Source organism: Papio anubis, chromosome 7 (assembly GCF_008728515.1).
Source record: "Papio anubis isolate 15944 chromosome 7, Panubis1.0, whole genome shotgun sequence".
Taxonomy (NCBI): domain Eukaryota; kingdom Metazoa; phylum Chordata; class Mammalia; order Primates; family Cercopithecidae; genus Papio; species Papio anubis.
Window position 1 is genome coordinate 114,930,915 of NC_044982.1, and position 69,502 is coordinate 115,000,416.

General features: G+C 50.4%; 4 protein-coding genes across 12 annotated transcripts; 2 read left to right on the forward strand and 2 right to left on the reverse strand.

Moving 5' to 3' along the window:
* Positions 1–742: 742 nt before the first annotated feature.
* On the reverse strand, positions 743–30,568 carry SNUPN (snurportin 1). 9 transcript variants are annotated; one of them, XM_031668487.1, is made up of 10 exons: positions 30,073–30,331; positions 29,787–29,865; positions 25,555–25,717; positions 21,497–21,641; positions 12,843–12,947; positions 12,510–12,603; positions 10,402–10,577; positions 8,052–8,129; positions 4,392–4,472; positions 743–1,342 (listed from the first exon to the last, which is right to left on the reverse strand). In XM_031668487.1, the coding sequence occupies exons 3-10, from the start codon at positions 25,710–25,712 to the stop codon at positions 1,019–1,021; spliced, it is 1,161 nt and encodes a 386-aa protein (XP_031524347.1). In that variant the 5' UTR covers positions 25,713–25,717; positions 29,787–29,865; positions 30,073–30,331; the 3' UTR covers positions 743–1,018. The 9 variants fall into 9 exon arrangements, with proteins under 9 accessions (XP_031524347.1, XP_031524349.1, XP_031524346.1 ...); XM_031668489.1 differs by having other exon boundaries at positions 30,286–30,303; XM_031668486.1 differs by lacking the exons at positions 29,787–29,865; positions 30,073–30,331 and adding an exon at positions 30,551–30,568 and having other exon boundaries at positions 10,480–10,577.
* Positions 30,569–41,610: 11,042 nt separating this feature from the next.
* Positions 41,611–42,849, reverse strand: IMP3 (IMP U3 small nucleolar ribonucleoprotein 3). The gene has a single exon (XM_003901227.5). The coding sequence runs from the start codon at positions 42,694–42,696 to the stop codon at positions 42,142–42,144; it is 555 nt and encodes a 184-aa protein (XP_003901276.1). The 5' UTR covers positions 42,697–42,849; the 3' UTR covers positions 41,611–42,141.
* A 4,162-nt stretch (positions 42,850–47,011) lies between these two features.
* LOC116275793 lies at positions 47,012–49,312 on the forward strand. Its single transcript, XM_031668495.1, has one exon. The coding sequence runs from the start codon at positions 48,471–48,473 to the stop codon at positions 49,278–49,280; it is 810 nt and encodes a 269-aa protein (XP_031524355.1). The 5' UTR covers positions 47,012–48,470; the 3' UTR covers positions 49,281–49,312.
* SNX33 (sorting nexin 33) lies at positions 49,084–63,808 on the forward strand. The gene is made up of 2 exons (XM_003901229.5): positions 49,084–51,752; positions 58,538–63,808. Exons 1-2 carry the CDS (start codon positions 50,282–50,284, stop codon positions 58,789–58,791), a joined length of 1,725 nt encoding a protein of 574 aa, XP_003901278.1. The 5' UTR covers positions 49,084–50,281; the 3' UTR covers positions 58,792–63,808.
* Positions 63,809–69,502: the final 5,694 nt, after the last annotated feature.

Consider the following 69,502-nt stretch of genomic DNA (forward strand, 5'->3'; position numbering starts at 1 on the left):
TGGACCCCTGTGAAAATTTGTCCACAGGACACTAGTGCTGCTGGAGGGAATGGTGAAGTACTTGCATCCACGACAGAGTCCTAGAAAGATAGGAAGCAATGTGGGAGCCGACTGAAGACACAGGAAGTGGGATCCATTTCCTGAACACAAGGCAGAAACTAATTAGTTAGTTTCCAACACAATCTTCCATTCTCACAGCTGCCAAAGAGCTCTAGTTTACAAATCTCAAGGGACCTTGCCTACTCAAAGTTTTTTCTTAGCTCCCTTCATCCATGACACAAAATCTAAAGCCCCCTATATCTCTCCAGCATCTTCTCCCAAACTGTCCTGGTAGGCTTCTTTTCTCACGGGAGTGTGAGCTCCTCAAGGGCAGGGACTAAGTCCTGTCCACCTCCATAACCCCTCCACTCGGCAGGGGCCTAGGACAAGGCTTATCTCCTGGTAGGCACAAATGTTTGCAGAAGGAGTGAATGAACTCCATTTTCATTTTATCTCTGGCAATGTCTAAACCAAAGAAAATCACACTTGTCTTCTCAGAAGAGGGAACATATTCAAATACCCAGAATTGCAGTTCCTGGTAAAACCTTTCAGCAGCAGCAACTGGAAACTCAGCAGAATCTTTGAGTCTAAAAAGAGTGAAATGGGCCAAGACTTGAACGGCCATGGTTGAAGTACCCCAGAGGACTGGGGTGGGAAGGGAAGATTCATGGCTATCTAAAGCTTAAGAACCACAAACCAGTTCTTTCTTACAAATCACATATATATATTTACATTGTGGATCTGGGATACACTTATCACAGTAGGAGCTGCTCAAATCAATCTGAATGCTACCCAATCTGGGAACCTCCCCATAACTGTTTGAGCCAGCATTTCAGATTATAGATAAGCTGTTTCCAGCCAGACTGGCTTTGGAAAGTTCACTCTAAAGAATGAAGTCACCTGTTGTCACTGTCCTCCTGCCCAGGATTCCTTTTCGGGCCGGGTACCATCCTGTGGCTCGTTAAGGAGGCTTCCCTCTTTAATTCTCCATGAGGCTTCCAGGGTGGTCTGGGCTATGGGGAGAACTCTTCAACTTGGGAGTAGACAGGTGCTCCAACTCATAGTGCCCATTTTCAGAGGCCGTGTGTGTGAGTTTCTCCTTCATGCCTGCCTTCTGGCTCTTTTTGTGCTCCATAATCTGCTGGAGCTGGTGCCCAGCATAGTCTGGCTTGGTGGTCAGCGGCCCAGCTGGCACAGCTACACCAAGGACATCTGATACCATGTAGGGACGCAGCCAGCCCACCAAGGGAGTGCTTCCGGGGCTGTAGTGGGTCTGCTTGTGGTAGAAGAGAAGTCCATCTACCTATAAGATGGGGGGAAATTCAGGATCAAAATGACTTCTGGGGCCACATGTTTCCAGGAGAGCCTATACACACAAGGGCAGCTCTTGTGGTCCAACTCCTTTTTCTGGGTCACTGAAAGAGGAAAGAGTCCCAGCTTCTCACATATGCAGTTTCTCTAAATAAAGAAATGGCCTAGAAAACTAAATTTGAGAAAATAAAAACATTGGCTGGGCGTGGTGGCTCATGCTTGTAATCCCAGCACTCTGGAGGCTGAGGCAGGCAGATTGCTTGAGCTCAGGAGTTTGAGACCAGCCTAGGCAACATGGTAAGACCTCATTTCTACTAAAAATACAAAAAAATAGCCAGGCATGGTGGCACATGCCTGTAATCCCAGCTACTCAGGTGGCTGAGGCACCTGAACCCAGTAGGCAAAGAATGCAGTGAGCTGAGACCGCACCACTGCACTCCAGCCTGGTGACAGAGTGAGATGCTGTCTCAAAAAAAGAAAAAGAAAAGTAAAGAAAAACATAAATAGCACTTTTCTGTTTACAGAGTGCTTTCCTGCCCACTATTTCCCTATCTTACCCATGACAGTGTCTGAGAGAAGGGGCTGCTCATACTCAGGGAGTTCTGAGGACCTCCTTAAAACACACAGTGAGTAGGAAGCAGGAATTCAACTTGAACTCTGGTTTTCTGTCCCTAGATTCCACGGACTTTCCACCACTTAGGGGTCTGTGTTACGGTGGATGAGCTCTGTGCATGGAATGAAAAGCAGAGGAACTGGACAGGCCCCTCTGAGGCAGCAGACTGCTGTGTACAGGGGAAACAGGCTGTCCAGATGCCCTGCTTCCCTGGCTACCACTGGCTGCCTAAACCTCCCCCTAAATTGTTTGTGAGCCATATTCTGGGAAACAGTTTTTCTCAACGGGAAGACCTCCTCCACATTTTATTTTCTATGATTTAGTGACTCATCTCTAAAAAGCATTTATTGTCACTGGGGCATAAGGGTTATAAATAAAGATGGTATTCTTACCACCTTCTTAATTGACTGAAAGAAATGCTGGCAACTCAGCCTTTGCCATTTCCTCATTCGGGAAGCTGTGATCCTTACACAAAATTAAATCCAGTTCAAGCAAATGCTTGCAGTGACTAGGCAGTTTTTTTTTTGTTTTTTTTTTTTTAATCTTTTTTGAGACGGAGTTTCACTCTTGTTGCCCAGGCTGGAGTGGAGTGCAGTGGTGCAATCTCAGCTCAGTACAACCTCCACCTCCCAGGTTCACGAGATTCTCCTCCCTCAAACTCCCAAGTAGCTGGGACTACAGGCATGTGCCACCACGCCTGGGTAATTTTTGTATTGTTAGTAGAGATGGGGTTTCACCATGTTGGCTAGGCTGGTCTTGAACTCCTGACCTCAGGTGATCCACCTGCTTCAGCCTCCCAAAGTGCTGGGATTACAGGTGTGAGCCACTGTGCCTGGCTAAGGCAGAATTTTTTTTTTTTTTTTTGAGACAGAGAGTCTCGCTGTGTCTCCCAGACTGGAGAGTGCAGTGGGGCTGATCCGCTCACTGCAAGCCCGGCCCCGGGTTCATGCCATTCTGCCTCAGCCTCCCGAAAAGCTGGGACTACAGACGCCACCACGCCTCTCAAGCTAATTTTTTGTGTTTTTAGTAGACGGGTTTTGTTAGCCAGGATGGCCCTCGATCTCCTGACCTTGATCCTCGCCCGCCTCCCAAAGTGCTGGGATTACAGGCTGCAAGTGAGCCACCACGTCCGGCCCTAAGGCAGAATTTTTTTTTTTTTTTTTTTTTTTTTTTTTTTTTTGAGACGAGTTCTCTGTCGCCATGCTACGGGAGTGCAGTGGCCAGATCTCAGCTCACTGCAAGCTCCACCTCCTGGGCTTCATTTGCATTCTCCTGCCTCAGGCTCTCTGAAAGTAGCTGGGACTACAGGCCTCGCCACCCCCAGCTAAGTTTTTGTATTTTTTAGTAGAGACGGGGTTTCACCGTGTCAGCCAGGATGGTCTCGATCTCCTGACCTCGTGATCCGCCCATCTCGGCCTCCCAAAGTGCTGGGATTACAGGCTTGAGCCACCGCGCCCGGCCCTAAGGCAGAATTTTTAAGGGAATGATGGGCAAAGGAAAATGTGCTTGTTGAGCCTAGAGAAGGTAACTGCAGGTTCTGAGGCTGACAAGACTGTCGAGGACTTGGGAGCCTCTGGGGCTGTGAGACTTTTTATTTTTGAGACAGAGTCTTGCGCTGTTGCCCAGGCTGGAGTGCAGTGGCTCAATCTTGGCTCACTGCAACCTCTGCCTTCCAGGTTCAAGCGATTCTCCTGCCTCAGCCTCCCGAGTAGCTGGGACTACAGGCATGTGCCAATATGCCCAGTTAATTTTTGTATTTTTAGCAGAAATGGGGTTTTGCCATGTTGGCCAGGCTGGTCTTGAACTCCTGACCTCAAGTGATCCACCAGCCTCGGCCTTCCCAAGTGCTGGGATTATAGGCGTGAGCCACCGTGCCCAGCTGCTGTGAGACTTTCAGTGCTAAAACAGGGCGAGTCGTCAGCAAACTGGAATGAGGTAGTCACCTGACTCATGCGCCTGCTCAGCAAGTGCTCCTGTCCCCAGGGGCCATCTTCTTTGGTGATGAAAGGATTAGGGGGTTTGGACATTTGTTGGGGTCATTCAGTCACAGAAGCCCTTTCACTTTATAAGTAGCCACGACAGTCAAACCAGGGACCTGGGTCTCAGCTTGCAGTAGGAAGAGGCACACAAGAGGGATCTAGGCATGGGAGTCTTGCTCCTATCTGGGCCTCAGTGTCTCCATCTGTAAGATGAGGGAGTTGGATGAGCTGTCCACTGGCCCTTCCAGTGCCAGCATTCTGACTTATCCAGCAGGGGTGGAGCTCAGGCTCTGAAGGGCAGCAAGTACATCCTCTCTCCAGAATCAGCTTTCAGTCCCTTTCTGATGCTTTGACACAGCACAATCAAGGAATATTTTAAGACTTTGTGTAACCAAGTCTCTCTGCAGCCTATTATCATGTCAAGGCAATAAAGACAATGGTTTCGTTACCTCAAAAGGGAAATCCATAGACAGCACATCACACAGGCTTTCGGGAGTGCAAGGGAAATTCTTTAGCCCCACAAATTTAAACTGAAATAGAAATTAGAACAAGGAATTAGTACATGTTATAAATGATATTGGCCCAAGCAACTGAAAATCTCTGTCAGGCCGGGCATAGTGGCTCACACCTATAATCCCAGCACTTTGGGAGGCAGACGCAGGCGGATCACCTGAGGTCAAGAGCTCAAGACCAGCCTGGCCAACATGGTGAAACCCCATCTCTACTAAAAATACAAAAATTAGCCAGGCATAGTGGCATGTGCCTGTAGTCCCAGCTACTTGGGAGGCTGAGGCAGGAAAATAGCTTGAACCCGGGAGGGGGAGGTTGTGGTGAGCTGTGATCATGCCACTGCACTCCGGACTGGGCGACAGAGCAAGACTCCATCTCAAAAAAAGCAAAAAGAAAAGAAAATCTCTGTCAAAGAAGAAAAATCTGTAATCCCAGCTACTTGGGAGGCTGCTGAGGTAAGAGGATCGCTTGAGCCTGAGGTCAAGGCTGCAGTAAGCTGAGATCGCGCCACTGCACTCCAGCCTGAGTGACAGAGCCAGACCCTGTCTCAAAAACCAAACAAAACCAAATTAAACCAAGCCAAAACAAAAAAACAAAGAAGAAGAGTTTTCAGTCTCATCCTTCTCTACCAATTCCCCTGTACTTACTCTCTTAACTACTAGGTCGTGGTTCCCAATCTTCCCCTTTTGTTTTAGAGATGAGATCTCCCAAGGAATCTGACTTTAGAGTTTGTCGTTCTAATCACTTTGTTATGCTGCTTCAGTCTAAAAACCCTTGCAGGTGTGAAAAGGATTTCACTAGCCCTTTATTAGTGGTAGCTGTCATGGGGCCAAGAGAATAACACACAACCTCTCAACCTAGTATAATACAGTGGTTCTCAGTCCTGACTGTATGTTAAAATCAACTGGAGAGCTTTTTTTTTTTTTTTTTTTTTTTTTGAGACGGAGTCTCGCGCCGTTGCCCAGGCTGGAGCGCAGTGGCGCCATCTCAGCTCACTGCAAGCTCTGCCTCCCGGATTCACACCATTCTCCTGCCTCAGCCTCCTGAGTAACTGGGACTACAGGCACCCGCCAACACGCCCAGCTAATTGTTTGTATTTTCAGTAGGGACGGGGTTTCACTGTGTTAGCCAGGATGGTCTCATTCTGACCTCGTGATCCGCCGCCCTCGGCCTCCCAAAGTGCTGGGATTATAGGTGTGATCCACCACGCCTGGCCCACTGGAGAGCTTTTAAAAAAATACCTGGGCCAGGCACAGTGGCTCACATCTGTAATTCCAGCACTTTGGGTGGCCAAGGCAGGTGGAGTGCCTGAGCTCGGTAGTTCTAGACCAGCCTGGGCAACATGGTAAAACCCCATCTCTACAAAAGAAATACACACAAAAAAAATTAGCCAGGCATGGTGACATGTGCCTATAATCCCAGCACTTTGGGAGGCTGAGGTAGGTGGATTGCTTGAGCCCAGGAGTTTGAAACCAGCCTGGGCAACACAGCAGAACCCCATCTCTACAAAAAAATACAAAAACAGATTAGGCATGGTGGCATGCACCTATAGAGTCCCAGCTATTTGAGAGGTTGAGGTGGGAGGATCACTTGAGCCCAAGAGGTTGAAGCTGTAGTGAGCTGTGATTGTGCCACTGCACTCCAGCCTGGGTAAAAGAGTGCAACCCTGTCTCAAAAAAACCAAAAAGGCCGGGCGCGGTGGCTCAAGCCTGTAATCCCAGCACTTTGGGAGGCCGAGACGGGCGGATCACGAGGTCAGGAGATCGAGACCATCCTGGTTAATACGGTGAAACCCCGTCTCTACTAAAAAGTACAAAAAACTAGCCGGGCGAGGTGGCGGGCGCCTGTAGTCTCAGCTACTCGGGAGGCTGAGGCAGGAGAATGGCGTGAACCCGGGAGGCGGAGCTTGCAGTGAGCTGGGATCTGGCCACTGCACTCCAGCCTGGGGAATCAAGAGACGCCCCCAGATCGGGCATCTCTTGAAAAAAAAAAAAAAAACACCAAAAAAACAAAAACCTGGATCCCACCCCAGACCAGTTCAGTCAGAATCGCAGGGTAGGGCCTGGGCATCAGTAATTGTTTTTTTTTTTTTGAGACAGAGTCTTGCTCTGTTGCTCAGGTTGGAGTGCAGTGGTGCAGTCTCAGCTCACTGCAACCTCCACCTCCCAGGTTCAAGTGATTCTTCTGCCTCAGCCTCCCAAGTAGCTGGGACTACTTATATGCACCACCATGCCTGGCTAATTTTTATATTTTTGGTAGAGATGGGGGTTTCACCATATTGGTCAGGCTGGTCTCGAACTCCTGACCTCGTGGTCTGCCCTCCTTGGCTTCCCAAAGTGCTGGGATTAGAGGTGTGAGCCACCACACCTGGCCAGCATCAGTAATTTTTTTTTTTTTTTTTTTTTTTTTAAGACACGGAGTCTCTGTCGCTCAGGTTGGAGTACAGTGGCGCCATCTCGGCTCACTGCAAGCTCCGCCTCCCAGGTTCACGTCATTTTCCTGCCTCAGCCTCCCGAGTATCAGTAATTTTTAAAAACTCCCCAGATGATTCTTGTGGATTAAAGAAGGTTGGGGCTGGGTACAGTGGCTCATGCCTATAATCGCAACATACTGGGAAACTGAGGTGGGAGAATCCTTGAGCCCAGGAATTTGAGGATGCGGTGAGCTGTGATTGTGCCAATGCTGGCCTATTTTTATTTTTTTTTTGAGACGGAGTCTTGACCGCCCAGGTTGGAGTGCAGTGACGCGATCTCAACTCACTGCAACTTCTACCTCCCAGGTTCACGTGATTCTCCTGCCTCAGCCTCCCGAGTAACTGGTATAACAGGCATGCGCCACCATGCCTGGCTAATTTTTTATATTTTTAGTAGCGATGGGGTTTCACCATGTTGGCCAGGCTGGTCTCAAACTCCTCACCTCAAGTGATCCACCTACCTTGGCCTCCTCATCCACCTGCCTCAGCCTCCCAAAGTGCTAGGATTACAGGCATAAGCCACTGCACCCAGCCATCAATCATTATTTATTGAGTGCCTACCATGAGTATTATGTTAGGAGGACTTGTATATAATAATTCGGTTCTTGTAACAACCCTGTAAATCAGATGTTATTATCCTATTTTACAGATGGAAAATCTAAGGGTAAGTGAGATTATTAACTTAACCTAGTAATAATTATTTTTAGTCTTTTTTTAGTTATTATTACTTCAATAGGTTTTTGGGGAAGAGGTAGTGTTTGGTTACATGAATAAGCTCTTTAGTGGTGATTTCTGATATTTGGTGCACCCACCACCCAAGCAGTATACACTGTGCCCAATTATCTCTCACCTCCCTTCCCCTTCCCCAGAGTTCCCAAAGTTGATTGTATCATTCTTAAGGCTTTACATCCTCATAGCTTAGATCCCAATTAAGAGTGAGAACATAGGATGTTAAATTAGTAATAAAAGCCAAAAATGGAATTCAGATCTACATGATTGATACTCTTCCCTTTATACCATGCTGCCTCAAAAAAGATCATTTTATACATAATGATTGTATTTAGATAACAGACCAATCCACACTACTCCCCATAAGGAACTCTGTGATCCTAACACCAGGTCTTACAGGATTGAGCTTGGTTTTCTCTCCCAGTCCTTCTTCTTCTGGTAACTTTGAATGCATCCAGTAGAATCGGAAATCAGTCTGCCACAGAGAAGGGAAACAGAAAGATTAAATACTTTCCGTTTCAAACTCTAATATAAACAAAAACACCCTATTCTATTTTTTTTTTTTTTGAGATGGAGTCTTGCTCTGTAGCCCAGGCTGGAGTACAATGGCACGGCCTCGGCTCACTGCAACCTCCGCCTCCTGAGTTCAAGCGATTCTCCTGCCTCCCGAGTAGCTGGGACTACAGGCGCCCAACACCACACCAGGCTAATTTTTGTATTTTTGGTAGAGACGGGGTTTCACCATGTTGGCCAGGATGGTCTCGATTTCCTGACCTTGTGATCTCCCCACCTCGAGCCTCCCAAAGTGCTGGGATTACAGGCGTGAGCCACTGTACCTGCCGGGCCTCTTCATTCTTTTAAATTATTTTGCTTTTGGAAATTTAAAAAGGCACATATAGTCCTTTGTTTAAATTATAAAAATATATTTGGTTTTAGTTACCAAATTTGTAGGTTGTGAATACATGTAATAAAATATCATTCAGCAGAATTAAAGCAAAATATGTTCTAGATTGAATTTATGTTCTGAGTTGTACGCTAGGTTCTGCATTTGGGCAAGATACTTAAGACCCGTGCTTCTTAACATCTCAGCTTCCGTATCTATATGTCAAGGACAGGCCAGGTGCAGTGGTTCATGCCCAGCACTTCGGTAGGCCAAGGCGGGTGGATCACTTGAGGTCAGGAGTTCAAGACAGCCTGGCCAACATGGTGAAACGCTGTCTCTACTAAAAATAGAAAAATTAGCTGGGTGTGGTGGCAAGCGCCTGCAATCCCAGCTATTCAGGAGGCTGAGGCAGGAGAATTGCTTGAACCCAGGAAGCAGAAGTTGCAGTAAGCCAGATCGCACCACTGCACTCCAACCTGGGTGACAGAGTGAGACTCCGCCTCAAAGAAAAAAAAAGGATAATAATAGTACTTACCTTACAATAAGGAGGTGTTGTAAGGGATTTAATGAGCTAATGCACAAAGCGCTTAGCAATGCACATCTTGATTGTTATTGTTTGAATGAGATGCACTTTAGAATTCTGACTACCAACACCTAGCGTGTTTCGGAAACCTAGTGTGCAGGAATGGCTTAGAAAGAAGCAGACTATGGCGACAGGCTGCATGAAGATCACTGGAGGCCTGTTCACACATCAGCCTCGGGCCCATGGCTTCTGGTTCAGCAGGTCTGAGAATGTGCATTTCTACAACGTTCTGATATGCCTGGTCTGGAGACTACACATTGAGAACCACTATAATAAACTAATTGACAGGGAGCAAAAGGAAGTACAAAAACCCCCAAACCCACTATTATACAACTGGGACAATGATGGGGAGAGTGTTATTAACAGGGATGGAGGGCCGGGCGCGGTGGCTCAAGCCTGTAATCCCAGCACTTTGGGAGGCCGAGGCGGGTGGATCACAAGGTCAGGAGATCGAGACTATCCTGGCTAACATGGTGAAACCCCGTCTCTACTAAAAATACAAAAAACTAGCCGGGCGCGGTAGCGGGCGCCTGTAGTCCCAGCTACTTGGGAGGCTGAGGCGGGAGAATGGCGTGAACCCGGGGGGCGGAGCTTGCAGTGAGCCGAGATCGCGCCACTGCACTTCAGCCTGGGAGACACAGTGAGACTCCGTCTCAAAAAAAAAAAACAAAAAAACAACAACAACAAAAAAAAAAACAGGGATGGAGGCCTGTGGGGTTCACTCAGCCTCACCTGATGACTGCTGCTGTTACCTATTAAGAATCAGCAATAGTAAAATGTTGGGGGTATGGTGAAACTAAAGGGGAGAATATTGGGGCCTCTCCTCACTTGAAAAGTCTCCTCTTAGAGCTAACCTTTGAGATTTGAGGTTCTGGGTCATACCAAGGAGGCCCTGCCATTTTCAGGGTCAGGATGTGGTTGGTGAAGGAGTGGAGGTTGCAGGAGTCTAGTAGATGGTGACTTACATTCAATTCCACCTTCTCTTCCTGGGGCTGCCTGCACAAAGTGGCACCCCCACCCCCTTGCCCCACAATCTTCACTGCCAGAAATCCTCCCATACTCTGGAGAGAGATAAGGGGGTGGGTGCAGCTGCTACCAAGTCCCAGCCTACACCCCTGCCGTTTCTCTCTTTCCTCCTCTCAAGAACTGCATGTTTCTCTTAGTTCCTCCTATTTCTCTTTTAAAACTAAGCTAATTTAAACACACTCAAAGATGCAGGGAGCATTAGATAATGTTCTTGATATACCACATCCTGTACACACCAAGAAATTGGTCACGTACCAAACCCACATGCTGAGCTGTTTTCCCGGGAGGAGAGGTGAAGACAGGAAGAGCCATGAGGGGAGGATCCATCCCTACCTGGCAATCATAAAAAGGGTGTCCCCGCCAGCACATCACATCCAGAACGTAGTAGGTCTGGTTTACCTCACTGTAAATGCAATCTAGAATGGTGTAGTCTGGGGACACAAAGCAGAAAGTCAGCACAGAGTTCTTCTTCCAACCAGGTTCCTTCCACCACAACCTAGGGAGCCCTATCCTAGAGGCTCCAGTCCAACAATCCTCAGTGCTTGCAGCAGTCACTGGCACTAAGGACTAAGGATTCACTGGGGAGAGAACCCTGCCTGGCTACCAGCTACAGCCTCATGGTGACTTGGGGTAAGACAGCACAAGACGGATCAAGGCAAACCTTAAGCAAAGTGAGAATTCTGAAGTTTTAGATAAACTGGCACATTTATTCACCTCAGAGAGGTTTAAAAGCAAGTCATCTTCCATTTTAGTTTACAACTGCTTTTTGAGTTTCTATCATAGGTACTGTGTTATGTGGGGAATATTAACTATAAATATTCCCTGCCTTTAAGGAAATTACCATTTGGTTAAGGGGATAAGATGATCACGGAAGAAAGAACTAAGAGTTAAATTACAGAGCTCATACTAACAGCAACAGGAGTTCCAGAAAGAGAAGTCTGGAGCAGCAGGAAATGCTTCAAGGGAGAGACGCAATACAAATAAGAGTCTTCTGGGACCAGGAGGGTTTAAACAACAGGGCAGAGAGGTGAAGAGAGGGCATTTCAGACCCATGTACTGATGTGGCATGAGCAAAGGCCCAGAGGCAGAATGAACTGGGCACATGAGGGGAGGCAAGTCAGCTGAACAGAAGATGGGTATAACGAGTAGGGAAGACATGGGATGGGGGGACAAAGCCTGCATGTGAAAGGCACTAAACGCCAGTAAAGAAGTCAGATCTAGGCCGGGTGCAGTGGCTCACACCTGTAGTCCCAGCACTTTGGGAGGCGGAGGCAGGCAGATGGCTCTGAGCCCAGGAGTTCCAGACCAGCCTGCGCAACATGGCAAAACCCCATCTCTACCAAAAGTACAAAAAATTAGCTGGGCGTGGTGGCGCACTCCTGTACTCCCAGTTACTCAGGAAGTTGAGGTGGGAGGATCACTTGAGCCTGAGAGGTAACGGCTGCAGTGAGCTGTGATCATGCCCCTGAACCCGAGCCTGGGCCACAGAGTGAGACCATGTAAAAAAATAAAAAAGAGAAGTCTGGGCTCAGTACAGAGGACATGAGGAACTTCCAAAGGAGCCTGAGCAGGTAGAGAAGCAAGCAAGCCTAGATCTGTCAATTCCTGCCTGAATAACCATGGGTAAGTTATTTCTCCTCCATGACCTTAGTCCACTTAGCTAGGCCCAGTGGGAAGGAAGAAGCTAAGGTTACAACAATGAGAAAGGAGAAAAGGGAGTTTGGCAGGGAAGCGCCAGCATCAGTTGACTGTACCATTATAAAGCTTGGTATTCTCCAAGGGACATTTCCCCCTAAATCTGCATCTGTTGTCTCGTAATAGAAGTCCAAAGACATGCTGACCTTAATTCAGGAATTTATGGACCATCAGGCCTCATGGGACTGCATTTATTCTGTACCTGAGGAGGCTTGACCTTGAAGGGGAGGTGCTTGGTCCAGGGACCAGGATGGTGTCTACATGCAGTTTCAAAGATAAGCTTTCAGGCCAGGTGCAGTGGCTCACGCCTGTAATCCCAGGAATTTGGGAGGCCAAGGTGGGCAGATCACTTTGAGGCCAGGAGTTCAAGACCAGCCTGGCCAAAATGGTGAAACCCAGTCTCTACTAAAAGTACAAAAATTAGCCGGGTGCAGTGGCGAACGCCTATAATCCCAGCTACTCAGGAGGCTGAGGCAGGAGAATCACTTGAACCTGGGAGGCAGAAGTTACAGTGAGCCAACATTGTGCCACTGCACTCCAGCTTGGGCAACAAAGTGAGACTCTGTCTCAAAAAACAAAAAAAAACAAAGATAAATTATCAAAGTGGGTCTTTAAAGCACATTACACTGTCTTTTACTGATTAATAAGTAGACACTCTATGTAGGTACCTTTTGCTGTTGAGTTTCGCCTATTGCCTCCTGGCAGAAGGGAAGAAAACCTGTTGACACAGTAGCCACTCTTGGTGTAGGCACTGGTAGAACCCTGCGGGGAGAGAAAGTTACCATTCTCATTAGACCTCAAGGTCTCCTCGCCCTCTTGCTTCCTCATTCTGCAGGAATGTTACTGGACCAAAGATGACTCTTAACAAATCCTTCCTGCAGGACAGTGTTTCAAGCTCCACTCCAGGCACAGCTGTTGTGGCGGATGAGGAAAATGGAGCAACAAACAATCCCTCCCACTACAGACTAGGCCTACTGGCATGGGGGCAGACAGTTACTCACCCTGGAGGCCACGATAAGAGCTCTTTTTCCAACAGGGCACACGACCACAATCCATTCCCGCCCCAAATCTGAAGGAACGTCAATTAACCACTCAGAAAGCATCAACTGGAAATGCAAAAAATAGTGTTAAAGATCAGCAAGGGTGTGCTACTTGAATGTCTACAATGTCAAGGCATTCATATCCTGTGTGTATATTAAAAACCCGAGTGAAAGAATGAGGGCAGAGAGTTGGACATGGTGGCTCATGCCTGTAATCCCAACACTTTGGGAGGCTGCAGCAGGTGGATCACCTGAGGTCAGGAGTTCGAGATCAGCTTGGCCAACATAGTGAAATCCCGTCTCTACTAAAAAATACAAAAAATTAGCTGGGTGTGGTGGCAGGCACCTGTAATCCCAGCTACTAGGAAGGCTGAGGCAGGAGAATTGCTTGAACCCAGGAGGCAGAGGTTGCAGTGAGCAAAAATGGCACCATTGCACTCCAGCCAGGGCAACAAGAGCGAAACTCCGTCTCAAAAAAAAAAAAAAAATGAGGGCAGAAAAGGCTGACAGTGGCACCTCCATCCCATGTGCTCTAGGGAGTTGGTTGTGTCTCCTGCACAGCTGACAGGATGATGGGGGCCACTGACTGTGAATTTCGGCTTCTCTCCTCCATCTCCACCTGCACCCACACCATGCTTACTGCCTCACCTCCTGGGTCAGGGTGATGAACGCTCTTCCTTTCCTTACTTTGTCCATCTCCTCCTATCATCATTACTATTATGTTCCATGGTCACATCTCAGAGATGAATAAGATCCCTGACCTTGAGATGCTCTTCGACTAGACCAGCATTTCCCAAACTGATGCTCCACATACGGTACTAAAGGATGTTAGGGGCCGGGCGCAGTGGCTCAAGCCTGTAATCCCAGCACTTTGGGAGGCCGAGACGGGTGGATCACGAGGTCAGGAGATCGAGACCATCCTGGCTAACACGGTGAAACCCCGTCTCTACTAAGAAATACAAAAAAGTAGCCGGGCGAGGTGGCGGGCGCCTGTAGTCCCAGCTACTCGGGAGGCTGAGGCAGGAGAATGGCGTGAACCCAGGAGGCGGAGCTTGCAGTGAGCTGAGATCCGGCCACTGCACTCTAGCCTGGGCGACAGAGCGAGACTCCGTCTCAAAAAAAAAAAAAAAAAAAAAGGATGTTAGGAAACCTGCCTTAAAAAACAAAACAACACCAAACCAAACCAACAAAAACAGTGATGTGGTGAAATTAATTTGGGAAGACAAACTCTTCCACTCAGTCTCTTCCATCTGTAAAGACTTTGTCCCATGGGCCGGGCGCGGTGGCTCACACCTGTAGTCCCAGCACTTTGGGAGGCCAAGGTGGGCGAATCATGAGGTCAAGAGATCGAGACCATTCTGGCCAACATGGTGAAACCCCGTCTCTACCAAAAATACAAAAATTAGCTGGGCGTGTTGGCGGGCACCTGTAATCCTAGCTACTCAGGTAGCTGAGGCAGGAGAATAGTTTGAACCCAGGAGGCGGAGGTTGCAGTGAGCCAAGTTCATGCCACTGCACTCCAGCCTGGCAACAGCGTGAGACTTCATCCCAAAAAGAAAAAAAAAAAGACTTTGTCCCATCAATTAATCCCTCCCATTGAATCTTTCATTTCTCCTTCCCTTTAGAGACTCACTCCCAGTCTTAAAAAAAAAAAACTTTTTGTGGCCGGGCGCAGTGGCTCACGCCTATAATCCCAGAACTTTGAGAGGCCAAGGAGGGCAGATCATGAGGCCAAGAGATCAAGACCATCCTGGCCAACAGGGTGAAATCCCGTCTCTACTGAAAATACAAAAATTAGCTGGGCGTGGTGACGTGCACCTGTAGTCCCAGCTACTCAGGAGGTTGAGGCAAGAGAATCACTTGAAGCTGGGAGATGGAGGTTGCAGTGAGCCGAGACCGCACCACTGCACTACAGCCTGGCAACAGAGCGAGACTCTGTCTCAAAAAAAAACTTTTTGTCACTCAGCATTTCTGCTGAGCTACTCCACTTTCTCCTAGTTTAAAACTACTTAATACTTCTTGATGCTGCCTTCCTGCTCACTCTGACAGTCACAGTCCAGATTTGCTACCCACAGTCCTACTGAAGGCCCTCAGTGACCTCTTCCCATACCTCTTCCTTTTGTTTTTTTTTTTTTTTTTTTTGAATTGGCGTCTCACTCTGTCGCCCTAAGCTGGAGTGCTGTGGCACAATCTCACTTCACTGCAACCTCCACCTCCCGGGTTCAAGCGATCCTCCCATCTCAGCCTCCCTAGTAGCCGGGACTACAGGCACACGCTGTAGACTCCGTCTCAAAAAAAAATGAGCCCAGCTCATTTTTGTATTTTTAGTAGAGACAGGGTTTTACCATTTTGGCCAGGCTGGTCTCGAACTCCTGACCTCAGGTGATCCACCCACCTCGGCCTCCCAAAGTGCTGGGATTACAGGTATGAGCCACCAAGCCTGGCCTCCCATACTTCTTCCTTATCCTTCCCACTCTACTTCTTGCCCTATATAATGCTACCAGCCACATCTTTCTTCTTGACACACGTTCTCTTGGCCCCATGACATAGCACTACTCTGTTTTTCCCTCTAAACATTCCTCCACACACTCCCCCAAAATATGTAATCTTCAGGGGGCTGTTTTAGGTCCCCCTTTTCTCTTAGATGCTGTCCCCATTAGGGGTGGATCTCATCTATTTCTATAGCTTCACTTGTTACTTCTAAGAGGATGCCTCCTAATGCTCCTTCATCTCCAGACTTCTTTCCTCCACACCCACCTATATTGCCAGATGTCTGTTTGGTATCTCTTTCTCTGTTTGTCTCCTCTGCACCTAAAACTCAGTATATCCAAAATGGAATTAACTACCTTCTGTTGCCTAAGTACTTCCACCCCTGAAACACCTACCCTTCCCTTCTGTATCTCATAACCTTGTTAATGGCATCACCACTCTGTTACTGAATCTTAGATTTTAAGCATAATCTAGACAAATTAGACTACATCAAAATTTAAAAATTCTGTGCTGCCAACAATATCACCAAGAAGACAAAAAGACAACCCACAGAATGAAAGAAAATATGTGCAAATCATGTATCTGATAAGGAACTTGTATCTAGAATATATTAAAAACTCTTGGCCGGGCGCGGTGGCTCAAGCCTGTAATCCCAGCACTTTGGGAGGCCGAGACGGGCGGATCATGAGGTCAGGAGATCGAGACCATCCTGGTTAACACGGTGAAACCCCGTCTCTACTAAAAAATACAAAAAAAACCTAGCCGGGCGAGGTGGCAGGCGCCTGTAGTCCCAGCTACTCGGGAGGCTGAGGCAGGAGAATGGCGTAAACCCGGCAGGCGGAGCTTGCAGTGAGCTGAGATCCGGCCATTGCACTCCAGCCTGGGTGACAGAGCGAGTCCCCCCCAAAAAAAAAAAAAAAAAAAAAAAACTCTTATAGTTCAATAATAAAAAGATAAATACTCAATTAAAAAATGAGGCAGGCAGATCACGAGGTCAGGAGATCAAGACCATCCTGGCTAACACAGCGAAACCCCATCTCTACTGAAAATACAAAAAAAAATTAGCCAGGCGTGGTGGCGGGTGCCTGTAGTCCCAGCTGCTTGGGAGGCTGAGGCAGGAGAATGGCGTGAACCCAGGAGGCGGAGCTTGCAGTGAGCCGAGATCGCACCACTGCATCCAGCCTGGGCGACACAGCAAGACTCCGTCTAAAAAGAAGAAGAAGAAAAAAAAAAGGGCAAAGGGCAAAGGATTTGAATAGACATTTCTCCAAAGAAGATATACAAATAACCAACACGCACAAGAAAACATGTTTAACATCAGGCCAGCGCAGTGGCTCACGCCTGTAATCCCAGCACTTTGGGAGGTTGAGGTGGGCAGATCACAAGGTTGGGAGTTCAAGACCAGCCTGGACAATATGGTGAAACCCCATTTCTACTAAAAATACAAAACTTAGCCGGATGTGGTGGCAGGGGAATGTAGTCCCAGCTACTTGGGAGGCTGACACAGGAGAATCACTTGAACCCAGGAGGCAGAGGTTGCAGTGAGCTGAGATCGTGCCATGGCACTCCAGCCTGGGCGAGAGAGCGAGACTCCATCTCAAAAAAAAAAAAGATGTTTAACATCATTAGTCACTAGGGAAATACAAATCAAAACCACAAGACACCACTTCATACCCACTAAGATGGCTATACTTAAAAGGATGGACAATAACAAGTGTTGGCAAAGCTGTGGAGAAATTGGAATACTTACATGTTGCTGGTGGGAATGTAAAGTAGTGGAGTCACTTTGGAGAACAGTCTAGCACTTCCTCAAAAGGTTAAACAGAGTTATCATATATATACCCAGGAATTCCACTTCCAGATATATACACAAGAGAAATGAAAACATATGCTCACACAAAAACTTGTAGTACATGAATGTTAATAAGGGCATTATTTGGCCAAGTGCAGTAGCTCACACCTGTAATCCCAGCACTTTGGGAGGCCAAGGTGGGTGGATCAGCTCAGGTCACAAGTTTGAGACCAACCTGGTCAACATGGTGAAACCCCCGTCTCTACTAAAAGTATAAAAAGTAGCTGGGTGTGATGGCGCACACCTGTAATCCCAGCTACTAGGGAGGCTGAGGCAAGAGGATCACTTGAACTCAGGACATGGAGGCTGCAGTGAGCCAAGAACATGCCACTGTACTCCAGCCTGGATGACAGAGTGAGACTCTACCTCAAAAAAATAAATAAATAAAATAAATTTAAAAATCAAATAAAAATGGCATTATTCATAACAGCCAAAAAGTGGGAGCATCTCAAATAGCCATAAACTGAAGAATGAATAAACGAAATGTAGTCTATCCATACAGTGGAATATTATTTGGTAATAAAAAGGAGTGAAGTACTGATACATGGTACAACATGATGAACTTTGGAAACCTCACGCTAAGTAAAAGAAGCCAGTAACAGAAGTCCACATATTATATGATTCCCTTTCTATGAAATGTCCAGAATAGGCACAGAAAGTAGATTAGTGATTAGGGGCTACAGGGAAGAATGGAGAGTGACACTAATTAGTATGGGGGTTTCTTTTGGGGATAAGGAAAATGTTCTAGAATTAAATAGTGGTGATGGTTGCACAGTCTTGTGACTACACTAGGGCACTGAGTCAGGTTTATTATAGTGATCTGCTGTTTCATGGCCTGAACTTCACCCTGGCTGGTCTGGGGTGGCTGGGCAGGCTCACTTTATTCAAAAACATTAAACTACACAATAAAAATAGGCAAATTGTATGGTATATGAATTATATCTCAATATAACTGTTTAAAAAATAGTCGTAGCAGCTAATACTTGTGGGGCAGTTATGGGCTCTGGACTAGGTATTTAAGGTACATTAGCATTATTTCATTTAATCCTCCTACCAATCCTGTGTGATAAGTACTATTACTATCCCCTATTTTACAGATAAGAAACCAAAGACTTAGAGTGGTTAAAATATCTTGCTTAAGGTCAACACAGAGCCTAGCTTTGAGATCAGATCTATGTGACCTCAAAGCTTACATCCTTGACCACTTCTTATACTGCCTCTCATATCCAGTCCACTGCTAAGTTCTTCTATTCTATCTGGCAACATTTATTTTTTATTTATTTATTTTTTATAGAGATGGGATCTTCATATGCTGCCCAGGCTGGTCTCAAACTCCTGGCCTCAAGCAATCCTCCTGCCTTGGCCTCCCAAAGTGCTGGAATTACAAGTGTGAGATACTATACCCGGCCTCCCTGCATATATATATATATATTTGTTTGTTTTGAGATGGACTATAGCTTTGTCACCCAGGCTGGAGTACAATGGCATGATCTCGGCTCACTGCAGCCTCCACTTCCCAGGTTCAAGTGATTTTCTGCCTCAGCCTCCCGAGTAGCTGGGATTACAGGCACCCACCACACTTGGCTAATTTTTGTATTTTTAATAGATGGGGTTTCACCACGTTGGCCGGGCTGGCCTCGAATTCCTGGTCTTAGCCTCCCAAAGTGCTGGGATTACAGGTGTGAGCCACTGTGCCCAGCCCCTACACATATTTTTGAGGCCTGTTACATCTCTTCTGCCATACTCCTTCCCCTAACTCTATGCCACTCCACCCTAACTGGACTGCAAACTGCTCCTGGACACACCATATACTCCTTTCCCGCTTCTGGGCCTCGTGCTCAGCCTGTTTGTTCCCACTGCCTGGAATGTCCTAAAATGCACTGCACTTCTATATATTAATGTCCTACTTACCCTTCAAGGCTGCCTCTTCCTTCATTAACCCTTCTCTGATTTCACGCCCCCTCCTTCCTCCCTGGTTGGAATCTCACTTTTTTTTTTTTTTTTTTTTTAGATGGAGTCTTGCTGTGTCACCCAGGCTGGAGTGCAGTGGCGTGATCTCAGCTCACTGCACGCTCCGCCTCCCAGGTTCAAGCGATTTTCTGCCTCAGCTTCCCAAGTAGCTGGGACTACAGGCGCCTGCCACCACGCCCGGTTAACTTTTTTTTTGTATTTTTAGTAGAGACAGGGTTTCACTGTGTTACTTTTTGATAGCACAAAACATCTTCTACACCTATTCTAGGAGTACAGGGGCTATTTCTGCTCCACATCTATCTTCCCATGTCATAGCATAGTTTAACACAGAGCAGGTCTTTCAATAACGCTTACTGAACAAAATTGAATTGTACTTTTTCACAGAGGATGTTATCTATACTGTATTTGGGGTAAAGAAACGGGCTGTGGGAGTGCATGCAAGAACCATATTCCATTGTTTTTTATTTAGAGATGGTGTCTCACTGGGCGCAGTGGCTCACGCCTGTAATCCCAGCACTTTGGGAGGCTGAGGTGGGGTGGATCACCTGAGGTCAGGAGTTCGAGACCCACCTGGCCAACATGGTGAAACCCTATCTCTAGGCCGGGCCCAGTGGCTCAAGCCTGTAATCCCAGCACTTTGGGAGGCCGAGGCGCAGATCACGCAGGTCAGGAGACTGACCATCCTGGCTAACATGGTGAAACCCCGCCTCTACTAAAAATACAAAAACTAGCCGGGCGCGGGTGGCGGGCTTCGCAGTCCCAGCTACCGGGAGGCTGAGGCAGGAGAATGGCGAACCCGGGAGGCGGAGGCTTGCAGTGAGCCCAGATCGCACCACCGCACTCCAGCCTGGTGACACCTCGCGGCGGCACTCCGCCTCAAAAAAGAGCCGGGCGCCGTGGCTCAAGCCTGTAATCCCAGCACTTTGGGAGGCCGAGACGCATGGATCAACAGGTCAGGAGATCGAACCATCCTACAACACGGTGAAACCCCGCCTCTACTAAAAATACAAAACTAGCCGGGTGGGAGGTGGCGGGTCAGTCCCAGCTACTCCTGGAGGCTGAGGCCGAGAATGCTGGAACCCGGGGCGGAGCTTGTAGTGAGCCGAGATCGCCACTGCACTCCAGCCTGGGCGACAGAGCGAGACCGGCTCAAAAAAAAAAAAAAAAAGAAACCCTGTCTCTACTAAAAATACAGAAAAGTAGCTGGGAGTGGTGGCAGGCGTCTGTAATCCCAGCTACTCAGGAGGCTGAGGCAGGAGAACTGCTTGAACCCAGGAGGCAGAGGCTGCAGTGAGCCAAGATTGCACCACTGCACTCCAGCCTGGGCAACAAGAGTGAAACTCCATCTCAAAAAAAAAAAAAAAAAAAGAGATGGGGATCTCACTATGTTAGCCAGGTTGGTCTTGAACTCCTGGCTTCAAGTAATCCTCCCACCTTGGCCCCCCAAAGTGTTGAGATTACAGGTATGAGCCACCACACTCAGGCCCAGGAACCATATTCTAAAGGCAGGGGAGAATTCTGAGATGACAAGATACTTGGGTTCTAGATGCAAGTATATGATAGCGGGGTAGACCTCTCTCCCAACTTGGACCCATACCCTGCTTCCTGAAATACCTGAGCTGCCTGGAACACACGAACAGTCTCTCCCCATGCTTCTTTCCCTATGGTACCACAGCCATGTTGGTTTCCTCTCCGGATCTAAAAGGGCACTGAGTCAGGTTTATTATAGTGATCTGCTGTTTCATGGCCTGAACCTCACCTTGGCCAACTGGCTGGTCTGGGGTGGCTGGGCAGGCTCGCTTTATTCAAGTGCAGCTGTACTTCCCACCTGCCACCGCATGAGTGTGAAATTTCAAAACTGGCCTCATAGTACACTGCCTGGGAAAGATTCTACGACCCAGAGAAGTGGAAGGAGTCAGTGGTAGTCTGGGCAGGCCCCATCCAGAACAGTTGTGCAGTGACAACTAAAAAAAATGACAAGGATAAGGAGTCTGTTACTATATCAATAGCTCAGGGACTTTCTGCAGTGGGCTGGCAGCCTTTGGTAACAGCATAGACTAATAGTTCCCAAACCCCACCACCCACAGACTCCATCAGTGATTCCTAGTCAGTCCATAGCACAGTAAGCCATCTCTTCTTATCATCCCATACGCTCTATGTACATTGGCATGTTCTTTGCAGTTCCTATTCCTTTTCCCTGCCTCATTCTCCTCTCTTTATGACAGCATTTATTTCAGTGGGCTTTGACTGCATAGTAAAGGGAGTGAGATTAGTTGGGTCTAATCTTCTCTGGACCACTTACTTGATTAGCATAGCGTTTTGGTAACTTCTTGACAGTGTCAATGTCCATTTCTTCATCATCTTTCTTATCTTCTTCCTCACTCTCCATCCCTGTCCAGTCATCTTCAGCCAGTCTTCTGGCATGGTTCACATAATCCAGCCGCTTGCTGGAAGGAAAAAAAAGGCATAAGGACAGATCTTTTTTTTTTTTTTTTTTTTAGACAGGGTCTCACTCTGTTGCCCAGGCTGGAATGGTGCAATCTCAGCTCACTGCAGCCTCGACCTCCTGGGCTCAAGTGATCTTCCCACTTCAGCTTCCGGAGTAGGTGGGACTACAGGCACATACCACCACCCCTGGCTAACTTTTGTATTTTTTGTAGAGATGAGGTTTCACCATGTTGCCCAGGCTGGTCGCAAACTCCTGGCTTCAAGTGATCTGCCTACCTCAGCCTCCCAAAGTGCTGGGATTATTAGGCACAAGCCACCACGTCTGGCCAGGGCAGGTCTTTATGTCTTCTAGGAAGATGCCCTATAATGCGACACATTTAATTCGAAAGCTCCAAATTTGGGAGCAGCTTAGGGATTCTGGTGGAAGTAAGAAATGATGGAATCTCCTTTGCAAGGCTAAACCAGTGACTGCCCCCTCAAAATCCTAAATAGGGAAACCCCCTCTGAATACACTCAGTCTTCCTCAGAGTTTCCTAAGAATGCAAAATAAAATATCTAAAGAAATTTCCAAGGTTCACTAGCTGGAAAGGCTAATTTCACCCCTACCCCATCCCACCCCAGATGAGAGCTGACACCTTCCTGCCTAGCAGACAGCTCATCCAAAGACCCCAGGGATGGAAGAGAAGAGCCACTGAGATGTAGTGAGAAGTCTAAAGCAAGGACAGCTTCTGGAGATTTCTGCTTTATACACCTTTTTTGTTTTTAAAGAGAACTTTTTCTTTTGTAGGGACTGTAGGTGTATGCCACTGTGCCCAGCTTATACAGCTTTCTCAGAAGCCTGGTCTTTCTCCAGTTCCTGTCTAACTTTCAAAAAAGGCCACTTAGTTTACAATTTAATATATTTTATTTATTTGTTTCCCTTTATCATTATCTTGTTTTAAAACAACACATGCTAGAAAGTTTGGGAAACTGAATAGAAAAAAAAAGAACTTTTTGGAACCTAATTGTTTCAAAGTGATTTGGAAATACCACATAACCTCCCACACTTGATTTCTTCAATGCTAAGGCAGGAATTCCACCACTGAGGCAGTGAAACCAACACAGCTGGTTTCTCTTAAACACATACATGTTCATGCTCACTACAAAAAGGCACACACCAGAGAGAACATATGAAAGCACAATGGTCTTTTATCTCGAGAATAAAAGAGCTGGTATATTTGTACATGTGTGAAAGAAAGTCTGCCTGTGGTTATTTCCTGAGCATTGTTTGTAATCACAAAAGAAGAAAACTGCCCAGACGCCCATCAGGAAGGACCGGCTAGATGGCATTATGAAGTATCCATTCCATGGAATACCTGGCACCATGAAAAAGGAATGATGTGGTACTTTATGAACTGATATAGAATTTCTCCCCCAAAACACCACTAAATAAATGTGCAGAACAGTATATAGTATACTGCTACTTGTGTTTAAAAAAAAAAAAAAGGCCAGGCGCAGTGGCTCCTGCCTGTAACTTGAGCTTACGAGTTCAAAATCGGCTTGGGCAACATAGTGAAATTCTGTCTCTACCAAAAATACAAAAATTAGCTGGGTGTGGTGGCCTGTGCCAGTGGTCCCAGCTACTTGGGGGGCTGAGGTTGCAGTAAGCCAAGATCATGCCACAGTACTCAGCCTGGGTGACAGAGTTTAAAAAAAAAAAAAAGGCCAGGCGCGGTGGCTCAAGCCTGTAATCCCAGCACTTTGGGAGGCCGAGGCGGGCGGATCACGAGGTCAGGAGATCGAGACCATCCTGGCTAACATGGTGAAACCCCATCTCTACTAAAAAATACAAAAAAACTAGCCGGGCGAGGTGGTGGGCGCCTGTAGTCCCAGCTACTTGGGAGGCTGAGGCAGGAGAATGGCGTAAACCCAGGAGGCGGAGCTTGTGTGAGTCGAGATCCGGCCACTGCACTCCAGCCTGGGTGACAGAGCGAGACTCCGTCTCAAAAAAAAAAAAAAGCTTTTATACATATACTACCACACACACTTGCTCATATATACATAGAATATCTTCAGAAGGGCCGGTCGTAGTGGCTCACATCTGAAATCCCAGCACTTTGGGAGGTCAAGGTGGGAGGATCAGTTGAGCCTAGGAGTTCAAGATCAGCCTGAGCAACAGAGGGAGACCCTATACCTACAAAATATTAAAAAATTAGCCAGGTGCTATGGAGTGTGCCTGTAGTCCCACCTACTTCAGAGGCTGAGGTGGGAGGATCACTTGAGCCTGGGAGGTTGAGGCTGCAGTGAGCCAGGATCTGCACACTCCAGCCTGAACAACGGAGTGACACCCTGTCTAATATATATATATATTTGGAAGGATACACAAGAAACTAATAATACAGGAGAGGAACTGGATAGCTATGGGACAGAAATGGGAAGAAGACTTCACCATATACTCTTCAATTCATTTATTTTATTTTTTTGAGAGAGAGTCTAGCTCTGTTGCCCAGGCTGGAGTACAGTGGCGCGATCTTGGCTCACTACAACCTCCAGCTCCCGGGTTCAAGTGATTCTTCTGTCTTAGCCTCCTAAGTAGCTGGGACTATAGGCGTGCACCACCATGTCGGGCTAATTTTTGTATTTTTAGTAGAGACAGTTTTTTGCCATGTTGGTCAGGCTGGTCTCGAACTCCTGACCTCAGGTGATCCACCCGCCTCAGCCACCCAAAGTGCTGGGATTACAGGCGTGAGCCACTGTACCTGGCCTCTTCTGTATATTTTAAATTTTCAATCATATAAATGTATTACCTATTCAAAGATAACTACATTTTTAAAAATGGGGAGAGGAATGATCTGGAAATGTATTCTGCAAAGCCACCCAGAGCCACAGGGAACCAACCATCTCTGCCAAACACAACCAGTGATGCAACACTGGGCAAAATGCAGACTGTATGGAAACTATGCAGCTGTTAGTAGTTTCTTCTGATCCCTAATTCCTTAATTTATGACCCAGAAGAGGCCCATGCTGCACTGAGAATATAAGAATTGGCCCCACCTTCAGAGCAGCTCACCCTTAAACACTCTTATCCTGCCCTATTTCCCTGTTTGCCCATCTTGGCACTTAGAATTGAGTGTATGGAAGACATTTCCTCAGATTCCCTTAGGAATTATTTGTCTTGAACTCCCAAGAGTGCCACAGAAACATTTGGGCTGACAGCAGATGGGAAGACCACACCAATACCAGCATTCAGAGTACAGAAGCCAAACACAAGCATCCCAGGAAATGTGGGGAGTGAAAGTCTGGGCGTGGCTTTCACAAGTTCCTAAACCACAGAGCTCAGTACAGCTGCCAGGAAAAAAAAGAAAAACTTAACCAAATAATTGAGCTTTCGGTTTAAAAGTTTGGTCTCTCCCTACTTCCTCATCTCCTAAGCTCTGGGTATAAAAGAAACCTATTGGCCGGGCGCGGTGGCTCACGCCTGTAATCCCAGCACTTTGGGAGGCCGAGACGGGCGGATCACGAGGTCAGGAGATGGACACCATCCTGGCTAAACCCCGTCTCTACTAAAAAATACAAAAAATGAGCCGGGCGTGGTGGCGGGCGCCTGTAGTGCCAGCTACTCGGGAGGCTGAGGCAGGAGAATGGCGTGAACCCGGAGGCAGAGCTCGCCGTGAGCGGAGATCGCGCCACTGCACTCCAGCCTGGGCGACAGAGCGAGACTCTGTCTCAAAAAAAAAAAAAAAAAAAAGAAACCTAACTCTGCCAGGATTTACCCCTCCGAATCCCAATCTGTGGGCAAGAAGATCAGCCAGCCAGCCAGCCAACAAAAAGTCTACTTTGAAGGGGGACTCTGTAGAGACAAGCCTAGAGCCTTCCGAATGGTTCACAGCTCCTAGCCCAGAGAAAGAAGCCAAGGAGTTAAAGCTTCCTTACGATTTCTGCAGTTCCAGTAACCGCCGGCGGCGCTCACTCTGCTCCAAGGAACTGTACTTGGACTTGTACTGGGATAGGCGGGGGTGTGGGGCAGCTGTGCTGTTCAGATCTTGAGACACAGAAAAGCTACTAGCCAGGGCTTGACTCAGCTCTTCCATCTTCCCTACAAGAAAAACGTAAGAAAATGGTTCATTCATTTCATATCATCTCCTGTATACAGGCAGTTATGCAGTTATGACATAATATGATGGCCACATTCCTGAAAAAACATTAACTTAATGCAAAATCACAATTGTTTCCATGAGAAAAAAGGAAGTTAAAGGGTAAATTAGTCATATATTAGCAATAACATTATTTTCCTACAGATATTTCCTTTTTTTCTTTTTTTTGAGACAGTGTCCTCTCTATCACCCAGGCTGGAGTGTAGTGGCGCAAGCATAGCTCACTGTTGCCTCAATCTACTGGGTGAAGCGATCCTCCTACCTCAGCTTCCCCAGTAACTGGGACCACAGGTGTACACCACCACACCCAGCCAATTTTATAATTTATCGGTACAGACAGGATCTCCCTATGTTGCCTAGGCTAGTCTTGAACTCTTGGGCTCAAGCAATCTTCCCTCTTCAGCCTCTCAAAGTGCTGGGATTATAGGTGTGAGTCACTGCGCCCCGCCTTTTCTGAGCAGTTCCTCTATAGTTTCCTGAATAGCCACCATTCATTAACCAATGTAACTCTCTATGCAGTTTATTCAACTGTTTAATTGAATTAATTTCAATTAATTCAATTAATTACTTTATTCAATTGTAAATTGAATTAATTTATTTAATTCTCAACTAAGTGTCAACTCATATTATGAAAATTTAGTTCCAGAGGAAACACTGGTTCTAGGGTCCCTGGAGGAAGACAAGAGGAGTCAAAAACCCCAAACTTGCTGGGCGCAGTGGCTCACGCCTATAATCCCAGCACTTCTGGAGGCTGAGGTGGGTGGATCACGAGGTCAGGAGTTTGAAACCAGCCTGACCAACATGGTGAAACCCCATTTCTACTAAAAATACAAAAATTGGCCGGGCACGGTGGCTCAAGCCTGTAATCTCAGCACTTTGGGAGGCCGAGACGGGCGGATCACGAGGTCAGGAGATCGAGACCATCCTGGCTAACACGGTGAAACCCCGTCTCTACTAAAAAAATACAAAAAACTAGCCAAGCGAGGTGGCGGGCGCCTGTAGTCCCAGCTACTCAGGAGGCTGAGGCAGGAGAATGGCGTAAACCCGGGAGGCGGAGCTTGCAGTGAGCTGAGATCCGGCCACTGCGCTCCAGCCCGGGCGACAGAGCGAGACTCCGTCTCAAACAAACAAACAAAACCAAAAATACAAAAATTAGCTGGACGTGGTGGCAGGCACCTGTAATCCCAGCTACTCGGGAGGCTGAGGTAGGAGATTCGCTTGAACCTGGGAGGCGGAGGTTTCAGTGAGCCGAGATCGTGCCACTGCACTCCACCGTGGGCGACAGAGCAAGACTTCAAAAGAAAAAAGAAACTCTAGCCAGGCATGGTGGCTCATGCCTGTAATTCCAGCACTTTGGGAGGCCAAGACAGGAGAATCACTTGAGGCCAGGAGTTCAAGACCAACCAGGACAATGTAGTGAGGCTATGTCTCTACTTTTTAAATAAAACAGTAAAAAATTATTTTAAATTATATTTTATTTTTAAAAAATCTGGCTGTTACTTCCTCATAGTCTAGTTTTGTTTTGTTTTTAGGTGGGCAGAAAGAAGGTTTCAGGGTTACTTATGTGGGACTCACTTGGAAAAGAGCTAGGATGTGGAGGGCTGCTTAACAAGTAACGCCAATGCGCCAGTAGTGTGAAGAACTTACATAAAGTACATTAGGGAAACAAGACAAGTAGATGTCATTTTGAAAACAGACTTCCCACTTCAGGTGGACCCTAAAGAATGGGAGTGGGGAGAAAGGTGAATTCACACTTTATTCACACTCCTGTGAGCCTTAGACTATAAGAAAACAGGAACATTTGGGAGAAATCTGACTCGCACTGCTGGGCTGGCCCAACCCTCTGGTTCTAGTGTAAACCAGAGGGCACCTCCAGTGCCTAACCTCCATCCCAGGCCAGGTCCAGTGCTCTCGGCACCAAAATCAACAGGTTCATTCCAGAGCCTCTACAGTGAAAAATACAACTCCATAGCCCTCTACTTGGCCAGTGAGTTACTTTCCATTGCCCAAGTGAAGTCAGATCTTTTTCTTCATTTGAAACATTAGATTTTGTTTAATTAATTAATTTTTTTGAGATGGAGTCTCGCTCTGTCGCCCGGGCTGAAGTGCAGTGGTACGATCTCGGCTCACTGCAAGCTCTGCCTCCCGGGTTCACGCCATTCTCCTGCCTCAGCCTCCCGAGCAGCTGGCACTACAGGCGCCTGCCACCACACAAGGCTAATTTTTTGTATTTTTAGTAGAGACAAGGTTTCACCGTGTTAGCCACGATGGTCTCGATCTTCTGATCTTGTGATCCGTCCGCCTTGGCCTCCCAAAGTGCTGGGATTACAGGTGTGAGCCACTGTGCCTGGTCGATTTTGTTTAATTTAAAAGGAACTTAAAAATTGTGGTTTGCCAGGTGCAGTTGTGCTTGCCTTTAGTCCCAGCTACTCTGGAGGCTGAGGCAGGAGGTACGCTTGAGCCCAGGAGTTTGAAGCCAACCTGAGCAATATAGCAAGACCCTGTCTGTAAAATGAAAAAAAAAAAAACTGTGGCTAAATTCACATATCATGAAATTCGTCATCTTAACCATTTTTAGGTGTACAGTTCTGTAAACTTAAGTATGTTCAACACTGCTGTGCAGAACTCTCCAGAAGTCTTTTTATCTTGAATAACTGAAACTCTATAACCTTTAAACATAAAAGAAATTTTTTTTTTTTGAGACAGAGTTTCCCTCTTGTTACCCAGGCTGGAGTGCGACCGCACCATTTCAGCTAACTGCAAGTCCCGCCTCCTGGGTTCACGCCATTCTCCTGCCTCAGCCTCCCTGGTAGCTGGGATTACAGGCGTGCGCTGCCACGCCTGGCTAATTTTGTACTTTTTTTTTTTCCAGTAGAGATGGGGTTTCTCCATGTTGGTCAGGCTGGTCTCGAACTCCTGACCTCAGGTGATCCGCCTGCCTAGGCCTCCGAAAGTGCTGGGATTACAGGCGTGAGATGCCGCGCCCCATCATAAAAGGAACTTTTTAGTAGATAAGATTAGCCTATTATCAGTGTGAATTTAAGATGTGTCTTTTTTTTTTTTTTTTTTTTTTTGAGACGCAGTCTTGGCTCTGTCGCCCAGGCTGGAGTGCAGCGGTGCGATCTCGGCTCACTGCAAGCTCCGCCTCCCGGGTTCACGCCATTCTCCTGCCTCAATCTCCTGAGTAGCTGGGACTACAAGCGCCCGCCAGCACGCCCGGTTACTTTTGTTTTTGTATTTTTAGTAGAGGTGGGGTTTCACCGTGTTAGCAAGGATGCTCTCGATCTCCTGACCTCGTGATCCCGCCCGCCTCGGCCTCCAACAGTGCTGGGATTACAGGCGTGAACCACCACGCCCGGCACTTTTTTTTTTTTTTTTTTTTTTGAAATAGAGTCTCGCTCTGTTTCCCAGGCTGGACGGCAGTGGTGTGATCTTGCCTCACTGCAGCCTCCACCTCCTGGGTTCAAGTGATTCTCCTGCCTCAGCCTCCTGAGTAGCTGGGATTACAGGCGTGCACCACCATGCCCGGCTAATTTTTGTATTTTTAGTAGAGAAGGGGTTTCATCATGTTGGCCAGGCTGGTCTGAAACTCCTGACCTCAAGTGATCCGCCTGCTTCAGCCTCCAAAGTGCTCGAATTACAAGCATGAGCCACTGCACCCAGCCTGAGGCATGTCTTAATATCTTTGCAGTGCAACCAGGGATTGCCATTCCTGAGTGACTGAGGCCTCATGATGAGTGCTTGGGATTCATATGGTATGTTATTCAAATCATCCGTAATGGTATATATGCTATTGTCTCTACTTTTCTGTACTTTTGTGTAAGTTTGAAATCTTTCATAATAAAAAATTTTTTTAAGTCATTATGTCTTCAGTTCATCACCAAAGTAATGACCAAATCCCAAGCACCTTTACTAGGCCTATCATGCACTATCTTGGTGTGGGCTTCCGCTCTGCCAAGAACCACACAACCTTTGAAGCTGATGTCCTGGATACTGGGGCGGTTCCTTTACCTTCCTTCAAGGCTGTTCTTGGCGAGCTCCTGCTGTTTCAACCCATTCCTTGGATGGTGCTGCCTCCAAGTGTTCGGACCTTAGCCCAAGGTGGTTTTATTCTCCACCATTATCCCCCGCCTCCAACTCCCTGAAGTACGACCCGACCAGGCCCCGCCCACGCTCCACCCTCCCTCCCTGTCTAGCCCCTTCCCCCATCCGTTCCCCCTCCTTCGCGTCTTCCCATCCGGCGCCCCCGCCTCGCGTTCCCTGGGTCCACATCCTGCCAGCCTCCGTGTTTCCCTACCCCTGCTACCGGGCTCCAACCCCGGGGACGCTATCTGCTCCATTCGGCCGTGCGCGCCGCCACCGCCCCGCACCGCCTTTTTCTAGGCATGGGGTCATCTAGGCCACGCGTGATTCACCCCTGCCCCACAAAAGTCCCTGAGGGGTCCTGGCCGGACAGTACGGAATAGAAGAACGGAAACTCTCCCAAAAGGAGTCCCCGGCCTGGCTCTACCCCTCCAGATGACGCCCCGGGAGGCCAGAGTGCGGGGCCGGCCACAGGGAGTCACAGCCCGGCACCGAGAGGCAACTCGGCAGCTGGCGGGGCCCGGGCTCGAACCCAGGGACTCACCCAAACCGAGGTGACCGTCGCACGCGCCGCTGCCGCCACCGGGACCGACCAATCACCTGCCCTGGGAGAGCTGGGCCCGCCCCCCCTAGCGGCTGCCGCACCGCTGGGCCCACAGGCCTCGAGCCCTGAGTTTCCGGCTCCTCCCTACTTTGCGAACGCTGGGAGTTCCGTTGCCTGCAGGCCGTTACTTCCGCCTTCAACGGCTGGCGCATTTCCCAACGGCTAGGGTGGGGGCCCTCCTGCATTTGCTTTGCACTGTCCGGGACCCTTCCTGCAAGATGACTTGACCAGGCCGAGGCCTCCCTCCTGAGCACAAGCTCTCGGGGCTCCTTTCGCCAATGGGAGGAGGCTGATCTTGTGGCCCGGCATTTAAGGCACTGGGTCCTGCCGCCTCCCGCAGATGTTCCCGGGTCTTAGGGCTGCACCTGGAGTCCCCTTCCCCCTCCTGCGCCCGTCCTTTTAAACGGACAGTGCCAATTGCGTGGATTACTCCTCCTAACCCCTCACACCCAAGTTTCAGACACAGACCTTCGCTCCCCCACTTGCCCTTACAAAAGCAGATATATACCCCGATTATTGCCTGTTTGCTGCTGTTGCCAGCTTCTTTCTCACTCGGCTGCGGGCTGAGCAATGGCAGGGACCTGGCTTGATTCCTACTTAAGTAGCCAGAGTCCAGCATAAGGGATGGTGCTCAGTAGACCCTGGGTGAAGGAATGATTGAATTGGTGCAAGAGATTAGGGGAAGCGGCAGAGATTTAGGAGATTCAGTCCTACCAGGGTGTAGCCTCTGCAAGTCGGGACGGCTGAGATTACAATTTTAAAACAATATTTATTGAATGCTTACATTCATCCACACCCTGCTTCACACCCATCATCTCATTTAATTTTTTTCCTTTTTTTTCTTTTTTAAGCCAGTAGATATTAACTCTCAATCATGACATGAAGAAGTAGACACACTGAAGCTCAGAGAGGTTAAGTAATGTGGCCAAAGTAACACAACTTTCAAGGAAAATGTTTGAATTTGCTGAATGTTTGATGTATAGAGAAGTTGACTACTAACGTATGACAGAAGCAAAGTATCCACCTTTGGCACATTTTTTAGTCCAGGGAATGCTAAGATGTGGACTTGTGTATTTCATGCACATTACACCATACATTCAGACTAAAAATAACAGGAAATTAGGCTGATGAAAGGCTACTACTAGACTGGTAAAAAGGGTGCTGGGGCCCTCGAAGGCCAATTTTTTTGGACCTGAGATTTTATTTAGGTGGCTCTTTCAGTGGCCAGGCTGAGCAAATCTGTCCACTAGGGTATTTATTTGGTGCATCCACGAATAAAAGCTCATGTCTGCCTGATTTATGAGACTGACAAAAAAAGAGAAGCCCAGGGCCTGACTTCACTAGGGAATTTTGACACACAGGATATTAGGTATTTTGTATCCAAACAACCATCCCTTACAACCACGGAGGTCACATCTAATGGTCAGGACTGCACAGAAGAGAACAAAGACCCTAAACATTGGAGGAAAATAGACTGAGACTGAGAAAGAAGTTCCCAAATTCATGCATGGAGGTCCAGGAGAAAGGTTCTAGTTCCTCACTTAGCTGAATAACTTCCCGTATCACTGAAAAAACAAAACAAAACCAGGCCAGGCACAGTGGCTCACGCCTGTAATCCCAGCACTTTGAGAGGCCAAGGTGGAAGTAGCCCATGAGTTTGAGACCAGCCTGGGCAACATGACAAAATCCAGTCTCTACAAAAAAAAAATTAGCTAGGTGTAGTGGTGTGAGTCATGATCCCAGCTACTTGGAAGGCTGAGGTGGGAGGATCACTTGAGCCCCGGAAGTCAAGGCTGCAGTGAGCTGTGATTCTGCCACTACACTCAGCCTGGAGACCCTGTCTCAAAACAAACAAAAACCAGAGCACCTGGCCCAGGGGTTCATTTAGAGCCAGTGGGTGTTTCAGAAGGGGCTACCTCTGGAATCTCAGCTTCAGAATGTTGGCCACATACACACACTGTGCTTAACGGCTTTAAATCAATTAATTTAAGAAAAAAAAGCCTGACTACATGTATTTAAAAGGGCAACATTGGCCAGGTGTGGTGGCATATGCCTGTAATACCAGCACTTTGGGAGGCCAAGGCGGGCGAATCACCTGAGGTTAGGAGTTCGAGACCAGCCTGACCAACATGGAGAAACCCCGTCTCTACTAAAAATATAAAATTAGCCTGGCATGGTGGTGCATGCCTGTACTCAGCTACTCAGGAGGCTGAGGCAAGAGAATCGCTTGAACCCAGGAAGCAGAGGTTGTGGTGAGCCAAGATGGTGCCATTGCACTCCAGCCTGGGCAACAAGAGTGAAACTCGTCTCAGAAAAAAAAAAAGTAATTGCAGTTTTTGCCATTAAAATTAATGGCACCAACCTAATATAATCTTGCTAGATAGATGTGGATGTCTGCAGAAAGCTGTAAGTCTGGAGACTTTATAAAAATCAGAGATTAGCAAGTGTCGAAGTGATAAGGGGTCACACTAATAGAATTTTTCTTTGATGTAATCAGAAAAATTCAAAGAGGACAGAAGAGGGAAGAACCACTTTCTCACTCTATTATTCAATGACATTAAAGTGGAATCTGTGTATCCCTTAAAATCTTCTAGTTGCCCATGGGCAGGAGAATCCTTACCTAGAGAAGAGGAGGTTGAGAGCAGGAAGGTGTCCAGCCCAGAGAGGAAGTGGAGGGCGGTAAGATCACAGAGGCAGCTGGGACACAGGGGCAGGTAAGGGCCTGCAGGCCACAGTGGGGAGTTTGGATTTTACCTCCATTGCTGAAGAGGTTTTTTTTGGGGGGAGGCTGCAGAGGGGCTTTATTTTTGTTTTTGAGACAGATCTTCCTCTGTCGCCCAGGCTGGACTGCAGTGGCATGATTTCTGCTCACTCCAACCTCCATCTCCCGGGTTCAAGCAATTCTGCCTCATCCTCCTGAGCAGCTGGGATTACAGGCATGCACCGCCATGCCTGGCTAATTTTCATATTTTTAGTAGACATGGGATTTCACCATGTTGGCCAGGTTGGTCTCGAATTCCTGACCTCAGGTGATCCGCCCCCCTTGGCCTCCCAAAGTGCTGGGATTACAGGCATGAGCCACCATGCCTGTCCGCAGATGAGGGTTTTTAAATAGTTATGAGATAGCAGATTCCGGCTTTAGTGAGCTCTCACTGGCTGCTTGGTAGAGAACTGAATGTAGGCAACTAAGTGTGGAGGCCTGGAAGTCAGTGAGCAGACCTGGCATGAAGGTATGTTGGGGGATGTGATAGGAAGTAGCTGGATTAAGATATAATCTAGAAATAAAACCTGGACATTTTGTTACTCTTTTTATTGAGATGGAGTCTTACTCTGTTGCTCAGGCTAGAGTGCAATGGTGTGATCATAGCGCACTGCAGCCTCAATCACATGGGCTCAAGTGATCCTTCCACCTCAGTCTCTCAAGTAGCTGGAACTACAGCTGCATGCCACCACACTCAGCTAATTTATTTATTTATTTATTTATTTGAGACGGAGTTTCACTCTTGTTGCCCAGGCTGGAGTGCAATGGCGCAATCTCAGCTCATTGCAACCTCCACCTCCTGGGTTCAAGCAGTTCTCCTGCCTCAGCCTCCTGAGTAGCTGAGATTACAGGCATAAACCACCATGACTGGCTAATTTTGTATTTTTTAATAGAGATGGGATTTCTCCACATTGGTCAGGCTGGTCTCAAACTCCTGACCTCAGGTGATCTGCCCACCTTGGCCTCCCAAAGTGCTGGGATTATAGGCCCGAGCCACCAGGCCCGGTCTAATTTATTTTTTTAGAGACGAGGTTTAGCTATGTTGCCCAGGCTGGTTTTGAACTCCTGGGCTCAAGAGATCTTCCTGCCTTGGCTTCTCAAAGTGTTGGGATTACAGGTGTAAGCCCCATGCCTGGCCAGTTTATTACTCAAAAAATAGGGGAAATTAGCAAGAATTATACATGCGTCCTAGTCTAGTCCCCAGCCAAGACTTTCCCCTTGAGGTTTATTAGATCTGAGAGAAAATAGGAAAGGGAACAACTTCCTCCCTAACTCGATGTTGTTAAAGGCCAAGGCCATGCACTGTCTAAGTCATCCTGAGGACCAGTGCTTCTCATTGGCCGCTTGGAGACACCTTGTAGGACAGTAAAGTCAGTTATGGGCCGGGCGCAGTGGCTCACACCTGTAATCCCAGCACTTTGGGAGGCCGAGGCGGACGGATCATGAGGTCAGGAGATGGAGACCATCCTGGCTAACATGGTGAAACACCGTCTCTACTAAAAAATACAAAAAATTAGCTGGGTGTGGTGGCAGGCGCCTGTAGTCCCAACTACTCGGGAGGCTGAGGCAGGAGAATGGTGTGAACCTGGGAGGTGGAGCCTGCAGTGAGCTGAGATTGCACCACTGCACTACAGCCTGGGCAACAGAGCGAGACTCCGTCTCAAAAAAAAAAAAAAGGCAGTTATGGCTGGTCGCGGTGGCTCACACCTGTAATTCCAGCACTTTTGGAGGCTAAGGCAGGTGGATCACGAAGTCAGCAGTTTGAGACCAGCCGGGCCAATATGGTGAAACCCCGTCTCTACTAAAAATAGAAAAATTAGCCAGGCATGGTGGCAGGCGCCTGTAATCCCTGCTACTCGGGAGGCTGGGGCAGAAGAATCACTTGACCCAGGAGGCAGAGTTTGCAGTGAGCCAAGATTGTGCCACTGCACTCCAGCCTGGGCAACAGAATGAGACTCCATCTCAAAAAAAAAAAGAAGAAGCCAATTATGCTAGGAGGAAGAAGCAGACGTGAAAGGGTGGCAAAGTCAGGCAACAAAGGGAGTCACAGGAGCCAGGCTGCAGAAACTATAGCCACACGGGACCCTAAAGCTCAAGGGAGCCAAACCTCTTCCCTACTCCCACCGCACCCCACCCCACCCCCATTCCAAGGTCCCTGAGCCAGTCCTGGGTGAGAGGAATCATGAAAGTGGTTAAGGGTTAAGGTCTTGGGCCCTGGAGCTAGATGGCCTAGATCCAAATCCAGACTCAGTTACCTGCTGGAACGGTTGCCTGGGTTTGTTATTTCACCCTCTGTGCTCAGTTACCCTCTCTGTAAAATGTGGTTAACAACAGCACCTAGCTCATAAGGTTGTTACAGGGTTCATTGAGCTAATCTAGGTGAGGTGATTAGACTAGTACCTGGCACAGAGTAAGTCTTTAAAAATGCTGTTTTGTTAGTCTTTAACTTGTTATAAAATAACCTCTCCATGACTGATTTACTTATATCTACAATAAATAAATTGACGCCTACTTAGGTGAGCCCAAGAGAATCTCTTCCCTGCAGACAAAAGTGCTTGTCCAGACTTGAGGGGAAATAGTTTGCCCGGGTTAGGTACAGGCAGAGGGTGAGGATTTTAATCCAGACTTTCAGCCCTTATGGACTCCAAAATCCCTGATTTTTTTTTTTTTTTTAGACGGAGTTTTGGTCTTGTTGCCAAGGCTGGAGTGCAGTGGCACGATCTCAGCTCACTGCAACCTCTGCCTCCGGGGTTCAAGTGATTCTCTTGCCTCAGCCTCCTGAGTAGCTGGGATTACAGGCACAAGTGCTACCATGCCTGGCTAATTTTTTGTATTTTTAGTAGAGATGGGGTTTCATCATGTTGGCCAGGCTAGTCTCAAACTCCTGACCTCAAGTGATCCATCGCCTTGGCCTCCCAAAGTGCTAGGATTACAGGCGTGAGCCACTGCGCCTGACTTTTTTTTTTTTTTTTTTTTTTTTTTTGAGACAGGGTCTCACTCTGTCACCCAGGCTGGAGTGCAGCAATGTGATCTTGGCTCACTGTAACCTCCACCTCCCAGGCTCAAGCAGTCCCCCGATCCTAGCCTTCCAAGTAGCTGGGACTACAGGTGCTTGCCCCCACACCCAGCTGATTTTATTTTATTTTATTTTTTTAGAGACGGACTCTTGTTCTGTTGCCCAGGCTGGAGTGCAGTGGCGTGATCTCAGCTCACTGCAACCTCCACCTCCCGGGTTCTAGCAATTCTCCTGCCTCAGGCTCCCGAGTAGGTGGGATTACAGGTGCACACCGCCACGCCTGGCCAATTTTTTGTATTTTAGTAGAGACAGGGTTTTACTGTGTTGCCCAGACTGGTCTCAAACTCCTGAGCTCAGGCAATCCACCAGTCTCAGCCTCCCAAAGCGCTAGGATTACAGCACTTAGAGCGTTTACAGCACTTTCAGCCACTGCGCCTGGCCTGATTTTAGTATTTTTAGTAGGGATGGGGTTTCGCCATGTTGCCTAGGCTGGTCTTGAACTCTTGACTCAAGCAATCCACCCACCTTGGCTTCCCAAAGTGTTGGGATTATAGGCATAAACCTGGCCAAAATCCCTGATTTTTATCCCATGGACCCATGGAATGTTACCTGCCCTGTAATTTTTTTTTTTTTTTTTTTTGGGAGACAGGGTCTTCCTGTGTTCCCCAGGCTAGAGTGCAGTGTTGAGATCACAGCTCGCAGCAGCTTCTACCTCTTAGGCTCAAGTGATCCTCCCACCTCAGCCTCCCTGAGTAGCTGGGACCATAGGTGCATGCCACCAAGCCCAGTTACTTTTTTTTTTTTTTTTCCCTGTAAAGACAAAGTCTTGCTATGTTGCCTAGGCTGGTCTCAAACTCCTGGGCTCAATCCTCCCACCTCAGCTTCCCAAAGTGCTGGGATTACAGGCGTAAACCACTGCACCTGGCCCCTGCCTTATATTTTAAGGGGTCTACTTTCACTCCTGATTTTCAGCTCATTTGCTGAATGAGTGAGTGATTTGGTTCATCTCTGCTGAGACTTTGCCCTTCCATGCAGGGAAGCAGCCTGGCCCCAGGTAGGGGGGAAATGTCCTTTACAAACTGCCCAGGGGCTTCAAAGTTGGGACCCATTCTTGGATTTTTTTTGGGTTTCTTTGAGATGAAGTTTTGCCCAGGCTGGAGTGCAATGGCCTGATCTCGACTCAGCGCAACCTCCACCTCCTGGGTTTGAACGATTCTCCTGTCTCAGCCTCCTGAGTAGCTGGGATTATAGGGGCCCGCCACTATACCAGGCTAATTTTTTGTATGTTTAGTAGAGATTTCTTTGTATGTTTAGTAGAGGTTTCTCCATGTTAGCCAGGCTGGTCCGGAACTCCTGACCTCAGGTGATCCACCCGCCTCGGCCTCCCAAAGTGCTGGGAATATAGGCGTTAGCCACTGCACCCAGCCTTTCTTGGATGTTAAAACCAAGGTTTGTCCTAAAGATTGCACAGCTTTCCTGAGCCAGGGCTGGGGATTGTTGGGGCAGCAAAGCACCTCTAAATTCTTCTCTACTTTGCAAGTGTTGACAGCACTCTTTTATATCCTTTTCTCTAAATCAGAAACAGAACAGAAACTAGAGCCATCTCATCCTGCCTCTTCCTATCATAGAAGGGAGATGGAGGGAGGCCTAGAGAGAGAAGGAGAAGCTTATGCCCCTAGTCCCACAGCAAGTCAGAGGCAGGCAAGACCTCTTTTCCCTGTAGCCCCTGCAGCCTCTCTGCCCCTCTGGTGCTGGAATAGGATGCAGCATCTGTGTGATGTTTGCTCTGTGCCAAGCACTGGGCTAGGAACAAGCCCTGTGCTTTTCAAAGTGTGGTCCCCTGACTAGCAGCACCAAAATCACCTGGGAACTTGTTAGAAATGCAAATTCTCAGGTCCACCCCAGACCTCCTGAATCAGAAACATGAAGGGGGCCGGGCGCAGTGGCTCATGCCTGTAGTCCCAGCACTTTGGGAGGCCAGAGGTGGGCGGATCACGAGGTCAGGAGATCGAGACCATCCTGGCTAACATGCTGAAACCCTGTCTCTATTAAAAATACAAAAAATTAGCCTTGTGTGGTGGCGGGCGCCTGTAGTCCCATATACTCGGAAGGCTGAGGCAGGAGAATGACCGGAACCCGGGAGGCGGAGCTTGCAGTGAGCTGAGATCCAGCCACTGCACTCCAGCCTGGGTGACAGAGCAAGACTCCGACTCAGAAAAAAAAAAAAAAAAAAAAAGAAAGAAACATGAAGGGAGTGGAGACAGCATTTGTTTTCACAATCTTTCCCAAGGTTCAAATGTGGCATGCTCAAGTTTGAGAACCACTGCTCTAAGCCATAGTAGGCTCACTTCCGGTGTAACTGAGTGGCTAAAATTGTAGAACCCGGAGCCAGAGGGAATTAGGTGCAACCTGCCTCCATCACTAACTCTGTGACTCAGGTAAGCTATTATCTTTGAGCTTTAGTTTTGTCAGCGATAAAATGGCCACAATAATAGTGCCCATAAGGTTGTTGTGAGGACTCCATGAGACAGCACAAAGCCTAGGGCATAGTAAGCACTGTCGGGGTAGCCATTATTAGCTAGCTGAGTGATTATTTATTTATTTATTTTTTATTTTTTTGAGACAGTCTTGCTCTGTTGTCCAGGCTGGAGTGCAGTTGCACGATCTCGGCTCACTGCAACCTCTGCCTCCCGGGTTCAAGCAATTTTCCTGCCTCAGCCTCCCAAAGTGCTGGGATTACAGGCGTGAGCCGCCATGCCTAGCAGATTTTTTTTCTTAAGTCTAAAGCTTTTATTCTTGTTTTATTTATTTATTTATTTAGAGACGGAATCTCACTCTGTTGCCCAGGCTGGAGTGCAGTGGCATGATCTCGGCTCACTGCAACCTCTGCCTCCCAGGTTCAAGCTATTCTTCTGCCTCAGCCTCCCAAGTAGCTGGGTTTACAGACATGTGCCATTACATCCGACTCATTTTTATATTTTTGCTAGAGATGGGGTTTCACCATGTTGGACAGGCTGGTCTTAAACTCCTAGCTTCAAGTGATCTGCCTGCCTCGGCCTCCCAGAGTGCTGGGATTGCAGGCATGAGCCACCGCACCTGGCCTGAATTTTGAGGTTTTTATCTGCTTGGGTCACGGGTGCAGGGTCCAATTACTCCAAGGGGGCTGATCTATCTGCCATGCCTTGTGGGTCTGGAGGGCCACAGGGGTCCTGCCTTGTACAGTCACTTTCTTTTCCTCCATGAGATCCACAATCTTGGGAGTCCTGAGGATGTTCCTCCAAATGGGCAGACTATGCCCAGCCACCAGAGCTGGAGAGCAGGATTCTCTCTCCTTCCACTTCTAAAGGGACAGCACTGAAATAAACATGGCCTCTGGAGTCACGTGAGACTGGACTTGAAACCTAGCCTTGGACAAGTTCTTATTCCAATTGTTTCCCAAACTGAAGTTACAGATACCACCAACTACCTTGCAGAGTTGTTGGTAAGAGTGAATGGCAGCCTAGCATTAGCAGGGCCTAGATGAGAGTTCGTTCCCTTCCTAACTTGAATATCACCTTTTCCTTAAAGCCTTTCCAGTACAATGTTTGCTCCCTCCTCACACCTTTATACAGCATCCTGTGGAGACCGATCACATTGTCTAGTGCTGCTGCTTTTCCCTGCTGGTTTGTAAATTCAAGTTCAGAGACTCTTTCTGAACTCTGACACACACCAAGGGCTGGGTGTGCTGATACTGACACAGTCCCAGTCCATTGCTTACTGGCTATATAATCTTTGGTAATTTGACCCATCTCTGCCTCAGTTCCCTCATCTGAAAAGTTGAGAATTGGATTTTCCACTTTATAGGATTGTTGGGAGGTTGAAATGGGCCAATACAGATGGTGCACTTAAAAATGGGGCTGACATATAGCAGAAGTACTTGGTATGACATCATCCCATGATGTAGTAAGTCCCCTTCTCTACATCATTTCTTCACCAAATGCTGCCTCACCTGGGGAAGCGAACAAGGAACCCCTAAAAGCCAATCCACTGATCTCAGCATCCTATTTATTCTCCTTTTAGAGGACCTGGCCAAGCACGGTGGCTCACACCTGTAATCCCAGCACTTTGGGAGGCTGAGGCAGGAGGATTGCTTCAACTTAGGAGTTTGAGATCAGCCTGGGTAACATGCCAAAACCCTGTGTCTACAAAGATTAAAAACTAGCCAAGTGTTGTGGCACATGCTTATAATCCCAGATACTGGGGACGCTGAGGTGGGAGGACGGCTTGAGCCCAGGAGATCGAGGCTGCAGTGAGCTGTGACAGCTCCACTGCACTCCAGTCCGGGCCTTGTGTGAAAAAAAAAAAAAAAAGAAAAAAAAAATTATAAAGAAATCTTGAGTAAAACTTGGTAGTCTCCCTTCTAATTCTCTATCACTGCTGTCATCTAAATTTTCAGGGACCTCCCAGGCCACTTCTAACCACTAGATGGCCAAGCTACAGGGTGATTATTTCCTTAGGCAAGCAAACATCCCAGCCCTCTAATACGGTATTTCCTGGGGCTGGAATATCAACAGGAAGTTATGTGAGGAAGAGCTCTGCCAAAACACTCATTCCAAGGAAGGGACTGGTAAAGTGACAAATTTGCCCAATCCTGTACAACATCCTGCATCCTCCACATCTGGCCCCTGTTGCACATCTCATCCATAGGCAGGTCGCTCGCTGCTGATCCTATTCTTCTCTGGGCTCCTAGGACCACAGATGTAGCTCTCTCGAAAGCAGGCGAGCATGGGCTCAAGCCTGTAATCCCAGCACTTTGGGAGGCCCGGCGGGTGGATCACCCGAGTCAGGATGAGACTATCCTTGAACTAACATGGTGAAACTCCGTCTCTACTAAAAATACAAAAAAACTAGTCAGGCGTGGTGGCGAGCCTGTAGTCTCAGCTACTTGGGAGGCTGAAGAGGCGGGATCGTGAACCGGGAGGCGGAGCTTACAGTGAGGAGATCACGCCACTGCACTCCAGCCTGGGAGACACAGCGAGACTCCGTCTCAAAAAAAAAAAAAAAAAAAAAAAAGAAAACCAGAGTCTGGGCACAGTTTGCTCACGCCTGTAATCCCAGCACTTTGGGAGGCCGAGGCGGGCGAATCACGAGGTCAGGAGTTCCAGACCAGCCTGGCCAACATGGTGAAACCCTGACTGTACTAAAAATACAAAAATTAGCCGGGCGCGATGGCGGGTGCCTATAATCCTAGCTACTCGGGAGGCTGAGGCAGGAAAATTGCTTGAACCCGGAAGGCGAAAGTTGCAGTGAGCCGAGATCGCTCAACTGCACTCCAGCCTGGGTGACAGAGCAAGACTCCATCTCTAGAGAAAATAAAGGAAAACCAGACAGATTAAAAAGTTGCACTTACAAAGCAGTTGGAGCATTTATTGGCATTTAAACAAGGGAGGAGATCCTGAACACTACTCTCGCTCAGTTTATAAAAACTTAAGACCAAACTCTCCATCATCTGTACACAGCTTAACCACGGCCAGGAGCAAGAATTGGAGTTAAACGAATTGAACCAGTCCAACTACAAGACTAGATAAAGGGAAATAGGGCGTAGGGATTTGCGGTTTTTCCTTTTAGATTACAAAGTTTCCAACACAAGAAGCCAACAATACCCCAGTGCAGCACCAACTTACTTCCCACTGCTTTCCAAGGCAGAGTCAATTAATAATCAGTAGTCCAAGTTCTAAGAACATTTCCTGGAAAACAAGGACGCACCTCCCGTGGCTCTATGCAAGGCCTGCCACTGATGAATCAAGTTCTTAAGAACCTACGACCATCTGACACCCTTGGGGAAAGCACCCTCATAGAATCTCCAGAATCAGGCCTCAGTTTTCCCATCTGTAAAAGACAGCCATGGAAAGTGGGAGATCCGCTAGGCTTCCAGATCGAAGTCATCGCGCTCCTCATTGTACTCCAGCACGTGCCGCTTGATCTTGGACGAGTCCACCCAAGTGACAAAGTCCTCCATGCTGCGTGTGACAAGGAAGGCGGGGTCGGTAACCACATCAGGGCCCACGCGTACGTGCCCTTGCTCCACAAAGGCTACGGCAGCCTGAAGGTGCTGCGCCATGCGCAGCTTGAGGAGCACGGTGGGAAGGCGGCGGCGGCAAAAGGACGAGGCCGTGACGAAGTCGCAGAGTTCTAGCGAACCGCGCGTGGGCACCAGGCCGAGAGCATACAGCTTGTCCAGCAGCGCGGCCGAAGCGCGCACGCGGAACTGGTCGCGTTCGGGCAGGTCGCGCAGGCGCCGCGCCAGTTCACGAACCGCACGGCTCAGCTGGTTGTAGCGCGTGTAGTCCTCACGCCGCTGCAGCCGGTAACGCCGCAGTACGCGCAGCTCGTGCAGGTTGTGGTCGGTGACCTCCCAGTTCAGGAAGTCCACCTGCTTCAGCAGTTTCTGCTCGTGGAACTTAAGCTTCCGCACCATGATGGCGGCAGTAGCAGCACCAGGACCCGAAGCTGACAGTGCGTTTCAGTACCCGCGCGATTTCCGCCGTGGCGCACCAAGACCTGGACGGTCTGGGACCCTGGGCCAATGAAAGAAAGGCTTAAAGTCACGCCCTCATTTTCCATTGGCCAGGGTGGGACCACGCCCCTGCACTGGGATCTCGCGTTTCTTTTCTTCGCGTTTGCATAGGGAGGGGGTAGAAGCACTGCGCGGGGGGGCGGGTCCCTAGGCGGCTACGCGGGGTTTTTAGGAGCCAAGACTGTATCCCTTTGTGCGGCAATCATTTCCTCCTAGACTTCTGTCCTTTGGGGACTTTCAGAGTCTCCCCCGCAAGAGCTGAAGAGGCCATTTCTGGGGAAGAAGGGTGACGGCGGCTTGTTGATTGGGTTTACTGTGCTAACTTCCACTGGGCTCTTGCCATGCCGTGGGGGAGCTTGCCGGAGCCGGCTGTCCTGGGACTGACCTGGTAGTCCCCGCCGCCCGCCAGCGTCAGGTCCTTCACCTGGCAGGCAGAGCGATCTCTCATTGTCACATTGGGCTGGGTAGCACCGAACCCATGAAATCCCGATTGCCTGGCCGCTTCCTAGGCGCACATAATCGGGATCTATAAGGGAGCCGCCTGGACATCTGTATTATTAACTAAAGTGTCAGATGATTCATAAAACCCAGCAAGTTTGAGAAACTTGGACTATAAGTACAAGTCCAAACCCTTTAGTCTGTGCTCAAATGAATTATCCTGACATGAATTTCTGGCCACCAAGTGTTGAGTTAACAAATGTAATGCTGTTTCGGCTAGTTGCAGCTGTAAGTTACATCTGGTGTAGCGCTGCAGACCTAACCCCTTTTTGCCCAGGCATTTAACTTCTCACTGATCATTTTTGTTTTGTATGCTTTTCATTGTCTTTTACAATACAATATTTCTGAGTGGGGCGCGGTGGCACACGCCTGTAATCCCAGCACTTTGGGAGGCTGAGGTGGGAGGATCATTTGAGGCCAGGAGTTCAAGACCAACCTAGGCAAAAAAAGAAAAGAAAAGAAAAGATAAAAGCGAGATCCCGCCTCTGTAAAAATTCTTAAAGAATTAGCCAGGCATGGTGGTGTGTGTCTGTATTCCTGACTACCTGGGAGGCTGAGGTGGGAGGATCACTTGAGCCCAGGACTTGGACGCTGCAGCGAGCTACAATGGTGCCACTGCACCCCAGCTTGCACAACAGAGCCAGACCCTGTCTCAAAAAATATATATATAAAAAAAATTCGGTATCTGGAAAATAATAAACATAATATGTAAATTATAAAGTATAATAAATACTCATGAATTTAGCCAGTTTAAGAAAACATCACCAGGCTAGGCATGGGGCTCATGCCTGTAATCCCAACACTGGGAGGCCAAGGTGGGAGGATCACTGGAACCCAGGAGTTCAAGACCAGCCTGGGCAACATAGTAATACTCAGTCCCTATGGACAAAAAAAAAAAAAAAATTAGCGAGGCATGGTGGCAGCACCCATAGTCCCAGCTACTGGTGGGGGTTTCGGGGTAAGAAGGGGGAGGATCCCTTGAAGCCAGAAGTTCAAAGATGCAGTGAGTCATGATCACACCACTGCACTCCAGCCTGGGCAACAGAACAATATCCTGTCTCTAAAACAAACAGAAAACTAATACAGATCATTTGCTTTTTAAAATCTAATGGTTTTTTTTTTTTTTTTTTTTTGGAGACGGAGTCTTGCTCTGTCACCCAGGCTGGAGTGCAGTGGCATGATCTTGGCTCACTGCAACCTCCGCCTCCTGGGTTCAAGCTGTTCTGCCTCAGCCTCCTGAGTAGCTGGGACTACAGGCACCCGCCACCACGCCTGGCTAATTTTTTGTATTTTTAGTAGAGATGGGGTTTCACTGTGTTAGCCAGGATGGTCTCCATCTCCTGACCTTGTGATCCACCTACCTCGGCCTCCCAAAGTGCTGGGATTACAGGCATGAGACACTGCACCTGGCCCCAGAGTAGGTCTTACTGAGAAGGTGATATTTTATAGGGTGTAAGCCATGTGTGGATATCTAGAAGGAGAACATTTCAGGAAGAGGAAACAGTGGAAATGCCTTAAGGCAGGAATGTGCCTGGCATGTCAGAAGAATAAGAAAGCTATTTTGGCTGGAGCAGAGTGGGCAAGGAGAAGAGGAAGAGATAAAGAGCTTGTAGTCCCTTGAAAAGACTTTGGCTTTTATATTGAGAGGCAGATACTTCAGGGTTTTGAGCAAAGGATTGACACTTATGTTTTTTGTTTGTTTTTGTTTTTGAGATAGGGTCTCACCCTGTTGCCCAGGTTGGAGTGCAGTGGTACAACCAGGGCTCACTGCAGCCTCAACCTTCCAGCCTCAAGCGATCCTCTTGAGTAGCTGGGACTACAGGCACATGCCACCATGCCCGACTATTTTTTATTTTTTATTTTATTATTATTATTTGAAACAGAGTCTTGCCCAGGCTGGAGTGTAATGGCGTGATGTCGGCTCACTGCAACCTCCGCCTCCCAGGTTCAAGCGATTCTCCCTGCCTCAGTCTCTCAAGTAGCTGGGATTACAGGCACCTGCCACCACGCCTGGCTAATTTTTGTATTTTTGGTAGAGATGGGGTTTCGCCATGTTGGCCAGGCTGGTCTCGAACTCCTGACCTCAGGTGATCTGCCTACCTCGGCCTCCCAAAGTGCTGGGATTATAGATGTGAGCCACTGTACCCGGCCGCTAATTTTTAAATTTTTTGTAGAGATGGGGTCTCACTATGTTGTCATGGCTGGTCTTGAACTCCTGGGCTCAAGCGATCCTGCTACCTCAGCCTCCCAAAGTGCTGGGATTACAAGCATAAGCCACCACACCTGGTTCAGAAATTCAATTTTGGACATTTTGGGTTGGTGGCATCCATTAGACTTCTGAGGGGAGATGTCAAGGAGAAATAGATATATGAGTTAGGAGTTTTTTTAAAAAGGGCTGGAGATTTTAAAAATTGGGCATTACTAGAATGAGTGGTATTTGAAGTCATTCGGCTGGATGAGATCATGAAAGGAGTGCCTATGGATACAAAAGACAAGAGGACAACTCTACTGTGGTTACTCTAATGTTAAGAATTATAGGAGGCTTGCTGGGCACCGTGGCTCACGCCTGTAATCCCAGCACTTTGGGAGGTTGAGGTGGGCGGATCACGAGGTCAGGAGATCGAGACCAGCCTGGTTAACATGGCAAAACCCCGTCTCTACTAAAAGTACAAAAAATTAGCCGGGCATGGTGGCAGGCACCTATAATCCCAGCTACTCAGGAGGCTGAGGCAGGAGAATGGCATGAACCCGGGAGGCAGAGCTTGCAGTGAGCCGAGATCACACCACTGTACTCCAGCCTGGGCGACAGAGCAAGACTCTGTCTCAAAAAAGAAAAAAAAGCTGGGCGCGGTGGCTCAAGCCTGTAATCCCAGCACTTTGGGAGGCCGAGACGGGTGGATCACGAGGTCAGGAGATCGAGACCATCCTGGCTAACACGGTGAAACCCCGTCTCTACTAAAAAATACAAAAAACTAGCCGGGCGAGGTGGCAGGCGCCTGTAGTCCCAGCTACTCAGGAGGCTGAGGCAGGAGAATGGCGTAAACCCGGGAGGTGGAGCTTGCAGTGAGCTGAGATCTGGCCACTGCACTCCAGCCTGGGCGACAGAGCGAGACTCAGTCTCAAAAAAAAAAAAAAAAAAAAAAGAATTATTGGAGAGAAGAGGATGAACCAGTGAGGTAGAAGGAATATCAGGAGAGTATGTTCTCTCCAATGCAAATGAAGAAAGTGTATCCAGGAGGAAGGAGTGATCAACCAGGTCAAATGCTACCAAAAGGTTAAATAAGAGAAGGACTGAGAATAATACCATTAGGGTCCAGCAACACCAAGGATATTGATGACCTTGACAAGAATAGTTCAGTGGAGTGTGGGAGTAAAAGATTGGCTAGAGGGATTTAAAGAGAGAACAGGAGAAAAGAAATTGGACGCACTTAGGAGAGAGAGTTATTTCAAGGAATTTTGCTGCAAAGGTGAGCAGAGGAATGGGGCAATAGCTGGTGGGGAAAGTGGAGTAAAAAAAAATTTGAGATGGAGTCTTGTTCTGTCGCTAGGCTGCAGTGCAGTGGCGGGTGCAATCTCGGCTCACTGCAACCTTGGCCTCCCGGGTTCAAGCGATTCTCCTGCCTCAGCCTCCTGAGTAGCTGGGACTACAGGCACAAGCCACCACGCCCAGCTAATTTTTGTATTTTTAGTAGAGACTGGGTTTCACCATGTTGCCCAGGATGGTCTCAAACTCCTGAGCTCAACTGATCCACCTGCCTTGGCCTCCCAAAGTGCTGGGATTACAGGTGTGAGCCACTGCACCCGGCCCTGATGCTATTGTTAAACTCAGTTTAGAGAAAGGCTATGTGGACAGAAGATAGATCACAGGGAAGAGGGGTCCTAAAAGCATGTGGGGAAAACGTATATTCAGTCTTAGAGATGCTAGGAGGAACTGTGTCTTTAGAATCAAGGCTGCCCCATGACAGGAAACAAGGTTTTAAGGTTACTTGACTAAGAGACTCGTCATACCTTTTCCCCTCTTGGAGGTTCCGGACTCACTGAGCTAACTTTCTGGTAACTGGGCTTCCCAAGGGGTAGCCCAAACTGCCTTGATCTATTGATGCAGAAATTCAGTTCTGCTTGACAGTTTTATTTCGCTGTGCAAATTAATACCTAGCCTTCTGGGGTTTGTACACAGGCCTTTATTCTGGTCAAATGCCGGACCTGCAAAGCTAGTCGGATGCACTCACTCAACCAGTGAAACTGGGTTTTGGGGCCAGAGGTCTGGGAACCATGTCCCTCAAAACAGCCAAAGGTATCCATCTTTAGCAGAACTACCTTGTACCAGTTAATCTGCAATAAGTGACTAGAGAGAGAATGAAGGGAAGATCTAGCTGGACAGGGTAGACAAGACTCCAGGGTACAGCCAGGAAAGGGGATCCTCCTGAAGCCTTTGCCTCATCTTAGGCACCTCCTTCTTCAGGAAGGTTTCCTTGATCCTTGCTCCACCCAGGCTGGAGTAGGTATCCTCATGTGCACTTTTCATGGCACTGACTAGTCACACAGGGCAGGGAGCATTTGTCTACTTGTCACAACACATCTGAGCTTTTGGAAAATAAGGATAATGTCTTAATTGTCTTTGTAGCTCAGGGGCCTGGTGCAGAGTAGATACTCAGTTAGTGTTTCTTTAGTGCATGACTTGGCTGAATGAATGACTGAGAATGGATTGATTAAAGACAAGAGAGGATGGACTGTAAGCCCCCCAGGATAGGAACCCTGACTGACTTGTGGTGTACTCCCCAGTGCCCAGCACAGTGCCTAGCAGAGTCAGTGCCCAAAGTGTTCCAGATATGCTGACCGAGGATCAGATCCCACTTGCCTCAAGACTCTCTACCTGACCACCTCTCTCCTTGCTGCCCCTGGCTAGTACAGAACATCCAGTCCCGCTGCCGCACTAAGCAACACGGAACTGGGTGGCACCTAGACTTGTTCCCTGTCGCTGCAGATGTAGGGTAGTGTCTTTCCCTTCTTCCAAGCTAGTCGCCCAGGGCAGGGTCGCCCTATCTGGCTAGGGTGCTGCACCCTCAGCTGTCGGTATCTTAGGTCAGACGCCCGGAACGCGCAGGCCGTTTCTACCCCTCCGAAAAACAATCTCCGAGCTGCGCCACGACCCCGTCCCTGCGGAGCAGGAGTGGGGAATGGGAAGGTGGGAAGGCGAGCCCGCGACTCTGCTCCCCAACCCCAGCTGGCACGGCTTTTCACGCACCTCTCCCCGCCCGGCCCGATTTCCCCATCCTGGCTCTGGCGCGGTGCTCCTTGCAGCCCCACGCTTTGCAAACTTTGGGAGTTTTACTCCATTTGCGTCACGGAAAAGGCAGGAGGATGACGGAGTCCAGGAAGCGAGGCAGCAGTGGCTGGCAAGCTCCACCGCCGGGCGCTCCAACCACGGGGGCGTGAGGTGTCTCCCGGCGAGGGCAGACAGACGGAGGGAGAGCAGGGGAGGTGGCGGTCCCAGAGACCAGCCCCGGAGGCTCTCGGCTCCCTCGTTCCCGGGTCGTTTCCTCTCTCTTGCCTCCGGGACTGAGCGAGGGCACTGGCCAGATGGGAAGGCGAGCGGAGGAGTAGGCGGGGGCTCGGCTGCAGCGCCCCGGGCCCGCGGGAGGGCGGAGCTGGCCGTCCCTGCCCCGCCGGGACGCACGGAAGTGCAGCGGGGTTTGCCCGATTCTCCAGCCTGCTTCCCCCTCCCTCCTCCCTCTCCCCACCCCTCACCTCCCCTTTGGCGATCCCCTCCTTCCTCGGGACGCCACCTCCCGGAATCGCGTTTTTGTTTTGGAGCTGCCTTCTCGCTGGCGGCGCGGAGGGTCTGCGAGCGCAGGGGAAGGCAGGCTGGGGGCGCAGCCCGCCCCCCACTGGCCGGGCCCCGCAGGGCGGAGCGGAGGACGGACGGACAGACGGCCAGCCGCGCCATCTGCTCGCCGGAGCTCACTCTCCAAACTCCAAACTGTTGAGTGTGTGCGTGCACGCGAGGGTGGGGGTCGGGGGTCGTAAGTCCCGGGTGAGGAACTGGTTTCTGCTGGGGTTACCTTTGGACGGGGTTCCTGGGATTCAGAGCAGGGTCAGCGTCAGTCTCAGAAACTGCTGAGGAATTAGGCAAACAAAAGAGACCACTCAGCGACTGGCCAGAAGTCGCCCGACCGCCTCGTCGCGCCCCCTCCTTCCTCCGGGGTTGGGACTGGCCACTTCTGGGGCGGGGAGAGGGCGCCCGAGCCGGCGGGGGCTCCGGCTGCACAGCCGGGGTCGAAGAGTTGGCGGCCTGTTGTGTAAGCCTCAGTCCTTGTTTTCCCGGCCTGGCTCGTTGTGAAGCCGGACACATCCACCCTTGGACTCGATTCAGGCGGCTGCTGCTTTTCTCCTTGCCCCTCTTGGATTTTCCGGATATTTGAAAACCCAGTGGCCCAGGAGCAAGAGGAGGAGGAAGGAGGAAGGGGCAGATCTGCAGAGGAATGTGAGAGCCTCCCAAAGCGAGAGTGGCCAAAAGAATCTGGGAGCCAGAGGGACAGCCGAGCCCTGCCTGGGTTTCTGGAATGGTGGTTTCCGAGTGAGTCTCTTCTATTTTAGAACGTTGTTCCAGTGGAAAGTGTCGAATTTTTCCCCTCGCAGGGCAGATTTCTCCAGGTCACTTGACTTTTCTTCTGGGAGTAGGAGTTAGGAGAGACTCCCCTCTAATCCCCCAGGGGCTGCTAAGGGAGGAGGCTATGGACATGAGCCCTCCCTGCTCACAAGCATATGCCCGGAGACCTGATAGGGCAGTTTCTGAGCCGTGGACATTGCTTTGAAGAGCGGGAGATTGGACAGCATCTGTGGGTGCTGAGACCCCACCTTAGGACCTGAGAGATTGAACTGTGTAAGTGCCATTCAGCTGCGAGTGCATTCTTGGACTTCCTTGTGAGCATCCCGGGTCTGGACAGGACCCTCTCCTTCCCATCTGTCTATACCACCCAACCCAACCATGGCACTGAAAGGCCGAGCCCTCTATGACTTTCACAGTGAGAACAAGGAGGAAATCAGCATCCAGCAGGATGAGGACCTGGTCATCTTCAGCGAGATCTCACTGGATGGCTGGCTGCAGGGCCAGAACAGCCGTGGGGAGACAGGGCTCTTTCCTGCCTCTTACGTGGAGATCGTCCGTTCTGGCATCAGCACCAACCATGCTGACTACTCCAGCAGCCCTGCAGGCTCTCCGGGGGCCCACGTGAGCTTGTACAATAGCCCCAGTGTGGCCAACCCAGCTAGGAGTGGTGGGGGCAGTGGCTTCCTCTCAAACCAAGGTAGCTTCGAGGAGGATGATGATGATGATTGGGATGACTGGGACGATGGATGCACAGTGGTGGAGGAGCCACGGGCTGGTGGGCTGGGCACCAATGGGCACCCTCCCCTCAACCTCTCCTACCCTGGTGCCTACCCCAGCCAGCACATGGCCTTCCGGCCCAAGCCACCGCTGGAGCGGCAGGACAGCCTGGCATCTGCCAAGCGAGGCAGTGTGGTGGGCCGTAACCTCAACCGTTTCTCATGCTTTGTGCGTTCTGGAGTGGAGGCCTTCATCCTGGGTGATGTGCCCATGATGGCCAAGATCGCTGAGACATACTCCATTGAAATGGGCCCTCGTGGCCCCCAGTGGAAGGCCAACCCCCACCCATTTGCCTGCTCTGTGGAGGACCCCACAAAACAGACCAAGTTCAAGGGCATCAAAAGCTACATCTCCTACAAGCTCACACCCACCCATGCTGCCTCACCTGTCTACCGGCGCTACAAACACTTTGACTGGCTCTATAACCGCCTGCTACACAAGTTCACTGTCATCTCAGTGCCCCACCTGCCTGAGAAGCAGGCCACAGGCCGCTTCGAGGAGGACTTCATTGAAAAGCGGAAGCGGAGACTCATCCTCTGGATGGACCACATGACCAGCCACCCTGTGCTCTCCCAGTATGAAGGCTTCCAGCATTTCCTTAGCTGCCTAGATGACAAGCAGTGGAAGATGGGCAAACGCCGGGCGGAGAAGGATGAGATGGTGGGTGCCAGCTTCCTGCTCACCTTCCAGATCCCCACCGAGCACCAGGACCTGCAGGACGTGGAAGATCGCGTGGACACTTTCAAGGCCTTCAGTAAGAAGATGGACGACAGTGTCCTGCAGCTCAGCACCGTGGCGTCAGAGCTGGTGCGTAAACACGTGGGGGGCTTCCGCAAGGAATTCCAGAAGCTGGGCAGTGCCTTCCAGGCCATCAGTCATTCCTTCCAGATGGACCCCCCTTTTTGCTCTGAGGCCCTCAACAGTGCCATTTCTCACACGGGCCGTACCTATGAAGCCATCGGGGAGATGTTTGCTGAGCAGCCCAAGAATGACCTCTTCCAGATGCTGGACACACTGTCTCTCTACCAGGGCCTGCTCTCTAACTTCCCTGACATCATCCACCTACAGAAAGGTAAGACCCAGTGCAGGCAGGAAACCCATCCTGAGTCTGACTCTCTGCTGGGCCCTGGGGAGATGGGGATGGCCTGGATAGAATGGAGCAACTTATCTTTATTTCTCTGTCTCAATCATTCATTTAACAAATGTGTTGGACTGGGCATGGTGGCTCATGCTTGTAATCTCAGCACTTTGGGAGGTTGAAGTAGGAAGATCGATCACTTGGACCCAGGAGGTTGAGACTACAGTGAGCCCGATTGTGCCACTTCACTCCAGCCTGGGTGACAGAGTGAGACCCTGTCTCTAAAACAAACAAACAAACAGACAAACATGTTGAGTATCAACTCTGTATCTGTGCAAATGTGCTTCTAGGTGCAGGAATATTGTTGTGCACAGGCCTGGTCTCTGTGCTCATGGAGCTTGATATTTACCTTCTTGTCAGTTCATTCATTTTCTCTGGATCTCATTTACCCATCATGCATAGTGTCATGCTGGGTTCTGAGAACACACAGATGACCAGGCCCCAGGCCTTGCCCTTGAGGAGCCGGTAGGCCCTTGGGAGACAGAGACCCAACCCAGATAACAAGAGCTCAGAGTGGGGGCCTGTCTTCTGCCCCTTGCAAGTTCACCTCCCCACCTTTGCAGCTTTGCAAGTTACTCTCACCACTGTGTATTCTCTCTATGAGCGTCTTGTCTGTGTGTAGGAAGATCCCTGTCCCCATTTTGCGGATGAAGGAGTTAGTGTCCACAGAAGAGTGGTTGCACAGCCTGTGGCCCGGCTGGGACTGTCTTTTCCTCCTGCCACCTCCCCAAGGACACGTCCATGTTGGCCGCTTCCCAAGCCTAGCCGTGTTTTCAGTTGTCATGACCCCCTCTGTGGGGGAGGGACAGGATGGGCCTCTGCCTGTTACTGCTGGGGCTGTCAAGGAACTGCCGGGGAAATGACTCATCCTGGGTCACACAGGGGCACCCTGGCTGGACCAGGCTGCGGAATCAGGGGTCCAGGGCACTGCCCACATGGCCTATCCAACTCCTGCTTCCCAAGCCTGGCTTCTCTTCTTGCCTGAGGAGACAGCCAGTGACTGCCTCAGCAGGTGCCTGAGTCCTGGGGACAGCTAGGAGGGCAGATGTCAGGAGAGAGGTGTGATCCTCCCTGGGGCTGCTGGGTAACTTGTATGCAGGGCGTGGAGCTGGCTCCCTGGCCCTTGGGCCCTGAGGTCAGGCCTGGCTTGGTGGGGAGTTTGACTCTGGGTGGGGCCAGGAGGCAGACCTCTGGACTGAGCCTGGGGAACAGGAAACATGTCACCCACCACCACCAGGGAGGGCCTGGGGTAAGCTGGCCTTACTTTCCTTTACCAAGAGGTTGACTTCTATAACTTCTCTAGCTCCCAGCCTCCTTTCTCCCCTCACTATATCCTCTTCCTCTTCCTGTTTTTTTTTTTTTTTTCTTTTTTCTCATCTCTACCTTTCTTCTTCCTCCTCTGAACTCCACGAAACACAAACCTGAGTGCTAGTCTTGGCTCTGCCCCTAGATTGCTGTGCATCCCTGGGGAGTGCCTTTGTCTCTCTGGGTCTTAGTTTCCTGGTCTGTAAAACAAGGGAAGGTCAGGTCTTCGAGGGAGTGGGTGGGAAGGGACTCTTGGGGAGGGTCTGGTTCAGAAGCAGAATGACACCTTAGCTCTGACTCTGAGCTCTGGGGCAGGAGTAGGGCAGGGGAGATGGCCAGGCCTGCTGGGGGCCCACTGGGGCAGGTGTCTCCCTGAGCAGAAGTGGGAAGGCTGGTTCAACCGGCTCCTTAGATGGCTTGTTCCTGCGCAGGCAGCAGGAGGGGGAGCGCAATGATTAAACAGATGCTCCCATGTAGTGGCTGGGGACCCCCACCCAGAACAGAGGTGAGGGCATTAGGGCAGCTCCACACCCAGGAAGGACACCAGGGCCTCCCAGGCTGAGGGGGAAGCCGGATTGGCCTTTCTGACCCTGGGCAGAGAGATCGAACTGAGAGAGGCCATTTCTGAGTTTCGACTTGAGGTGTTTCTAAGAGTCAGGGGCCACTGTCCTCTGTGCTGATGCATTTGACCTGAAGCAGAGGCCAGCCCACCTCCTTCCCTTCCCGGGATGAACCCTACCAATGGGCTAAGCCCCCTCTGGCTTACTCTAAGTTCTGGGCTCCGCACTGCTCCTCCCAGGCCTGTGGTGTGGGGCAAGTTAGGGAGCGGGTACTGAGACAGAACTGGACAGGCTTTGGGGACCACAGCCCAATGGGGGTGATAAGGAGGGGGTCCTATGCTGGCCCTAGGGGTGGAGCCCTTCTCACAGAAAGGAGAAGAACAGTTGGGTCCTGGGCCCCAAGGATTCTGTTCAGCTTGTCTGGACATCTGAATGGGTGGTGAGTGTGTGGGAGGAAGGACAGTGGAGGCCTAGGTGGGAGTCAGGAGACCAGGATTTGGACAAACTTTGCATCTGACATGGCTTTGGGAGAGATTTCTCCCCTCAGTCTCTAGGTGAACAAAATGGGACCTGAGGGTCTTCATTTCCTTAGGAGGGCTCCATGTCATGTGAAACTTACATTAAACAAATTTGTATGCTTTTCAAAAATAAAAATAAAATGAAATAAAATGGCACACAAACCCTGGCTGGAGCTGAGAGGAGCCTGGTCTTCCCACGGGCCTAGTCCCTGTAGCCCAATCCAGGGGTCTCCTAAGAGAAGGGTAACCATAGGCAGTTTGGGGCATAAAAGGGGGCCCTAGCAATAGTGATCCCAGGACAACAAGGGGAAAGTGTCCAGGACTGTCCGGGGCAAGCCGGGACCTATGGCCCCCCAACTTAAGAGCCAGCAAGAGCAGGGCTGGTCCTAAGGCTCATGACAGGTCAGGAGGGCAATGTGGTCACCTCCGTTTTACAGACGAGGTGCAGCAATGCAGATGAGCCTCAGAGCAGGAGCTGGCGCCCAATGTGTCTGACTCCGCAGCCCAGGATTTCTACTGTGTTTCTACTGTGCCCCCCAAGATGGGGGAGGGGATCCCCAGGGATGGAGAGCTGAGCCAGAAGGGGAAAGAGGAGGGAGGAAGGCTTGGGTGCTCCTTCACTGGTCCCATGGGCTAGAGATAGGCCCAGGACCACAGAGCATCCATGGAGGGGCCACAGGGACAGCGTGGTCAAAGCAAAGTGGCCATTGTAGGGACAAGTTCTTGCTTTGGGGACAGATGGGTTCAGCCTCTGGGTTCTAAGCCATTATCTAGCCCTCCCTCTACCTCACCCCCCTAGGCGTAAACAAAGAGAATAATACTCTGCTGTGAGCTACCACCTGAAGGTATTTGCTGTGAGCTCATGGATAGAAAAGCAGTTTGCACTGGGCTCCGTGGCTCATGCCTATAATCTCAGCACTCTGGGAGGCCAAAGTGGGCGGATCACAGGAGTTCGAGACCAGCCTGGCTAACATAGTGAAACCCTGTCTCTACTAAAAATACAAAAAAATAGCCAGGCATGGTGGCGGGCACCTGTAATCCCAGCTACTTGGGAGGCTGAGGCAGGAGAATCACTTGAACCTGGGAGGCGGAGGTTGCAGTGAGCCGAGATCAAGCCACTGAACTCCAGCATGGGCAACAGAACAAGACTCCATCTCAAAAAAAAAAAAAAAGAAAAAAGAAAAAGAAAGAAAAGAAAAGTAGTTTTCAAGCTATAGATGTAGCATCTGGAGCTCCTATTCTATCTCAGATACGATCCTTTCTACTGTGTACATATTAGTTCAGTTAAGCCTCAACTATACTATAGGGCGGGTACTATTATTATCCCATTTTACAGATGTGGAAACTCTAAAGCACTATACCGTATGAGAGGTTGTCAACAACATCACATCTAGGGCAACCTGTCCCACTGGGCAGTGGGGAGACCTGGAGCCCAGGCAAGAGCAGTGGCATGCTGGAGAGGACACAGCTAGGACTAAGACTCAGACCTCCTGCTCCCTCCTGCCCCCAACCTGGGGTGGATGTTAGCTATCTCCAAGAGGTAGCGGCAAGATGGATTGAGTTGGGAGCTTAGGGAATATCCCTGGGACTCTGCAGCTGGTGGGCTCCAGCCCTCCTTTCTGCATTTCTGGGACCCAGCCTGTAAGAGGAGTGCTGAGGCAGGAGGTCCTCCTGGGTCCTCAGCTCTCAGGTTAAGTCTTTTTTTTTTTTTTTTTTGAGACGGAGTCTCGCTCTGTCGCCCAGGCTGGAGTGCAGTGGCGCGATCTCAGCTCACTGCAAGCTCCGCCTCCCGGGCTTACGCCATTCTCCTGCCTCAGCCTCCCGAGTAGCTGGGACCACAGGCGCCCGCCACCTCGCCCGGCTAGTTTTTTGTATTTTTTAGTAGAGACGGGGTTTCACCGTGTTCGCCAGGATGGTCTCGATCTCCTGACCTCGTGATCCGCCCGTCTCGGCCTCCCAAAGTGCTGGGATTACAGGCTTGAGCCACCGCGCCCGGCCAGGTTAAGTCTTAAGTAGAATGTAGGGGGGATGCTGGACAGGCCTGAGCCATGACTCCCAGCCTGTGGGGTGGGGTGCATTAGCATTAGCTGGTCCTGGCCCCAGAGCTGAGTCACAGGGTGGAGGGGTAACGGAGAGTAGGGTGGGGCCTCTGTTTCCCCCCGACCTCTGTGGCCTTTGCTCCCCATCCCTGGCCTCCTGCCTGTCTTTGGATACCTAACCATTGCAATGGGTTCATTCTTACTCTTTGGGCTCCTCATTAGCAAAAGAGACCTTTCCTTCCTTCAAGGCCATGGGCAGGAAAAGTCTACAGATGCACTTCCACTGTGCCAACTTTCTCAGGCAGGTGGAATCCAGGCTAGTTCAGTATCTCCCCTTTAGCTGGGTTCCTTCTGTGGAAGTTTAACTCCAGTTTCTTCACCCTGCTGTTTTCTACCTTTCTTGTTATGGTTCTTCCTACTCCTTGGGACCTTCTTGAATCCCTGTGTCCAATGTCTGGGGGCCCCACACACATGCCTGAAGGACCTAGCATGTACTCCCTGCAACAGAAGTGGTGTCCAACCCCCAGCTGTGGAGGACCAGGCAGGACAGAGGCTGGGAGTTCTGGGCAAGTTCCTGTCCCTCAGGGCCTTGGCCTCCTCTGTACAGTAGTAGGGTGGAGGTGGAATTGAGGGTCGGACACCTGACCTTTTGGGCCTTTCCAGCTCTGATGTCTCTTTCTGGGTCCTATCCTGGGCCTTGGGGTGATCCCCCTTCTGCTGCCCAGGGCTGGGCTATTGAGATGGTGCAGGAGGTGGTCCAGGGAAGGTGGCAGAAGGACTGAGTGGGCTGGGAGCTGGGGACTGCAGATTTCTTTTGGGTGCTGTGTGAGCAGCCCTGGAGACTCTCTGAACTTGAGTCTGTTTGCCTGAAATGCTACTATTAGCCGATTAGCCATGCACTTGTCAACTAACATGGATGCTGTCCCTTCTAAAGGCATCCAGAATTATTCCCAGCATGTAGAGCCCTGGGCCTGATATACAGTAAGTGCTCAATGAATGCATTTAGAAAGCACTGGACAATTTCAGTCAGGGAGTGAAGAGAATACCATCTAGACGGCCCTCAAGAGCCCTCCTTAAAGGAGAAGTGGGAAAGCATGGATATTGAGCATGCTGTCTGTGTGCAGTGGGTGCGTTTGAAGTGCTCAGGGGTGTGCTGTTCGCTGTGCCAACCCTTCCCACCTCCTAATCTTCTTTGCATGGTGGATTCCCTGTAGCCCTCGGTGACTGAGTGCCAGGCACAGGCAAACTTCCTTCTCTTCCCAGCAACTGTCCCTACTGGCTTAAAGGCAGAATTAGTCAAGTCCCTTTTAATTCAGAACTGAAATTCATTCACCAACTGCTTGTTCATTCATTCAGATTCTTCTAAATTGGGTCCTCTGCTCAGGTTCATCTCCACCCCCCATCTGTTACCTGGTTATTACACAACCTCCTCTAGTTCCCTGGGGGCTGGGATGAGGAGGGAACAGGGCGTGCATGTCTGGGAGATACACCAGGTGGCCTTTGAAGAGTTGCTTTAGAATCATAAGTGTGATGGGGGTGGGAGTGGGGAGCCAGGGCACAGGTGACATGGGGGAGGCATTCTGTCAGGGGAACTGGGAGAGGCTCCAGTGTAGAAGTGGCACCTGATCGGGACCATGAATTATGAATAGGAATCCAGGGGGCAGAGGTAGGAAAGAGCCAGGTGAGTTTGATGAACATGGGGGTCACTGCGGAATGCATGCAGGGGCCCAACTCCAGAGGTGAGGGCACCCCAGGCCAGGCAGATTGGTGTGGACCTTGATCTGTTGGTGGTGCAGAGCCAGGAAAGGTGCCCAGCTTGGAAGACCTCTTTAGATGCTGCAGAGAACCTGTCAGAGGCTGGGGCAGAGGGCAGGGAGCCGTGGGGGGACTGTTGTGGCAGTCCAGTGATGGACAGGGTTGAATCAGTTCAGCAGGCCTATATCAGGATCTGCTGTGGGCCAGGCCTTGTTCTGGGTACCAGGGACACACAGAGGTTGAGGACAGGCTGTATCCTCATTGAACTCATAGTCCATCAAGCAAGGCTGTGACTGGTCACGTGTGGGCTACTGGTGGCACTGCAAATTTGGAGGGAAGATGATGTGCTTGGTTTAGGAGGTACTGAGGGTGAGGACCTGGGGAATGTCCTGGCAGAGACACCCAGGTGGCTGGAATGTGGGTCTGGGGCTCAGGAGTGAGGTCCGAGTTGAACTGATGAGGGTGCTGTCTGCCCTCAAGGGTATAGGGAGCACATGGAGATCAGAGCCCTAACACGCTGTCCTCTGCTCTGCCTATGCCAGGCGCCTTCGCCAAAGTGAAGGAGAGCCAACGCATGAGTGACGAGGGCCGCATGGCACAGGACGAGGCAGATGGCATTCGCAGGCGCTGCCGTGTGGTGGGTTTCGCCCTGCAGGCCGAGATGAACCACTTCCACCAGCGCCGTGAGCTCGACTTCAAGCACATGATGCAGAACTACCTGCGCCAGCAGATCCTCTTCTACCAGCGGGTGGGCCAGCAGCTGGAGAAGACCCTGCGCATGTATGACAACCTCTGACTGCGTGTGCCTAGGCCCCCTCCTTCCCCTGGGCCTGGTCACTGCAGTGTACCCCACTTTCCCAACCTCCCTATACCAGCAGTGGCTGGGGGAGGGGTCAGCAGTTGGGGAGAGAAGCGGCCTGTCCTGCCTCCTGGGAGAAGGAGCTTTCAAGGAGTCATGAGTACCCCTGGGAAATTCCCCACTCCTTAGAAGTGGGGCACAGCAGGGGTGAGAATGGAGCCAAGAGCCCTTGAGGCCAAGGCCTGGGCTGCCGGTTAGTCAGTGAAGGTCAGGCCAGGGTCTCAGCCTCCCCTAGAGCCTATTTTGCTTGCTCACCTGGCCACTGCTGCCTTATCCATTCAGCAGACACCGAGGCCTGCTGCACCCCTGGGTCAGACACTGGGCACCCAGGGCTGTAACTTGCCTGCTCTTCAGGAGTCCTCAGTGAAGGTCGGGGTTAGACATAGACAAAGTCAATGCAGTGTGACTGACGGTTAAGTGAGGGATTTCTGGAAGCTCATAGAAGGGGCCACAGCATTCCACTGGTCAGGGAAGACTCCATGGAGTAGGCAACATTCGGGCAGTGTTTTAAAGCATGACAAGGGCCTGCCAGACAGTACATGGGGAGAAGGACTTTCAGGGGAGAGGAACAGCATGGGCAAAGTTATGGAGGCATGCAAACATCTCCCTCTTCTCTCCCTTACTTTCCAAGCAAGTTAGGTGCGCTTTCCTTGGGGATTCTGGCCTGTGTGGTAGGAAGGGATCTCCCTTGCTCCCATGTTGCTGGCTGTCCTTGCATCACCCTGTCCCCTGCAGGAGGGGGCTACAGGCCATCTCCCTCCTGTAGGCCTCTGACTACCCTCCACTTTTGGGCCCCCAGCTTCTCTTGGGTAGGAGACCATTGCAGCATCCTTCCCTCCTCGGGTTCAAGGTGCTGAGGTATAAGCCCTGGGCCCCAGATCCCTGGTGACACCTTCCTGGAGAAGACTCTCGAAAGCGACTGTATATGTGAGTTCACCAGCAATAACTCCCCACACTCGAAGCAGGTCCAAACCCAGGATCCCAGGGTCCTTGGGCTCCTTGGCACTGTCTTCCCCAGATCCTTCCTGTTGCACAATGGGAAACCTAAGAGGAAAAAGACAGGGGCCTGCCTGCCTGCCCACCCGCTCTCTGCCTGCCTCGCTGGAATGCAGGCCCCCGCTCTGGGTTGGGTTGTGCTGTCTCTGACCTATGTTTACATCCCCAAGGAGTTACTGCCTCCTCCCCACCTAGGTCAGGGTGTGGTCCAGCAGCTTGTTGTGGGGTGCTGACCTGTGTCACCACTGCCCTCCTTGCCCCCAGGGGGGTCATGGTCTCCTCCTGGATACTGCTGCTTGAATCTTTTTTCTTGATAAACCTTTTACAATTAAGATAACACAAGCATGACTTTTTCTGTTTGGATCCCAGAAAGGTGGAGGGCAGAAGAAGGATAGAGGCCTAATTGCTCCTGGGAGCCATTGGATGAGATTCTGAGGTCCTGGTGGGCACAAATTTACCACAGAACCTCAAAAGTTGGGGGGAGGGCTGTGCTGGTGGAAGGTGCCAGCAGGCAGGAGAAGCTAGAGGTGACTGTGGACCCCCGGGTGGATCCATCCCTCTCTAGAACGCACTGTTGTCTCTAAAATGGGTGGAGTGCTGCCCAGGGGACTGGCTGTATTGCCTTGTGATCTGGGGCTGAGGGTTGTATGAGGAAGGGACAGGATGCTGTGCCCCAGGACAATTTAATAGATGGTGGCTCCTCTCCCCAAGCAGCCATGCCCTGGCCTTGCCCTTGAAAAGCCCTAGTCCACAGGAGAGAAGTGGGGGACTCAGAAGCTGTGTCTCTTCCCCAAGCTGTCCTGGGTATCCAACAGAGCAGAGGCTCCCACACTGGAAACTGAAGAGGATGCTGGCTGTGCCCTTGGGGGTGCCCTGGTCAGGATGAGCAGATCTTGCTCTTGGATCTATTCATCCACAGAGGAGAGGAGGGTACTGGTTGAGACTTGGCTCTCCTTTGGAGGCAGTGGGGACTTGGTGGAGAGAGGGCTTCCGGGGTCAAGGCCGTCAGGGAAGGTTGGCTAGGCCAGGGACCAGGGAGCTTGTGCAGGAAGATGGGGAAGGTCCAGCAGGTGCGGTGGGGGAAGGGGCGGGCAGAACTCCCTGTTCAGGGCATAGAGTCCTCAGAGGAACTTCTGGAATGAGTCCCCCTGGCCCTTGGCCAACATTAGGTCAGATTTGGGACTTTCTGAGGAATTTTCCCCTTTCCACCCTGCCCCATTTTCTAACCCATCCGAGGAACTTCCCGCCCTTAACCTCTTCTCAGCTCTGCCCTCCATGTAGCCGTCTGCAGAGGGGCTCAGCAGTGACTGCTGGGCCAGGCCGGGGCAGGGCTGGTGGGAATGCTCCTCCTAACCCATGGTGCCTGGAAAGTCCCCTGCTCTTGCTTCCTGCTCTGGGAACAGTGTTGTCCTCTGTGTGCCTTCCTTGAGGGGGGACCACCTCCCAGGCCTCCCATCCTCAGGGTGAAACTGTCAGTCTGATACTTTTCTCAGGAGGGACTTGGATGTAGGAGAAGCATCAGGAAGTGGGGTCTTGGGATAATGCCAGGCCTGCTCCTGGTATCCTGAGGTCTCTGGGCTGGGGCAGGTGTGTGTGTGGTGAGGAGGGAGACTGTCCTGGCCCTCCTCTCTCTTTTCTTTCTGCCTCTATGGGGGTGGGGGTATTGGGAGAACTTGGGGCTGTTCTGGGGTAGCTAAGCCCCTTTCTTAGAGATTGGGGGACCAGTGTCGGGGGCATCCTGGTGATGGCAGATGCCTGCCTCGTCACATGCCAGGCAGATGTTCCCGACTCAGCTGGACCCAGCTGCTCATTTCCTCCCTCGCTTTGCTCTGAGGAGGCAGAAAACAAGGCCTCTCTTTCTGCCCTGAGCAGCTACCAGCGCCCAGGGTAGGGGATCCCCTGGTCACCAGTCTTGGCCCGGTACAGGAAAAGGAATCCGCTTTGTGGCCACAAGTGGGGGCTGGGGATGGAGGCAGACCTCGGATCCTGCATCTCGTCACCCGCTGGACACAGGAGGGCTATGAAGCCCTGGGCCATGACTGCGCCACTGGCTGGAGCAGAGCCAGGCCTGGGAGAGGCAGGTGGCCCCATCGGCCCCTGCTCTGCACCCCCCCCCCAGATGACAAAGCCATATGTCTTCCACGTGTCTACACACTCACAGACTCACGCACGTAATCGCTCAGTCTCACAACAAGCACATGCAGTCACATACCTGCCCACAGGCACATAGGCCACACAAGCATGCCTGTGTACTCACACAGTCATATTGCCACACGCTGTTACACGTTCACAGCCATATCCACACATGCCTTGCCATCCATTCAAAGCACCAGTGGCTACTTTGTCACACACAGCCACACCACAGTCCCATGCACATGGTCGTAGCCTCACACAGTGACACACACTCAGGCACACACTGCCACAAAGCCATGCTTGCACAGAGCAAAGGTGTCACAAGCATCTCTGTGCCTGGACTGCACCTGCACGACCTCCCAGGGCCCCCACCTCGTCAGAGATTCAGGAAAGCTTTGCATGGAGACACCACCCCTGGAGGGGGTGTCTCCAAGCGGGAGTACAGTCAGTCACAAGCACCACATGCAGGCACACAGGCAGAGAGGTCTAGGGATGCAATTGGGATGACTAGATACCACCAAGTTCAGCTCTTTATTGCACAGATGGGCACCTGAGGCCCAGGGAGCAGTGGTGGCTGGCCTTATCACCCAGCAGGGCAGGGGATACTCTGGGTCCAGTGCCTGGCTCTGGGCAGACTCTGTGGCCTGGCCCTGCCCTCCTCTGGGCCAATCTTCTGGGCCAGGCTGCCTCAGAAGGCCCCTGGCTGAACTGATCCAGCAGAGCTCAAGGCAGCTCCCATCTCAATCTAGAGCCAAGCTGCAGTGGCCATGGGAGCTGGAGCCAGGATGCGGTGGGCAGGGCCTGGGCGGGAGGAACATTCCTGCACCATCTCCTCCCGAAGCATGTGAGGACCCGGCCCGCCCTGCCTGCCTGCCCGCTGACTCAGGCCTCCAGGAGCCAAGCCTGCTCAGCTCCCCCACCCACCCCAACCTGCTTCTCCACTAGTTCGGCTCTGGTTCCTCTCTCCATTGGCTGGGGCAAGAGGAGACGGTGAGCCCTGGCAGGAAGACCATGGGGAAAAATCAAACCTCACCACCCCCAGACATAGCTCAGAAGGGCTGATTGTGAAACCCAGCTCTCTTCAACATAGTTGAACACAAACTCTTTTTTTTCTTTTGGTTTTGTTTTGTTAGTCAAACCCCAGTGCAATGCAGTCTGTTTAAGAAGTAGTGCTCACATAGCTGTGGCCTGGGTCTGTTCAGCAGCCCTGGTAGGCAACATTTATTCCTTTTCACAACGAAGAGAAGACTTGGCCAGAGGGAAGATGGGACCTGCCTGGATTCACACAGGGAATCTCTGGCGGGGCTGAACTCGAATCCAACTCCCTGCCATCACTCCTTAGAGTCACATTGATGAACTCATTTGGGCCAAAAGAAGAAGGGGAGGCAGGTTTCTCCTCTAGATCAGTGAAAGAATAGGAGGCTGGTGAACCCAACAGCTGAAATGTGAACGGTGAGAGGGTACGGTGAGTCCCACCAGCCCTGAGGGATGAAGGGTCTGAAGATGGCGCTGCGCGGTGACAGCTGCAGTGACTCAGGAGCTCCGTTTACAAAGGAACATGAGTGAGGAACATAACTTCATTTTTAAAATATCTGACCTGAATTTCTCTTTTCCTCCCCCATTCCCCACATGGTAGAAGTGTAATCTCAAATCAATTTGGGGACCCCTTTTTTCCCCAGGGATGCGTAGAACTTTTGGGGATGGCACATTTGAAGACCTTAGGGAGCCCCTAGCACTTTGTATTTTAAAGGCTGAATCCTACCCTCCATCATACATATTAATATTTACCTGCATTCCACATTAAAGGGTTCAGTTTATGACTTGACAGTGTCTTGTCTTGTAGATACTTAAACTGTATTAATTTTGATTTTGCCCCTTTCTGTTGGTGCTCTGCTCTCTTCCCTCCTCCCCACCCTGCCCACCCAGTGGCACACATTGTTATGGTTGCTTCTTGCAGAACTCCTGGACCTGGATGCTGCCGTTGGGCCTGCGGTGCTCGCCATGGTCCTGGTAAGCATTGGGTCCTCTGATCATCTTGCCCTGCCTCCTGCCTTTCCCCTGCATGCTCCCTGATGCCCATCCTGAGGCTCTGTGTGTCTGGCTCCTTCTCTGCTTTTGGGCACTCAGGGCTCCCTCCATTGCCCTGTACTAAGGGGCTGACAGAGGTCCTTTCTGGGGCCTGTGGTGATCATTCCACAGCTCCCACTTCGCGGTCAAGCACAGGGAGCTCTGGGGTGCTGCTTAGACACCCCATGCCACCCTGTTTCTTCTGGGGTCTGGCTGCCTTCTTGGGGTTCTACCTAGAAAGGGGATATGAGTCCCACTGCTTCAGAATCTCCCAGCCTCTGGGGATTCTACCATCTCCCAGTGCAGGCAGCACCGTGATGGGCACTGGATGGTCGTTATTTTACAAGCACCCCATGTGCAAGAGATTATTACCATCATTTTACACACCAGGAAATGGGGTCCAGCGAGGGAGGTGCTGGAGTACTCAAGGCTGGTGTGAAACAGTACCCAGGCCTGGGCCACCTGTGCTGAGAGGCAGATGGCCAGTGCCAGGGCTGGGTGTTGGAGGCTGGCTGAAGCCTGAAGGCACCTGGAGCCGCTTCTAGGCTGACCTGCACCCCCTTGCTGCCATTTGGCAGGAGTGCTCTGGGGTTGGAGCAAGGGAGTCTGAGGCTCCTCCATATAGCCCTGCTGCCCCCAGATAGCAGCAGCCCCCACCCCGACGCCGCTCCTTTCCCTTCACCACCCAGAGGCAGGACCGCAGAGTGGCTGAGCCAAGTGCAGATCCTGCCCAGTGCAGTCTTGCTGTAGGGATGTTTCTTAACTGCTTCATGCTTGTTTCTCCACTGAGAGGGGAGTTCCAGATGGCTGTTAGGAGGGTGACGTGAGCAGAACACATCATCTGGGCAGTGCCTGCACAGCCAGCGCCACTGAGGAGCAGCTGGGGTCATCAGCCTGAGTAGAACTGGAGCAGCTCTGGGGAGAGACAGTGCTATGAATATTGGTACCCCCACTTCATAGGTTGGAACACGGACTGGGCAAGCCCTTTAAAGCCACACAGTGGGTAGATGGCAGAGCTGGGCCTGGAACTAACCATCCCCAGATCTTGAACCTTGCCCCGTGTTGCCACACTGCCTCCATGGGGAGCAGATTCCTTGGGGTCCCTGGCTGTCATGGTACTTGTCATCCAGGGCAGGAGGGGTCCACTGGGCCACTGACAGTTACATGTACAGGATAGCACAGCCCAAGGTTAAGAGACCCAGTCTCATACCCAATGCCTCCCATAAACAGATTCACTGGGTGACCTCAGGTGAGGTCATCACTCAGTCTCAGTTTCCTCCAACATCACTCAAGTGATGGTTATCACGATTACACATGGCCACGAGTTCACGATTGTCAACACTGTCACTGCCTCAGGCTGGCTGCATCTCAAAGCCACACAGGTCAGCCTGGTTGTGTGGGCCTGATCGCACAAGAGCTACCATTTTTTCAGTCCTACTCTGTGCTGGTACCATGACTGTTTGGAAGGTAGGAACTCCTATTGTCAACATTTTCCAGCAGATGGTGGCTCAGAGGCATTGAGTCACTGCGAGATTGTGCGGCTGCCCCGTGGCAGGCCTGGGCTGAGGTCTGCCTGCACTTGGAGCCGTGCCCTTCCCACTGCACCAGGCTGCCTTTTGAAGGCTGCGGGGGTAGGCAGGGCGGGGGCCACCATCCTGCTGCAGTGTGAACACAAGTGTGCTGGGAATTGAAGGGAATGGGGAGGGAGAGGGGCAGGTGGCCGTGGAGGGGCAGGTGGTGGGTATTGGGTGGAGGTGGCTGTGTTCCTTCAAGTCAGTGAGTGAAAGGGCAGAGGGCTTGGCCCACAGAGAGTGCAGAGCAAATATTTGTGGAGAGATAATTTTCTGGAAGGCCTGAGGCTGGGGCATGGGGTCAGGTTCTGGCTGTGGAGGAGGGGGCTAGACAGGTGAGGCCATGGGCAGCGAGCTGGGGGAAGAAGCAGGACTCTGGTCTCTGAGAATAACTCAGTCAGGAGCCTCCTTACTCTAGCAGACAATATGGGGGCAGTGAGAGCTGGCAGGAAAATGTCGAGACTCGGTGGGGGCTTGTGAGTGCTGAGCCAAAAAGCGCTCTGGCCCTGGGGCTGGGCTGGGGCGTCAGGTGGGGCAGGCAGAGGTGGGGTGATGGAGTCTCTGCCTGCATCTGGTACCCGGAGCGTGCGGACCCACCTGTATGGTTGCGGGTACCTGTCAGTGTGTGCACCTGTACCTGCGTATATGTCCCTGTGGTGGTGCTTGGTACCTATAGTCATGCAGCCACATGAGCTTTTCCCTGTGTTTCTCAGCCTGGAAAAGACAATTCCTCTCACCCTGAACCTCAGGCCCACCTTGGACTCATGCCTGGCTCCTCTCTTTCTCTCGCTCCACATCCCATCCACGAGTACAACCTTGTTAGCCCCTCAAAAGAGACCCCAAATCTGATGCTCTCACCACCTGGGTCCAAACCACTAGGCTTGCCTGCACTATTGCAGCAGCCTCCAAACTGCCCTTCTGCTGCCTCTCCTGCTCCCTAATGATCTAACAGGGGCCAGAGTGATTTTTTTACAAAAACACGTGAATGTATGTATATATATGTACACATATACACATACACACACGTGCACATACGCATATCTATAAATATGTATTTTTTTTTTAGAGACAGGGTCTTGCTATATTGTCCAGTCTGGTCTCAAACTCCTGGCCTCAAGTGATTCTCCTGCCTCAGGCTCCTGCACAGCTGTGATTATAAGCATGAGCCACTGTGTCCAGCTCAGAGTGAACTTTTAAAACCATATTATTGTTATTATTATTATTATTAAAGACGATGTCTTGCTCTGTTGCCCAGGCTGGAGTGCAATGGTATGATCTCAGCTCACTGCAACCTCCGCCTCCTGGGTTCAAGCGATTCTTCTGCCTCAGCCTCCCTAGTAGCTGGGATTACAGGCGTTCACCACCTCGCCTGGCTAATTTTTTTTTTTTTGTATTTTTAGTAGAGATGGGGTTTCACCATGTTGGCCAGACTAGTTTTGAACTCCTGACCTCAAGTGATTCACCCACCTCGGCCTCCCAAAGTGCTGGGATTACAGGCATGAGCCACTGTGCCTAGCCTTAAAACCATATTCTAAATCAAATCATGTCTCTGCTTTCAACCTCAGGGCTTCCTCCATACTTAGGAAAGTTTCCAAACTCCTAGCATAACCCATAAGGCTCCTTCCTGGTCTTGTCTCAGACCCCTCTGCCCTTCAGTCATGGAACTCCAGATCACTGGTCTGCTGGTTTCCTCTTCCACGTTTGCTCAGACCTCAGGGCCTTTGCATTTGCTGTCTCCTCTGTCTGGAACGTTCTTCCTCCCAGATAAACATGTGGTTCTCACCTCAATTAATTCAGGTCTCTGCATAAATGTCACCTCCTTGGAGAAGCCTTCCCTGACCCTGAAATCTAAAGAAACTTCCTCATCCCTCTGTTTCCTTACCCTGCCTTATTTTTTCTTCATTTTATTTATTACCAGCTGCCACTTATAAATGTGTATGTATTTAACTCTTATTTATTTATTTTTGTCGCTGCAACCTCTGCCTCCTGGGCTCAAGCGATTCTCCTGCCTCAGTCTCCCAAGCAAATACAGGCCTGCCATGGTGGCTCACACCCACCACTTTGGGAGGCCGAAGTGGGCAGATCACCCGAGGTCAGGAGTTTGAGACCAGCCTAGCCAATGGGGCGAAACCCCATCTCTACTAAAAATACAAAAATTAGCTGAGCGTGGTGGTGCATACCTGTCATTCCAGCTACTCAAGAGGCTGAGGCAGGAGAATCACTTGAGCCTGGGAGGGGGAGGTTGCAGTGAGCCAAAATTGTACCACTTCACTCCAGCCTAGGCAACAGAGTGGGACTCTGTCTCAAAAAAAAAAAAAAAAAAAAAAAAAGGTTTCAAACATACACAAAAGTAGAGAAACAAAATAACAGAACCCCACATGCCCACCTCTTGGCTCCAACAATTCTCAACACTGGGTCCCTATTTTACTCCCCCGTACCCTTTGCCTTCCAGCGGACTCCAACATCACACAGTCTCATGTGTGGCTACTTCAGTGCAAAGGTTATATTTTAAATGTAGCTGTTTCTGGTCTCCCACGGTAGAAAGTAGCTTTCTGGGGAGTTGGTGTCTGTCTGTCTTGCTCACCGCTGTATCCCCGGCTCCGGGCACAGCGCCTGGCTCTCAGTAGGTGACTGAGGAGCTCTGCATGGCTGTGTCTGCAGGTCTCTGGGGAGGGCATGTGTGTAGGTGCTGGTTTGCACATGTCCACCACCATGTCAGCGAGTGTCTGCGCATGCCTTTGTGTGTGGCTGCATGTGGCAGTCCTGTGAATACGTGTGCATGTGTGTGTGTATGTTGCCACAGCAGCTGATGGCTAAATGCGTGCCTACTCCCTGATGTCATTTCCCACACCCCTGGGGACCCAATGACTCATTCTGGGAAGTGTTTCCCTCTTTCTCAGCAAGGGATGGGGTGTGAAGGGGTGGAAGAGGGGTGTGCACCAGTCTCTGCTCAGCCTTCTGGAGGACCCAGAGAACCCCGTCTTGTCCTTCCTTACTAGCAGAGCGCTGTGCTGTCCCCACCAGTAGAGCAGGCAGCCTCCTTCCTCCCTGGCATTGAAACCCAGCCAGATGGGCCAGCATCAGCTGGATGGGGTGGGGGGGGATGTGTATGAGGCGTGGTAGTGGCCCATCCTGGCCAGCTCCGAAGGCTTCTAGGGTGACTGCTGGGTAATTGGGCAACTGAGGCCACTTAAGCTGGGGACAACTCGGGGTAGACGTCTGGTCCAGTGCCCCAGCAGTGCCGCCACTCCCCCCCAACAAGTTCTGCATCTTAAAGGGCTGGCCCTGGAAAGTGGGCAGTGGTGGAAGACCGTGCTCTCAGCCCAGCACCAGGTTCATTCCAGGGGCTCCTCGCTGTCGGGCCAAGAGCTCTACAGTGGCTTCTCAGCCTGCTCTCCAGCGCCCCTTCTGCCCCCGGAGGCCAGGGTCTGCGTCCTCTGGCTCTGCATCGTCCTTCTCACCTCCCACCCTGCCTTAGGCTCAGCTCTCCCCCTTTTTCAGGGCCCAGCCCAGACAACCCCTGTGTTCCAGGAGGGGCCTGCCCCTTCCACCTGGGCAGTCGGGTTCTTTGGGGCTCCTCCCTCTTGGATCCCTGCAGCCAAGACCTCCCCACCACGTAGGCCAGATGGTCCCCACCCACTCCACCCCCAACCTCAGGGAGAGCCTTCCGAATCAGTGAGGTGGGTGTGCAGGAAGGAAGGGCAGAGTGGCACTGCCAGCTGCTCCCACCCAGAACTGGATCCCTTGCTGCACACCTCACTTTACTCCCTGCCACAGCCCAGTGAAGAATGTCCCTGTGTCTCTCTTTGCCAGATAGGGAACACATGCATTCGGCCATCCACAGAAGGACTGAGCATTTGTTCAGCATCTACTATGTGTCA

Excerpts from the sequence above, each read along its gene's own strand:
- SNUPN (XM_031668488.1), bottom strand. The coding sequence starts at position 25,712 with ATGGAAGAGCTGAGTCAAGCCCTGGCTAGTAGCTTTTCTGTGTCTCAA. Across the intron at positions 10,578-12,509 it reads GCGAAACTCAACAGCAAAAG|ACTACACCATTCTAGATTGC; the intron begins GTACCTACATAG and ends TTGTGTCCCCAG. Across the intron at positions 4,473-8,051 it reads AGAAAACCAAGCTCAATCCT|TTTAAATTTGTGGGGCTAAA; the intron begins GTAAGACCTGGT and ends TTTCTATTTCAG.
- IMP3 (XM_003901227.5), bottom strand. The coding sequence starts at position 42,696 with ATGGTGCGGAAGCTTAAGTTCCACGAGCAGAAACTGCTGAAGCAGGTG.
- SNX33 (XM_003901229.5), top strand. The coding sequence starts at position 50,282 with ATGGCACTGAAAGGCCGAGCCCTCTATGACTTTCACAGTGAGAACAAG. Across the intron at positions 51,753-58,537 it reads CATCATCCACCTACAGAAAG|GCGCCTTCGCCAAAGTGAAG; the intron begins GTAAGACCCAGT and ends TGCCTATGCCAG.
- LOC116275793 (XM_031668495.1), top strand. The coding sequence starts at position 48,471 with ATGGGAAGGTGGGAAGGCGAGCCCGCGACTCTGCTCCCCAACCCCAGC.